Source organism: Megalops cyprinoides, chromosome 4 (assembly GCF_013368585.1).
Source record: "Megalops cyprinoides isolate fMegCyp1 chromosome 4, fMegCyp1.pri, whole genome shotgun sequence".
Classification (NCBI taxonomy): domain Eukaryota; kingdom Metazoa; phylum Chordata; class Actinopteri; order Elopiformes; family Megalopidae; genus Megalops; species Megalops cyprinoides.
In genome coordinates, this window is record NC_050586.1 from 4,966,356 (window position 1) to 5,032,500 (window position 66,145).

General features: G+C 45.7%; 4 protein-coding genes across 4 annotated transcripts; 2 read left to right on the forward strand and 2 right to left on the reverse strand.

Moving 5' to 3' along the window:
* Window positions 1-10,982: 10,982 nt before the first annotated feature.
* On the forward strand, window positions 10,983-26,308 carry adamts13 (ADAM metallopeptidase with thrombospondin type 1 motif, 13). The gene is made up of 31 exons (XM_036526506.1): window positions 10,983-11,231; window positions 11,637-11,703; window positions 11,864-12,129; window positions 12,768-12,924; window positions 13,652-13,788; window positions 13,901-13,984; window positions 14,085-14,209; window positions 14,348-14,494; window positions 14,577-14,711; window positions 15,254-15,404; window positions 15,489-15,593; window positions 16,030-16,181; window positions 16,737-16,800; window positions 17,087-17,213; window positions 17,664-17,812; window positions 18,557-18,677; window positions 18,788-18,868; window positions 19,335-19,516; window positions 20,113-20,257; window positions 20,545-20,674; window positions 21,358-21,537; window positions 22,411-22,609; window positions 22,693-22,798; window positions 22,890-23,019; window positions 23,315-23,494; window positions 23,577-23,781; window positions 24,159-24,519; window positions 24,904-25,050; window positions 25,152-25,334; window positions 25,536-25,723; window positions 26,143-26,308. The coding sequence occupies exons 1-31, from the start codon at window positions 11,154-11,156 to the stop codon at window positions 26,296-26,298; spliced, it is 4,638 nt and encodes a 1,545-aa protein (XP_036382399.1). The 5' UTR covers window positions 10,983-11,153; the 3' UTR covers window positions 26,299-26,308.
* A 2,140-nt stretch (window positions 26,309-28,448) lies between these two features.
* Window positions 28,449-37,835, reverse strand: LOC118776290 (carnitine O-acetyltransferase-like). Its single transcript, XM_036526507.1, has 14 exons — window positions 37,742-37,835; window positions 36,537-36,815; window positions 35,153-35,271; window positions 33,692-33,745; window positions 33,312-33,477; window positions 33,005-33,179; window positions 32,372-32,550; window positions 31,627-31,727; window positions 31,120-31,239; window positions 30,730-30,852; window positions 30,354-30,489; window positions 30,092-30,154; window positions 29,396-29,533; window positions 28,449-28,683 (listed from the first exon to the last, which is right to left on the reverse strand). Exons 1-14 carry the CDS (start codon window positions 37,766-37,768, stop codon window positions 28,468-28,470), a joined length of 1,896 nt encoding a protein of 631 aa, XP_036382400.1. The 5' UTR covers window positions 37,769-37,835; the 3' UTR covers window positions 28,449-28,467.
* A 1,715-nt stretch (window positions 37,836-39,550) lies between these two features.
* Window positions 39,551-53,027, forward strand: LOC118777011 (serine/threonine-protein phosphatase 2A activator-like). The gene is made up of 10 exons (XM_036527699.1): window positions 39,551-39,624; window positions 42,552-42,664; window positions 43,095-43,181; window positions 43,842-43,967; window positions 45,741-45,858; window positions 47,008-47,107; window positions 47,305-47,429; window positions 47,606-47,706; window positions 49,244-49,351; window positions 52,863-53,027. The coding sequence occupies exons 1-10, from the start codon at window positions 39,597-39,599 to the stop codon at window positions 52,935-52,937; spliced, it is 981 nt and encodes a 326-aa protein (XP_036383592.1). The 5' UTR covers window positions 39,551-39,596; the 3' UTR covers window positions 52,938-53,027.
* A 5,887-nt stretch (window positions 53,028-58,914) lies between these two features.
* Window positions 58,915-60,407, reverse strand: LOC118776926 (immediate early response gene 5-like protein). The gene has a single exon (XM_036527575.1). It carries the CDS (start codon window positions 60,213-60,215, stop codon window positions 59,301-59,303), a length of 915 nt encoding a protein of 304 aa, XP_036383468.1. The 5' UTR covers window positions 60,216-60,407; the 3' UTR covers window positions 58,915-59,300.
* Window positions 60,408-66,145: the final 5,738 nt, after the last annotated feature.

Below are 66,145 nucleotides of genomic sequence, written 5' to 3' on the forward strand. Positions count from 1 at the left end.
TGTTCCGGGGTGGTACTTGAGATCCTTAACATATATCCAGAGAGATTTTCAAAGAATACAATGGTGTCAAACAAACAAAGTGTTCGTGAAAGCTATTTTTATGTGCCTCACTCTGTGTTAGGAATAGTTGTGGTTGTCATGGGTAACTGATGCGTAGGGCACCAGCATTGTATTACAATGATACTAATCTTTTCAATCAGTTATTATTCTCCATATCGTTTGGCTGAGGTGGGATGAGGCCAGAAATGATGCTTCTTTTAGAACACATTAGTAGACTACAGACAAGGAACAGCCAATACCGAGGGCCATCAAAAAGATCAAATATCAATTATCATATCAGCACTAACAGGTTAACACACACTGCACTAATGAAGCTGGCAGCATATCAGACGGCAGTGGCAGTGAAAAGCAGCAGCAGGAACCAGAAGGCCACGGGCTCGAATCCCGGGGTGGGACGGTGTAGTTGTGGCCTGGGGTAAGGTGCTTGCAGCTGTACGGAGGTACAGGATGTGGAACTGTGAGCTGCGTTAGCCTCCCTGGATGGGGGGGCCTGTGGAGAGAAAGGCACGGCCAAGCGCAGGAGGTGGATGGTGACCAGGGGACAGGGAAAGAGGAGTGTTCTCCCGGAGCGCCTAGAGCGCAGCATCCCCCTCAGCGAGGCAGATGGAGGGAGAGAGAAGGGGAGAGAGAGGAGAAGAGAGGGGAGCCGTTCTGCCACGCAGCCAACACCTGCACCACACCGCCCTACACCAGCCCAGCTGCGCCAAGGAAGCCGCTGCTGTTAGCATGCGTTCATTCCACACATGCAGTCCTTCTGCTTGGGAGTGTGTGTGTGTGTGCGTGTGTGTGTGCGTGTGTGTGCCTGCGTGTGTGCTTGTGTGCGTGTGTGCGTGTGTGTGCGTGTGTGTGCTTGCGTGTGTGCTTGTGTGCGTGTGTGCGTGCCTGTGTGCGTGCCTGTGTGTGCGTGTGTGTGCGTGTGTGTGCTTGTGTGCGTGTGTGCGTGCCTGTGTGTGTGCCTGTGTGTGTGTGTGTGCGTGTGTGTGCATGTGTGTGTGTGTGTGCATGTGTGTGTGTGTGTGCCTGTGTGTGTGTGTGTGTGTGCGTGTGCCTGTGTGTGTGCGTGTGTGTGCGTGTGTGTGCGTGTGCGTGTGTGTGCTTGTGTGCGTGCGTGTGTGTGCGTGTGTGTGCTTGTGTGCGTGTGTGCGTGCCTGTGTGTGTGCGTGTGTGTGCTTGTGTGCGTGTGTGTGCTTGTGTGCGTGTGTGCGTGCCTGTGTGTGTGTGTGCCTGTGTGTGTGCCTGTGTGTGTGCCTGTGTGCGTGTGTGTGCGTGTGTGCGTGTTCGTGAGGCCTTACAGCGCTGTCGTTTCACACTGAAGGCTGTGCAGTAATCCTCTCAGAGCGTGATGGCGAGCCCGTGCCAGCACATCACCCACAGCGATGCGGAGAGACACCCATGAAGCGGCTGCAGTGGACCCCTGCTGCACTGCCTCGGGTCCTCTCCTTACCCGCTGCAGAGTGGCACCACGCGCACATTCACTGAAGCAGACTTTGGAGCATCACAGAGCCCATAGAGTATCAATCAGTCAATCATCCATTGGAGCAATCAATCAACCAATCAAATATTTCTTCTTCCACCCTTGACTCGGACACTGTCACAGATCCTCTGGCAGAGCGCACTGCAGAAACGCAAGGGGAAGATGAAGCTGGATGCGCTGCGAAATGGGCTGGAAAAAGATGTGCGATGATGAAGTGCCTGACAGAACAAACCACAGAGAGTGATAGCAGCATAGAGGAGTAAAAAAAGAGGGAAAACAATATCTTCTTCAGGCATTCAAGGTCGAAGGGAGACAGCACTGAGCCAACGATAGGTTTGCTGACCGTGACCACAGTATTCTAACTGGAGTTTAATTGACATTAATGAAGCTTTGAGGAGTCAGCAAGCTTTAGGAGTCAGCAAAATCGAGATCGAAAGGCACTGAGGAGGAAGTGCTATCTCATGTTTCAGCACTGTTGCCTCCTAAAGATCACTGACTGGTGCATGAGAAACCTTTGCTGAATCTGATAAGCTTGGAGCAGGTACTTGGCACCCCCCCCCCCAAAAAAAAGGCTGTCAATCAATGTGTTGCCAATTAATAGGATCACCAGACACGAGAGGAATATCAATATCGGATTCAAGGGCATTTCTGATGCAGGCTCTAAGGCTCTCCATGCAACAGAACTGTGGAGGACCTCGCAGATTACTCTCTGTGATGAGGAGCAGGAAGGCCTGGAGTCAGTATTCACTACAGATGATGTAAGACTGCAGTGCATGTGAAGGACAACCTAGTGCATTGACTTGGGGTGCAGGAAGGGGGGGGGGGGGGTGGCAGTAGTGGTGGGGGGATACTACTTAAATTACCTTACATTACTGTCATTTAGCAGACACACCTATCCAGAGCAACTTACACAGGTTACAATTTTACATATCATCCATCTATACAGATGTACCTTGCCCAAGGGTACAGCTCCAGTGGGGAATAGAACCAAGAACCTTTCGGTTGCAAGCCCTGCTCCGTACCACAACACCATGCTGCAGCCTACTGCACCCTTTGACAACAACACAATGCTTTATGGAAATGCATTTATTTCTGCACAATGGACCAGGAGACATTTGCAGGAGTGGACAAAGCCAGGCCCACCTGGGACTCCTGCCATCGCAGAATCCCTGGAAACAGGCTCAAGTGGACGCCAGTAGAGACAGTTAAGCTCCCCTCTTCGTTTCTCTGCTCCATTAAAACCGAATGCGTGGTCCTCAGCTGGGAGAGAGGAGAGGAGTTTATGATCAACATACACAACGGGGAAGATATATGTTTATATTCAATTTAAGTCAACATAAAAAAACAACCTAAATCTGCCTGGCCCCCGAGATAGGCAGTGACATTTAGATACTGACAGCACTTTATCTCCATTCTCCTGTGCGTATTCCGGGAGGGCAGTGGGTTTTATGTCGCCGACTTGTTGGTATAATGCCTCCTTTCCGGCCATTAATTCACGCCGACGACAGCCCGATATGCGCAGACTCGCGGCAGATGGGGGGCGAATCCCGGCTTTGCGGAGATCACAAGCCGCTGTCCTTTTATCGGGAGCCGCGGGAGAGACAAAGCTAAGCCGCGTCTGAGCGCCCAGTCCGATGCGGGTCCTTACAAAGGGGATTACACGGCCGCTTCTCTTGTCTCTGCGACTATTAGCGCTACTACTAATTCCCCGCAGCGCTTAATCAAATTATACAAACAGCGTAAAATATTAACGCATCGTCAACAGACACCCCCTCGGTCTTATTGCTTTCTACGGGTTGGTGTCAGGCAAGAAAGAGAGAGGGAGTGAGAGAGATGTCTCTATTATCAGCAAATAGTTTAATTAAAGAGTTGTGTTTCTCTGTTCCAGTGTAATCGCGAACTTTTCCACTTTTAATTATAACAGCATCTGGAAACTAGGGCTTTCGGTCCTCACAGTTCAGAGGAAATTACTCAACTTTCCTTACAGTTATGCTAGATTCTTGGAGGAGTGACGGCAACAATCTCGAAAACGAACGAGAATGGAGACGCGGATAAGAACAGATGAACCGCCCACAGGACGACAGCTAATGGGAGATTTACTCATAAGAGTTAATGAACGCTGACTTTTTTTCTAACCAACTGTGATATGAAGCAAACACAGAGATATTCAAAAAGGCAAACATTAAATTAAATCTCCGACCTTTTCAGACGATTAAAGTCCCTTTGACAAATCACCATTAAAATATTCAGAAAGGCTGTGTGTGTGTGTGTGTGTGTGTGTGTGTGTGTGTGTGGGGGGGGGGCTGGTTGGAGGGCATATTAGCAAACAGAGACGACGCTGCCTCTCCATTTAGCTCTCAAATATAAACTGAATTAACCCGAGAGACAAGAAAAAATTCAAGAAAATGACAAACCGACCTAATTCAAGCCACAAATGAATGGGAGCAAAAATGATAAAAAGACAAAATGGGTCATTCTTGGCTTTTGTGGCCCTTCACATCCAATGTTCTTTGCCTCCAGGAGTCTCCGCACTTGGTCTACAGTGAAGTGCATATCATTTCATTTCATAATTATAAATAAAACTCCAACTGAAGGTGCTTTATTAAAGCAACCGTGTGCACCATGACTGCAACAGCTGCTGGGTGTCTGAAAATTACATCTAAACACTGGAATAAACAACAAATAGAATTAAGCACACTTAGCCTTGTTATAATCAGCTGAAACCTGTTTTTTTCCATCATTCGCCAACAAGGACTTTGACAGCAACAGGGTGGTGCAACAAACAACAACAAAATGAAATATCACAGGTTGCCCTGCGCAACATAAGCACCAATCAGGAGCTAAAAAGTGAAACGGCGCAGGGGGAAGATCTTGATGATTGCGGCTGCGGAGCATTAACTTCCTTTAACATCTATCCAAGTCTGTAACATTTCATTTTCGTCCTAATCAGAACTCGCAGCCGGAGGCTTGAAGAAATTGGAAAACAGGTCCTGCAGAGAAAAAAAGAATCTTTTCTGCTGTGGCAGAGATGAGAGTCGTTCCCTCCCCAGCGCACCGCCTGGCTGCCGGGCACTCTGCAGCCCCAGTGCTGGGTCGGCAGCATCCATTAGTGCGATCCCAGGGGCCCCAGCTGTCTGAGCCTGTCTCCCAGCACAGGGAATGGGAGGGGGTAACAGGGTGAGTCAAAACAGGCTATCCTCTCTGAAATGCTACCCGACACGAACCAGAACCCCCCCACAGACACACACACACACACACACACACACACACACACACAGAATAGCCAGCAGCACCATGTAAGGCGTTAGGGAGAACCGAGGGAAGACTGGGGTATAGTGAAATTCACCTGACACGATCTCAGCAGCTGGAGACGCCTGCCTGAGCCCACGCTGACATAACCACACACCGGCGAGCACGTGTGTGCGAGCGAGTGTGCGTGCGTGTGTGTGTGTGTGTGTTGGGGAGTTGGGGGGGGGGGGGGGGGGGGGGATTGCTGCTACGGGCCACATGTTGAACAAGTGAAAACAAATGTCGGATCCGGGAATAAGGAACCCCTTTAGCAACAGCAGGAGGACTAAAATACCCTCCGAAGCCCGAAAGATTTAACGAGGCCTTCCGCGGGTTGTACACGACGTGTGCTACTGATGCAGGAGCAGGGATAATTAGTCATTTACATTCTAAGACTGTTGTGAATAACATACCAATACAACGCAAAATATGATGCTCTATTGCAATTCAGTGTCACTGCCTTCAAACAGGGACTAGCTAGCTGAGGAAACACTTGTGTAAGTGTTTTGTTTGTGTGTGTGTGTATGTGTGTGTGTGTGTGGCTGTATATATCAAAATCGGTAAATATAATTGCTGAGTATGACTACTACTCAGTCAGAGTAGCAACCATTCCACAACACGACATTATTCAAAATATTATTTAATCAAACAAAACTATTATGAAAAAAGCCGAGCTCACTGTTAACACACCGGTACAGCGCGTATGGCAGATGAATGACGACCTTAGCAAATTTCATATTTTAATGTGCATGAGTCGATGTTGATGCCATTGATTTCTCCAATTCTGACAAAACGTCCGGCTGGATAGGTGATGACATCAGCGAATTTTTGGAAGCGTCAGTAGTTTGAACTCGGTGCAATGCCAGCCCATAGCAGCGGTGAAGGGGGAGATGTCAATGAATAAGTTATAATGACAAGGTGCGTTCAGCCCTAACCGTTAGATAAGGCTTTTAAGTATCACAAAATAAAGCCGGGAACGCGAGGAGATGACCCAGATATGTATTTTAATCTAGCAACTAAAGACTGACTTTCAGTCTTTGCAGTACAGGGTTTAGGTGTTCCATTTTGAAAATTATCAATGAAAAGAAACAAAAACGGAATATCTACAAAATGTTATTTCTTTTACCTTTAGAAGTCTGGCTTCACATATAGGCCTATCTTTTATGATTCCATTAGCCGTCATGACAGTCAAGCATTATTCATTGCATATATTTGGAATGAAATGAACCGACGTGACACGGACTAATGAGACTCATTTCTGTTTCTCAGGACCGACGCACTGAATGATTCTCTGCCCATTTTTAATAAATTAATGCAGCTCAGATCAGTAAGTTTGTGTTTTATCAGCTTGGATCGATACAGTGAATAAATTATGCTGACGCAGCTAATCCGCGCAACACAAACGGATGTCCCTGACCATATTAAATAAAGCATTGATCCGAAGAGATGTTGCCGTAGAATCATTCACACTTTCTTATGCAGCTATAAATTTCTAAAAGCCAGACGCCCAGCTGACTGTTAGCTTTATACTTTACCCATCAGGTGCTTTACCCAGGGTTCCTGCGAATGCCTTGTTGACTCAAGTATGCTACAGAAAATAAAGCATGACAAGTCAAATTTATATCGACTTGTAGCGCAGCATCACCAGTGTTCCAGCTAAAGGAAGACGGGCTTTGAGTCCAGACAAAGTAGATGAAGAATTACATTTTATACCAGAGGAGGCACGAGCACATTGTGTATTTTGAGCATGTAGCCAGCAGAGATAGTCTGACTCCTAATTGCATTCGAATACCCCATAGGCAACGGACGCAGTTAACAGGTTCATTGACGTCCTTTGTGAGAATGAATGCGTTCAAAAATATACTGATGTATCACAAGTGAATGAATGGATACTACACATACTTATTCAAAATGTATGAATAAATGGCAGTGTTCCTAACCAGCCAGGAAAATGTGGCCCACCAGGGAAAGATAGGAGACTGAAGGTTTCATGAGCCTCATAAAGGGTCCAAACCACCACGTGCTGTCAATCTCTGACCATGAACCAATCAAAAGTCTTTTCTCTCCAAAACAAAACACTGTGATTTGTGGACATCAGTCAGTCACTGGTGACACGCGACAGCTCTATCCGTTTTAGGGTTCATGAAACCACACTCTCCAAGCACCAGGATGGGGATCTACAAATGTGTTGCCTTTGCTCTTTACTGCCTCCTGGTGCTGACTGAAGCCCAGCATGCTCGGCCACCTTCCACACACCTTACACACTTCATCCTAGCTCCAGAGGGCTCTGTGGAATACATATAATTCCAGCTGAAGCCACTAATGTCTCACTTTCACACTGTGCCTATACACAAGGGTCTGAAGCAGCTCATTCAGCACTCCTGTGAACTAGAAAGCAATAGCCAAAATGAAGCCAGAAGACAGAACTGCCAGCTCAGATGCCAGCTTGTGGTTGTGTCCACTCATAATTCAAACCGCTAACAACTTAGGGTTTCTTGATCAGAGAAGGCCATTTTTTAGGAGAGACCATGACTGCTGCCATGATGCTCTACACTGAGAAAGTGAACTCATTGCGGATGCAACTCACAGAGGAAGTGTTCCTGAAGTTAGTCTTGTCATACCTTTCAAGAGTCCAGCAGCAGGCCACCAGAGACTACCTGCTGCAGCTGTCCTGAAAGGAGCCACTGGAAATGTGGAAGAGGCAGGTGGCAGTTACTTTAACTTTCATACCAGTCTGTCTTCTATTTCCTATTGGACCCTTTGCCACTCATTTCCCCGATGTGAACGGGGTATAAGACTGGCCCTCCGGCAGCAGCCATCAGTGATGAAGGTTTTTATGATCAGAACTGGTGAAATAGCAGCATTCCATGCAGCCTCTCGTATACTGAGGGAGGTGATGACACAAACGATGCTAGTTAGAAAACTGGGTCACACACACAGACACACACACACACACACACACACACTCACATGAACATGTGAATACACACACACACACATAGACACACACATACACAAACATGTGAAAACACAGACACAGACACAGACACACACACACACACTCACATGAACATGTGAATACACACACACACACACACACACACATAGACACACACATACACAAACATGTGAAAACACAGACACAGACACACACACACACACACACAAACACACACACACCAAGGGGGTAGAAGCCAGTGTAACAAAACCAATCAACAAAACGCAAAGGTGTTGAAATAGCATCTTATTGTTACACAGTGGCACAAATCGAATTCACTCCCACTTCGCTCTGAAGAGGAAACCCAGGCAGGGTTTCGTTTTCCACAGCAGAGCTGGAGGAGACTATTATTTTTAACAAGGCCAAGTGCTGCTGGGAGCTGCCAGGACAGCTGATGGGAACTGAGAGTCTAGTTACCTGCAGGGGCATGATGACCATGAGGATCTTCTTGCCCTTGACTGGATGCATTTGATGAAACGCTGGCCCCTTGTGCTCAGGACAAGGCTGACAAACAAAAGCGTCCCCTTCTGTCCACACAAGGAAACAGATTTTATTACACCTGTTCTTCCCTTTCAAGCATCGTCAGAGAGGGAAGAAATGGGTATGATTTTTGAATTGTATAGGGGCAAATATCTAGATTGTATGCATCTGGATCGCACATTGGAAACAGACTGATCCACGACGTTATCTGCAGCTTCTAAAGAACAAAGGCTGTGATATTACTTGTGTGCAGACATTCTTACATCTGTGATATAATCAAAACAATTAAATTAACGACGTGAGCCACACGCAATACATTTAAACATCTCTTTCCGAAAATTAATTAAATCGAACACCTCGCATAATAAAATGCAAGATATGCTGGTGCACTGATCAGGTGAATGAAAATAGCCCGCGAATCACAGGCAACTATGAAAGGAAATGCAAAAAGAAAAAGGAAAATTCCACTCTGGAACTGGTAGCCTTAAACTGAAAAGGCAAACAAGAATTCGTCTACTTTACAAGAGCGCCACCTGTCATTATGACGCAGAAATTACATGACAATAAGTTTATTTGGACTGCGGTACAAGACCTGCAGAGGAACTTAAAAAAAGGTATCGGGACATACGAAGACGTGCAACGGAAGCACTGATCAGGATGATATCGGAAATTACATATAATAGAATGTCTTGGAAGAAGGACTGGTGGGGTGATTTTGTTGTACAGGTCCTTACCTTTGGTGTGGGGTAGGCCAGGGTCAGTTACCCCTGTAGGGAGCAGGTGACTGAGGCTGAACAGCATTCTCACCGTTGATTCGGAGAAAATCTCTTGCACACTCAATGCAATGGTAAAAAAAATGGTTATTAGTTTTATCTGCAACAGAACGAAATGAGATTTTGCATTCTCCCGCGTATTAAAGAAATCAATCACTTTGCTGTTGCATAATGTCGACTGCATACATTTAACAGTGACATAAATATAATGCAGACCTCAATACTTTTGTGGATGGATAAAAATATACAGTAAAACAATGTTTTAAAACGAGACGCATTCCGTTGCTGTGTTTGATTTAACCGGTCTGACGCTCCGTTTCCCTGTAAACACTCGTGCAGTGATGAAAAGGTCAGTGTAATTAAGGTGAATCCAAATTTAATTGAGTACGGTCTTTGAGTTAACCAGGTCTAGGCGCGCTGATCTCCAGAGAGCGGCAATTTTGCATGCCGTCATGGTTCATTTGAATGACAGTGAGGGTGTTGCATGTGTTGTACCACGGAGCGCTCAACGCAAAAGTGTCACATTTCGCTCGGGTAGTTCTCACGCGTAGGAAAGGTGCTAAAGGTTTGTGATTTAGTGCCCTCTAGTGGTACCACCCAAGACGCACCTTGATGCAGGCATTACTGCAACAAGTATGTCTCCGCGCATGCGACCCCAACGGATACACTGAAAATATACTCTCAACAGTAACAGAACTGACATGAAGGTTGATGATTATTGACGTTTAAACCACCGATCTGATGATCACGCGAGAGTTCTCTCTCTCTATTGGTTTGTACCCGTCGCCTCAGTGTTTTCCGGATTTAATTTGTATGGATTTAATTGAGTGGGAGTTCATAAAATAATTACCGCTCTTGTCCCTCTACATCCTACACTACTAACTCTGCTGTGTTATTAAGCCTGCATGTCTCCTATGAAACATATGAAGTGTGTAAAAGTCGGAAAATAGAAAGTGGTAAGACGTTTAGTGTACGTACTGTGTTGTACACTAGACAAACAGACGAACAGATGCGCGTTCTCTATAGTGAATACATAAGAGAGAATAAATTCAGTGCAAATATACAATGTGGACGAGCAGACCGAATGAGTTTGGTTTGTTTGGTAAAGTCATAGTGGATTTCACAGCAATTTTATGCTTTAAACAGCACTGTGGCATAGCGGTAAGGAGCAGGGGTTCAATTCTCTGCTGAGGCACTGCTGTTGTATCCTTGGGCAAGGTTGTTAACCCAAAATTGTTTCATTAAAATCCAGCTGTATAAATGGAAAAAAAACTTGTAACTCATGTCAGTCACTCTGGATAAGAATGTCCTCTAAATGACAATTATGTATTGAAAAAAACATATTTAATAGAAGTCAATAACCACAGTTTGTAAATGATGAGGAATAAAATACTGCCATGGTAATGCTGCCAGGTGCAGTTAAATGGGAATATCTAACCTTAAAGGCAGAAAACATTTGCAGCAGATTAGCTCTGTCCTGGTCTCCCCTGTCAAGGATCCATGATCATAGGACTACAATAATTCAGAAAGAGTGGACAATGAAGTATACTACTGACAAATAACATGCAACAATCAATACAAAACGATGAAGTCCAAGACGCAGGTCTGCAACCTGCATTATGACTGAATCACAGAGGTGTTCCTGTTTGATTAATGGTTTAAAATCTGATAGCATTAGATGGTCTCTTTAGTTGTTTTGTCCTGACTTATCACATGTGTGTCTGTGATTTTTTTACCCTGACTGAGGGGTTTCATGTGCACAGAACTTTCAGATGTACCCAATACTGTTTGGTCATTCTGCCTGTTCAAGGGTACAGTGGCTGACCAATGCGGTGGCCACAGGTTATCATCTTCCACCCAATCACAGAACAGTATCATCAGTGCTCCCTCCCACAATGCCAGACGGCCGGGACGTCTGTCACTCCTGTCAGTCTTTCCTGCTGGAGTTTGTTTTTGGAGTTTGCTCAATGTGTTTGCAGACTTCCTCTGAGGCTGAGCCACATAACGAAGTATAAGGGAATTTTGTCCCACGTTGTACCGTGCTACTGAATCGCCCCATACCGCAGGCTACGGGACCGACATGGCGGCCTCAGTGCTGCTCTGCTTGGTGACTGTCCTACCATGTGTTACAGCGCTGGTGAGATCTCCAACAGAACAGGTAAGAGAGAAAAAAACAGCTGGCCTTGTCAGCTCAGAGAATGGCAGTTTATTTTGTGGCTGGTGACCGCGGCATCTGTAAAGTACGTTGACCTCTTTGACTTTTGCTGTGTTTTCTTTCCCTCTTCCCACTCCTACTTAATGGGTTCTAGAGGGGAGGAATAGTTGGCTTTTTAAAAACCGTAGCAGAAAGGGTTGTAGGTACATATGTATAAAATTTAAAGCGGTTTTGGCGACAGAAATTTTAGAATGTTTATCAATCCTCTTTAAGTCATCCTCCTTATTGTCTGCACCTGTCTCTTGTGATGTATGATTTATGGGAAAAAAGCGTAATTCTTCATTTAATTCCCCTGCTGTTCAAAGGATTAAGTATTAAATATTCAATATCGCCTTTCTTTTTCCTTAGCAATTTCTGCAGTCTCTAGATCCGCAGGATGTGAGGTTATATTTCGGCGCTACGTCAGTGAGCTCAGGTATGTGGAAATCCGAAGTTGACGGAAATGCACTGTGTGTCACTGCCGGTAACTGATGTCCAGGTGGGGGTCAGTGCTGGTCATCTGAGCAGCTCTGGCCTTTTCCGGCTAACAGGCTGTCTCTCCTCACAGCTAACAAAGTGAACATTTCTGTCCCCAGTACCCGAATTTCAGATTGTCGGGCTCAGCTGCGGTTCCGCAGACGCGCCTGAGAGGCCCTGGCGGTGCTCCTTTCAGGCCCAGGGGAGGCGCTACGTGGTGGGGCAGGGAGGAGTGAGCCGGCCCCTCTCCTGCGCCTCTGCGGTGGAGAGGCATCTGAACTCCTCCGCCAGTGTGGTGAGGAGGCTGGGAGCCTGCTGTGAGCAGCCGGAGATTCTAGAACCCCGTCCAGCCAGATCCCTTCTGAGCGCGTGCGAGGGAACTCTGGTGAGAATCAAAGCGGAGACAGTAAAGAGATTCAGCTTTTCTCACTACTGCTACATTATCCCCCCCCTTCCCTCTCTCTCTCTCTCCCTCTTGCTGTCTCTCTCTCTCTCTCTCTCTCTCTCACTCTCTCTCTCCCTCTCTCTCTCACTCTCTCTCTCTCTCTCTCTCTCTCCCTCTTGCTGTCTCTCTCTCTCTCTCTCTCTCTCCCTCTCTCGCCCCATCCTTGTCTACCCCCCTCTTAATTTACCCATTAATTTCTCTCTCCCTCTCTCCTTGTCTACACCTTCGCCCTTCTTTATTCATCTCATCTCTCTCTCCCTCTCACCCCACCTCTCTGTTCCCTCTCTCTGTTTCTCTCTGTTTCCATAATTCTTTTTTTAACAAACATTTCATGTCACAATTTGGCATCAATAAAACAGCTAGTTTCTTCCAGTCTTCCTCTTTGACTACGGTTCGTCGTCCATACATCTGCCTCACAAATACAGCCTCCATCCCCCCCCCTTTCCACCCCACAAGCTGAGCCTCTCCCCTCAGCCGAGTGGGTCGTCTGTTCAGGATCAGGATGCTCTGTCACTGAGCAATGAAGGGTGCGATCCGCTCCCGCAGCATGTCCAAATAAAGGTCTCGTTTGCACCCAGGAAGGCATGGTGTTGGCGGGAGGCGGGAGGCTCTACGTCCGGCCGGTGCTCCACAGACACCGGCACTTTGCCGGCGCGGCCGTGGCGAGTCCAGCAATGCCGCACCTCGTGTTCCACCGCGACCTCCCTGCGAGAACATCCCAGACCCCCCTGCACTGTGAGTGCCCTCAGACTAATGAGACTGGTGCTGGGGTGGCTACGCAATACAAAAACACGCACAGCATCGGATTACATTTCACGTACAGGATCAACACCAGTTAGTACAGGGTGGACGCTAAGTCCCAGTGTGTATCTGTGGAAATGTGTTTATATCAACACAGAGGTATTACATTCTTTTCTCATGTCCAAGAAAGAACTCAACGAGCTATTTCTGGTTCTTTATTTGTTTTCAGTAAAATTCCACTTGGGCACCTACTGTATCAAAACATAATTGGCATCGCTGTGTTGTCTCCCTGGCAACAGTATGTAGAGTAGCAGGGGAAATGCTGTTAATAGTGGGATCATCACAATCTTGGAAATATGTAACGTTTTGAGCCTTTGTTCCGTAAACTTGTGACTTCATGTACTCCCATGGAAAAAATGTCAAAGGGGGTTAAATCTGGGGACTATTGGAGGAATTCACCATAAAGTTTCCCTTGGAGATGCAAGGTCACCACCTCAGTCCACTTCTTAGATAGTCAGCATCTTGGGTTATACCTGAAACTGAAATTAGCAAGTATTTGCAATTACATGTAATTTTGAAAACATTTTAAGATTTTCATCTTATCAGAATGGGCCTTTCTCATCTCCCTGTATAATTGTGGGTGTCTGACCTTTCCTCTCCTCCTCATTTGGTCTCTTCTCCTCTCTCCTCTCTCCTCTGCTCCCCTCTTCCACCTCTCCAGCTGATCGAGGGCGTGTCGCCCGCGGTGCTTCGGTACCTGAGGTCACTCACCTGGAGCTGCTGGTGGTTGTGGGGCCGGACGTCCACCAGATCCACAAACAGGACACCGAGAAATACATCCTCACCAACCTCAACATCGTGAGTGTGACCTTTGACCTGGGCCGATGACGGGGCCGCATGAGGCTCGGGGGGAGTTCCGTCAGCGGGGCGTGTGGGTTTGGTCTAACGGAGGCCCGTGTCACCTCTGCAGGCGTCCGAGCTGCTGCGGGACGTCACTCTGGGGGCCAACCTGAGGGTTCACCTGGTGCGCATGATCATCCTCACCGAGGCGGAGGTAAGGCACGTGAAGGTCACGCAGAGGTCACTCGGGACGAGCCCGTCCCCGGGATCTCAGGAGGCCTGGGCTCCTCCAAACGCTTTGCTCCTTGTTTCAGCCAGAGATCCGGATCTCAGAGAACATCACCTCCTCCCTGATGAGCGTGTGCGAGTGGGGGCGCAGGGTCAACCCCCTCAACGACACCGACCCCCTGCACGCTGACCTCCTCCTCTACATCACTCGGTAGGCCTTAAACGTGCAGCCACACCTCCGAGGCTTTGAAGGGTAGTGTAGGAGTGTATGTATAATTTATCCATTCATTCATAGATCTTACTGCAAACCGAATTCCCCCTACGGTCATTATGTTCTTACGGCATGCAGGTTTGACCTAGTGTTGCCTGATGGGAACAAGGGTGTGAGGGGCGTGGCCCAGCTGGGCGGGGCCTGCTCCAGCAAATGGAGTTGTGTGATCACCGAAGATACGGGCTTCGATCTGGGCATCACCATCGCGCATGAGATAGGCCACAGGTAATGAGAACATGCTGGGGTGGAAACATTCTTAAAAAAAGGTCTTAAAAGTTCAATAAAACTTATTTTCATTTATCTGCAGCTTTGGCATAAATCACGATGGAACAGGAAACGCCTGCACCAACAGCGGCTTCATGATGGCGTCAGACGGGGGTTACAACAGCGTGGACCTCACCTGGTCCCAGTGCAGCCGGGACCAGCTCCAGAATTTCTTCAGGTGCCTCTCAGCATGAATATGCTATTATTGATTATTATTTATTATGATTGCATATCTATGTTGGAGGTACCATTTTCCAGTATGACTTAAAGTGCACAGTCTTGTTTTTTGCATCCTTGTCCTTTTGACATCCATTTTTCCAGCTCTACATTGACTCAACAACTCATGGTTAAGTGCTTCGCTCAAGGGGATTAGACCCAGTAACCTAATGGTTACACGCCTAGCTCGCTACCCACATGCCCCTGTGTTGAGTGTTTTTGTCTGATGTACATGCTATGCCCTATGAGCTGTATCACCATGAGCCGCCTGTGTGTTGTGTATGTGGCAGATGTTGTCCAATCGGGAAACAGATCCGTGGAGCCTAAGGCAACAGCCGCAGACAGTTTGCCACATGTTTGTCAGTGTTTGTCTTGGTGTGACAGTAAGCCCTCCTGGACTGAGCTGAGATCCAGGTGTAGCGCAGGTGACTGAGTGTGGGTGTGTTATAGGCTGTTACACAGGCCCATGTGTGACCCTTGGGGGTGGGTGGGTGGCTGTTTCAGTGCAGGCAGAGGTGACTGTGTGAAGGACCTGCCGGTGCTGGGAGGCTCTCTGCAGGACTGGAAGCCGGGGCTGTACTATGGGGTGGACGACCAGTGCCGCATCGCTTTCGGCATCACCGCGAGAGCCTGCTCCTTCGCACACACGGACATCGTGAGTGATTTGCGTGTGATGGTGCTTCCTCCTTCTCTGCTTTCGGCACAGAGCTCAAAACACCTGTTCTCCCCCTGCCTCCAGGACGTGTGTCGTGTGCTGTCCTGTCATGTCGTCCCTGGCGACGACAGTTCCTGCACACGCCTGCTCATCCCCCTGCTGGACGGAACAGAGTGTGCACCCAATCAGGTAACGACCTGCCAGTAAGCAACCAATCACAGGCAGGATGGTGGGATTGGAGGTTAGTTATATTTGCCTGCTGGCTTCCAAGACATTAATATCATTCAAGATAATCACAAAAAAGTTTCTTTCCCCTCCTTTTTTTAATTCACACAAGAGAGCAAAAAAACTGTGAGAATGGAAAAAGGCCCAGCAGCCAAAGCATTTTGACATATCTTGCCAATATAAAAACAAACTAAACCAATTTATGGAAGTTTTTTTATTACAGGACTTGTTATTGTCTTGATCCAACGCCCAAAGCTCTGCAGAGCAAGTTAATTTAAAAGTTAATCTCTTTGGTGTGTGGCAATTGCTCTCTTTTTCTATTTTAATGTCTTTCAAAAATAGCACCAGTTTGGTTCTGAGAGGAGTAACTGTAACAATGCTTTTTTCTTGCAATACCCAGTGGTGCCTGAAGGGGCGCTGTGTGTCCCCTTCCAAGCTCAGCTCCTCCATGGTGGTGCATGGCTCATGGTCCAGCTGGTCCGAGTTTTCCACCTGTTCCCGCACCTGTGGCGGGGGGGTCAGCTCCAGGAAGAGGCAGTGCACCAACCCACGGTAACCAGCGCGTGATTTCGACCGTCACACTCGAGACTTGTCTATAGTGAACAGAAACTGTCCTGACAAACGTGGATGCAGTCAAAGGGCTTTAGACACACGTTCTCAGAGTCTGAAGTGCTGTCTGATGCATCAGTATTTTAGGCATATCACATCACAGTCTTTGTCAAAACTTTGATCTGGTGTTGAATTTTTTATACGCTACACAGTCACCCTAATCAAGAGTGAATTGCATGCATATTCAGTTTGGCATATACGTGGCATATTGTGCTTTTATACAGCTGAATGTTTCAGGTGAAGTGCCTCAAATCTACAACGACATGCAGTCTCCTGTCTAGGACTCAAACCTGCTCTTGTCTTATTCGAAGTTCCATGAACATTATACCACAGAGCAGGTGTGACGTCGGTCCGGTGCTGCTGGTGGCGGCGGTTTGTGTGATTCTATCCCATCGGTCAGGCTGCTGTTTGCCTTTGGTTTCAGATCAGTTATAATTGTATGTAAAAAATTCAGGACAGCTTTAACTCGATCGGGATCCTCACCTTCCCTCTCTGCAGGCCCGCGTTTGGTGGGAATGACTGTGAGGGGAGACACACTGAAGCTGAACTTTGTAACAGACAGGTAGGATTCCACAGGTCATGTTGACAGTGCTCCTTTCGGCCTGAACCAGTTTTGACCTTGGTCCTGTTGGTTTGCATCCTCTGAGTATGTGGGTGTTCAGTGTTCTGGTCTGTGTTAACTCTATGTACATGATACCCATATGAGTATGATATTGATGTTGTATACTCTGTATGGAGCTTGTGTGTAAACCTCAGAACTCCTGGGTCAGGGATCAGGCTGTGGGGTCTTAGAGGCCTGTTTATGGTGTGCTGATGGATCTCTTCCTGTGTCTGTGTACCCTGAGCAGCCCTGTGCCACAAGTCAGCTGAAATTCATGGAGGAGCAGTGCTCCCAAACCGACCCCCAGCCCCTCTCCCTGTCCCCTGGCACCGCCTCACTCTTCACCTGGGTCCCCGCTGTGGGTCTCCTCACAGGTTTGGTGTCTCATGGTCGACGAGGGGGGGGGTGTTTGACAGTGATACTACCATACTTTGTGATGCTGTGATTTTGGTGCCGTATGACCATACTACAACCACGTTAGCCAAGTGCTTCTCTGTTTTTGTCTGCGGCCTCATGCACAAGGTTAGCCTTCTGTTGCAGTGAATGACACTACATTAGGGCGGGAGTGTAGCATAAGGGTAAGGAGCAGTGCTTGTAACCGAAAGGTTGCTGGTTTGATTCCCCTCTGCGGCACTGCTACTGTATCTTTGGTCAAGGTACTTTACCCAGTATATGTAAATCTGTATAAATGGACAACATGTAAAAAATGTAACCTATTTAAGTAGCTCTGGATAAGAGCGTCTGCTAAATTTCAATAATGTAATGTAATCTGTTATGTTCAGATTTCCTGTCTCAGAATCTGACTTTCTCTGTGCACGACTCAGGAGACCCGCAGTGCAAGCTCATGTGCCGGCCACAGGGTGGGGACTTCATGGTCAGCCGAGGGGCACAGTTCACAGATGGGACCCGCTGTGAGCCCCATGTCCCATCTCCACTCGGCGCTGTTAGCGTGTGCCTGGCGGGAAAGTGTCAGGTAACTCTCATCTTCCTTAAATAACACCAGAAAACACAATGTTCAGTGTTCAGTGAGCGTCCACAAGGCATTTATAACAGATGTAGTGTTAATCATACTTTATTAATAGGTCAAATATGAAGTTGATATAAAGTAATAAATATGTTATTACCACTATTATGGCTGTCATTCTCTTGGCTCATGAGTGAGTATATTCATACATGAGCAAATACACTGTGACAAATGATAGCTGTCATTTTGAGAATTATTTATTATGAACATTGTTGCCATTTTACAATACAATGAGACTTATTCAGGACAAGAAGGGGCCTCAACTAGCAAGAAGATGTCATCCAAAATCGTGATGAACTTAGACTACGCCAGCAATACAATCATCACCAGTCTACTTGGCATTAATTTTAATTGATAGAGATATTTTTTCTTGTTAGCTAATATTTACTGTAGTGTTTCTGAGCTTCATTATCCCAAGATTGTTATCCCAGAATGTCAATATTTCCAAATTGATTGTCTTGAGATCACAAACTAACCCCTAAAATGTTGGTAATGCTGAAATTACGAATTATGTATTTTGGAATCACAAGAAAAGGAACCCCAAGAATACTACTTTGCAATGGCCATTAACGGCAGAGGATACACCACAGTCCACACTTAATGCCTCTCTCCCCCTCTTTCTTTCTTTCTTTCTCTCTCTCTCTCTCTCTCTCTCTCTGTCTCCCCCCCCTCCCTGTTTCTCTCTAATTTCAGCTGTTTGGGTGTGATGGCCGCTTGCTCTCCCGTAAGGTGGAGGATGTCTGTGGGGTGTGCGGTGGAGACGGCTCCACCTGCAGCCTCATCTCTGACTCCTACAGGGAGGGCCAGGCCCGAGGTAAAGATCCACACTCACTTCCTGTCTCAAACGACATCATTTCCTGGCTTCCGAAACCTGAGCGCAGATCATTATCCTGAAACGTGTCTGGTGTTTGTGTGTCTCTTAAGAGTATGTCACCTTCCTCACCCTGCCACTGAATGCCACGCGGGTTCACATAATCAACAGGAGGCCCCTCTTCACACACCTGGGTGAGTGGGAGGGGGGCAGAAAAGAGAGGAATATTTTACCTCACATTTATGCATGCCAGTGAGAAATGAGATCTGTTGGAATTAAAACACACCTCGGAGAACAGCAGGCGGCAGTGGTGCATGTGGGCAGCGATACAGCGTAGCGGTTTGTAACCAATTCGATTCTCCGCTGGTGCACTGCTGTGGTACCCCTGGGCAAGGTATTTAGCCCAAAATTGCCTCAGTAAATAGACTGGCCATATAAATGGATAAAACTGTAACCTATGGAAGTCACTCTGGAAAAGAGCGTCTGCCAAATGACAAAAATGTAATGAATAGAGGCATGAGTGAGTCACGGTTTAAATTAGACAGGGTGGGGTGTGGAATGGTAATAAGGGTTACTATACATTGTATATTCTTACTGTGTGTGTGTGTGTGTGTGTGTGTGTGTGTGTGTGTGTCTCTCTGCATGTTTGTGTGTTAATAGCGGTGTTAATCCAGGGTGAGTATGTGGTTGCGGGGCATGGCACTGTGGCCTTAAACACCACTCACCCCTCCCCGCTGGAGGAAGGTCAGCTGGTGTATCACCTGTACCTGACTCCTGATGGCCTGCCGCAGAGGGAGGAGCTACATCTGCCTGGCCCCATTTCAGAGGAGATACACGTACAGGTACATACACACGCACACACTCACTCACGCACACACACACACACTCACTCATGCACGCACGCATGCACGCACGCACACGCACGCACACGCATACACACACGCACACGCACACACACACACACACACACACACACACACACACACACACACACACACACACACACACACACACACACACACACACGCACACACACACACGCACGCGCACAAAGACACACACTCACACCCACCAAAAATAACCTGCTTTGATACAATTGACTGAAATAAGCTGAATTATAAACAGAGCAGAAATTGGAAAGACAAGGATCCTTCTACAGATGTGTAAAGTATTAACAAACATTGATTGGGGAACAGATAAAGGTTCTCCTTCACAAACACACTCACACACTCGAGCACACACATATGCACACATACACAGATTTACCAACACATACATACACTCAAACAGACACATAAGCAAACGCACAAATTTCACACATAGATGAGGTCACATTCATGCCCGTTCACATCTTTCTGTGAGAGAACCACACCTACACAGACACAAGGCACCACAGAAACACAAACTGTGAAGAAATTTCTCTCCCTTTTGTCTGTAGGTCTACCGGAAGTATGGAAAGGAGTATGGTGATCTCACTAGCCCAAACATCTCCTACACCTTCTACAAACCTAGGACCGAGGAAACCACACCCAGGGGCGAGTGGGTGGCTGTCACCTCACCCTGCTCTGTCACCTGTGGGTCAGGTACGAAACCCAGATGGACAGATTTCACTCCAAATATTCTTCTCATTGCCCCAGGTCACTAGTTCAGCAGCATGACACGTTGACAGGGAGCCACTGTATATCTTGTGACAGAAAAAGTCAGTTCTGGGTTCTCAAAGCCAATGGGAGAAAATCAGCCGGTCTACTCCCCCCTTACCGTAAACGTAGACAGCGGAAGCCCGCTGTTCTCCAGGCTGTCCCAGGTCTTAAAGATCTTCAATCTGATTTGGTCTCATATTGGAACTCATTAATTTGTCTTGTTCACCCAGGTTACCAGCAGACTACCTACATGTGTGTGGACAGAGACACTCAGGAGCATCTCCAGGAGGCGTCCTGTGAAGAGGCCACTCGACCCGCAATGCTCCCCTCCCCCTGCCAGCTTCCCGCCTGTCCACCCCAGTACTGTCCGTTTACCGACCCTGTGCAATTCTGCTTTCATGATGTCAGTCTGACATGCTATCACAATGTGTAAGTCAGTGCTTCTCAGCCCTGGTGGATGCTGGTCTTTATTCTAGCTGTGCTCCAGACTAATTTGGTGTGACTGAGCTCTTCGCTGAATAGTAATGTAGATCTGAATTCAGCTTAATCAGTATCTTTTGTTACTTCTTTGTTATAGGCGTGGGTTGTTGGAAATGTGTTTGGCCTAATGGATAGGTACAGCTAAATGGTTATGTAAATATTTTCTATTAATTTGAGCCCCTTAAACAAATTAGTATTACACACATGCATTCAGCTCTGTTGACGAGAGGAAATTAGTGTGCCCTAGAGTAATTAGTTGGACTTAATTTAACTTAATTGAGACAACTGTTCTGAATTTATAAGGGGCAGATTTTAGCAAAAATGTGTTGAATAATTAGCGTGACCTTTTTACCGAAAACACACCTCCAGTCCATTTTACAAGTAGTACGTTTCCTTCACAAAGAATGCAAAGCAGATCAGATGTAGAGAAGTCACATAAAGATTGTGATCAAACTGTTCAGTCTGGCCTAATTAACCGAGGACACAGCGGGAACAAAAGCTAGCACTGTGTCGACTGCTTGTAAGACATGAACAGACATGATGGTGTGCTTCGTGTTGTTCAGCTGGGTGACAGGAGAGTTTGGGCCCTGCAGCGCCCCCTGTGGTGGGGGAGAGAAGGAGCGGCCGGTGAAGTGTGTTCAGCGACAGGGGGATTTGACAGTGGAGCTGCCGATTCTGCAATGCCCACAAGACTCTGCGCCGCACCCCAAGGAAACGTGCAACCCACAGCCTTGCCCTACCTGGTACATAGACCCCGTCATGTAGTTCCTTCTGATTTATTCACGTTGAGCTGTAGAGCAAACTACTTATATGAAAATCCTTAAAAAGCTATTAGAAATGGAAAAACTTCAATGGACTTGATAACTTCAGATGAGGGCCAACTTGTCGATGAAATTCATTTAAATGTTGCCATTCAGCACACACAGAATGATTTAAAAAGGGCGAGTACAAAGTGCATCTAATTAATTTGGCATTAGACAGTACATACAGGTCTCAGCTAACCACGCTGGAACATGTGTCATGTGTAAGGGCATCAGCACAGTGCCATGATAGCTAATGCATGCAGACCTTTTGTATATGAAGAATATGCAGGCCCTGCTGACGACCACCACGTAGTTCATGACATTCAGTCCTCTGTCGAGTGTAACTCCTAGGCTCTTAGAGGTCTGGGAGGCTGACACTATAGTGTTTTTTAGGGTGATGGTGAGGCTCTGGAGGGAGGGGTGAGAGAGAGGACTTAGCTGAGATGTAGAGAGGCTCAGTCTTAGCAAAGATGAGCCTCAAGTAATGATCACACATCCATGATTTCATATCTGCTCGGGGACTTTGAAGTCTTCGAACTTATCCTTTTACGGGAAAAGTTCGCATTTATCCTGAGACCTCTATCTGTGCAGAACACCCTCACAAAGCCATTTTTAGAAAGGATGGATTGAGAAGTGCCCTCATATGTCGTTAAATGCCCTAAGAAGCGGATAAACTTTTGACAGCCGCCACTAAGCTGCAGTGACAGTAGAGAGAGTGGAGGGCATGCTGACCATAGTGTGTCCGTGTCTGTGTGTGCGTGTGCATGTGTGTATACGTGTTGGTGTGTGTGTGTGTGTGTGTGTGTGGTACAGGTGGCAGGTGTCAGAGTTTGGGGACTGCTCGGCGGTGTGTGGCCCAGGTGAGGTCTGGCGCGAGGTGTTTTGTGTCCGTACAGAACGTGGTGTGAACGTCAAGGTGGACGACAGCCTCTGCCCGCAGTCTACCAGGCCGGCTGACTCCCGGCCCTGTGTCGTGGACGTGTGCCCCATCGGTTGGGAAACGGGGGGCGAGGTAGGAAAAATGTCTGTTGCAAAACTCTACACATGAAATGAAGGATTTTTCCCAGAGATTAAAATACCCTGACTGTTTCCTAGGTCCGTCGCAAACAAAAGGAACACGGTGTGACATCACAGTCTAGATTGCAGCCTGTGTACGTGTGGAGCCCTGTGATTGGCCACTGCTCAAAGAGCTGTGGGAACGGTGAGTGTGATCAGATTGCGGAATCTTTTCCCTGTTTAGCTGCTGCATTAATGAGGCTCAGCGAGTGTGGTTCTGACCCAACACTCTGTAGGGCTGCAGCAGGTGTGGTACTCCTGCGTGGATCACCAGTCCCGGACGACAGTGCTGGATTTCCACTGTGACGGCTCGAGGAAGCCGCAGCCCCACACCGAGCCCTGCAGCCCTTCCCCCTGTCCTGCTGCGTGAGTCTGTCACTGCTGGTTTGTGGATGCATTGGACGTTTGATACATCATGAGTCAAATCATAAGGCCCATGACTGCAATTCATTTTTAACCTGTGCCAATACGATGTGAACAGTGTACGCACCTGTATCCTGGTTCTGAAGAAGGTCATGTTGAGGTCAAAACATTTTTAAAATAAACCAAACAGTGTACGCACCTGGAAAATTATATTGTGGTCAAACAAACGGTTTAGACAAACCGGCAGCTTTGGATAAATGTGCAAGCTTCTCTTCTTGGTTTTTAAACGTGCAACCAGGAGGTGGTGCTACAAGGAGGGGGCTTGCAGCGCGACTTGCGGCGGAGGTGTGGCACGCAGGGTGCTGTACTGCTCCCGGGACGGCGAGGGCGGGGAGGAGGTCGTGAGCGACTCGGAGTGCGGGACCCTACCCAGGCCGGCCGGGCTGGTGCCCTGTAACGCCAACACCTGCCCCCCCAGGTAACGCCCGAAACGCCGCGAGGGAGAGGGGGATCCTCTCTGGGCCGGCGTCTCTGACTGACGCGTGACTGACACCGTGCAGGTGGAGAGCTGAGCAGCTGGGGCCCTGCTCGGTGTCCTGCGGACAGGGTGTCATCCGCCGCCGCCTGTCCTGTGTCCAGTTTCAGGGCGGGAGGGACAGCGAGGTGCCCGAGGACCTGTGTCCCGCGCTGACCAGGCCCCTTTCCGCTGTGCCCTGCAGGATACAGGCCTGCACCTTCAGCTGGGAGGTCAAGGAGTGGAGCCAGGTAAAGTTCCCACAATCACTCCCACGCCCACAAGGCCACAGGCACACCTGTGACCCACAGGTACACCCGCAGCCACGCCCACATATACACCTTAGCCCTACATGGTGAGATATAGTACCCTACAGTATAGCCTCAGAAGAGGGACAGAATGACTCTTCAAATAATATCTGTATTATATTGTATATTGTACATTGTATATCTGCATATTGTCTATTGCACACTTTATATTACTCCTTCACTTCACTAAACAGAACTGAATACAACTATGTTGTCTGAATGGGGTGAGTGTGGTGGATGGCCTTCATTCTGAATGGGTGAGTGTGGTGGGGCGGGGCGTGGCCATGACTGTTGACCAATCCCGTGCTGCCGTCCCCCAGTGCTCCGTCACCTGTGGCTATGGGATCCAGTCCAGGGGCGTGTCCTGCGTGGGGCCGTCCCACTCCCAGCCAATCATCCCCCTGCTCTGCATGCACATGCCCAAGCCCATCACCATCCAGGCCTGCTGGACAGGCTCCTGTGGGCACCCCGAAACCACCACCGCGGGGCCCCGCGCGCACCTGCGCACCACCAGGGCCGCACACCGGGAGGACCTCCCAGGGGCCCCCACACAGCCCCCCACCCCGGAGATCAGGCCGCCCCAGATACCTCAATACCAAGCTGCCGCTGTGTCGCCCAGTCCGCTGGAACTGACCACCTCCCCACCCCCGACAGCCCTGCCCACACAGCCGGCTGAAACCAGTTAGGTGGACAGAGCAGGCTTGCACGCTTCAGTAGATAATCATAAATTCTACAGGGATCGTGTATCCTGTGGTAGCAGGGGCCCTGGGTGATTTGTTTAGTTTTGGTTTAGTTTAAGGCTTTAGGTTTTCAGGTGTTCAGTGATTAGAATGACCTGCTGGCTGATCTGAAAGCCAGTACTAGTTTTACACCCATTTAAGAAATCCTTGTTGCACTTTGCAGTCCTGCTGGGAAAACTCCTCACTTTAACATGCTTCATTGGAGCATATTTTACATTTTTATGTTTGCTGTGCTATGTACCACAGGGCACCCTTAAAAATAAGATGTATAAAACCGGGGGTTTTTATGCTAAACACATTTTCAGCCGGTGTATCTGACCCCCAGGTGTGTGTGGACAGCTTCTCCTGGAGGAGTCTGGCACAGTGGACCTGCGTAACGTCAACGTGCGGGAATGCACCCTCACCATTGGACGGCCCCTGGGTGAGGTCATCCACTTCAGGGTGGAGTCCAGCTCCCTCAACTGCAAGGATGGTGGGTGAGCCGTCGGATGCAGAACCTGCTGCCCACTGTGACATTACAATGTTACCTCTGACTCTGTGTGTGCGTGTGTGTATGCGTGCGTGTGTGTGTAGGGGACTTCCTGATACTCTCCAACAGGCGAATGCTGAGGAAAAAGTGTAATTATTTGGGCACCTACACCCTGACCACCCGCACCAACCTCCTCCACTTGCGTCAGGGCTTGAGCCAGGTGTCCCCTGGCAGGGGACTGATGTTTACCTACCAAAGCCAGAAGACCAGTAAGAGTCACCATGAAGGTGAGTCTGAGGGGGGGGGGGGGTGTGGTCACAGAAAAGAGGAGAAGGGGTTATCAGAAGAGCACAATTAAAACACATTCTGTCACAGAGCTGGGGTAAACCAGCACAGAAAGTACATATTGACCAGTACAGGAAGAGCGTGCCATTTCAAGAATCCGGAACAATCCAGACTCAGCTCTTTGTGTGCTTTTGTTGCCTCAGACTGTGATGTCCAGCTGTTCGGTCCCAGTGGTCAGATCGTGAACCCCACACGCCGGCCCGGGTCAGGGAATCACACCTGCCGCACCTTCATCAACGTCCGGCCGAAATCCAAAATCGAAATCCGGGCCCTCAGCGCCTTCCACGAAGACGAAGAGGAAGACGACGACGCCCCGCCCACTTTCATACTGGTAAGGGGAGGAGGGGGGGACAGAGGGGGTACCCCGGCCTCACTCCGCAGGCCCAAAATGTGTCCTGAAAGAAACCGGTCCGAGTTTTCTTATACTGGAGAAGTCGGGTGAATGTGCTAGGCAGTTCAAGCAAGGCAATGGAGTAGGATCATATAAGGCTGTAAGACTGCCATGCTCCAGGGAGGATCCCAGAGCCCCTGCCCCACACTGCCAGCCCCTTTCCACTTCATGATGTATTACATTTATAATTTACTTTGCAGATCCTATTACCCTGGGAGACTCGCACACTGTACATACATTTATATACCATCTATTCATACAGCTGGAGATTTACAGTTCAAATTCAGTACGTTGTCCATGGGGGAAACAGCAGCATCCCACCTGGGCATGGCGAGCCTTACTCTTAACCCCCCCCTCAGATCCGGGACGAGGACGTCGTGCAGACCACGTGGTTCCAAGGGGACCGTCTCTTCCAGTGGCGGTCGGTCGGCAGCGGGGTGGAGATCGAGTTCCACGGGGCGTTCCTGCAACACGAGGGAAGCTTCCGGGCGGAGTTCTCGTCCTTCAGACCGTGAACCGCCGCCGTTCCCCACCCTCCTTTCGAATCGGGGGTCCCGCGGACAGCTGGACGGGCAACGGGACAAACCCATGATGGCACACATGACACATTCGATGACTGACCCATGTTTGACCTTTTCAGTGGATTTTTTGCCATTTTTTGTTTTTTTTATTTTTAGGAAGGTTTTTACAACTGACTCTCAGCTGAACTTTATACAAATGAATGTTTCACAAGGACACATTTAAACTCAGACCACCTACAGTGTCCTCTTTACCTTTTTTATTTACTGTTGCTCTAGGTTCTGACTTCTGTGGTGTTTACACTTGAATCCCACAGTTAAACATTTCTAAAGCATCACTGAGTAATCTTTCTCCAGAGCTTCAACTCACTGTGTGTTTTGCACAGACCACATCATAAAAAGGCACAGAATGCATTTGCATAAATGTCACCACAGAGGTTTCAAAACTTGTAATGCTACGTGTTCAAGCATGAATTCACATGTGGGGAAGTACACCTAACAGCAAACTACACAAACAAATGAACAAACCAGTAAACGAAATGAACATTTTAAGACAGCACTGATATGTAATGACAAACGTGAAGGAAAATAGCTTAAAAATCACTGGAGCTGAACAGCTCCCCCCTCACAGAATATAACATGGGTGGAGTTTCATTTACACAATGTGCCCTCCCCTCTGATTGGTCTACGGCCTGACACATCTTGACCAACCACAGGCAAATGTGAATAGAAAATACCACCGTCCGTACCTGAGCCTACTGTAAAACACCAACAGGCGATTGTGCTAAAACTTAAACAAAACTCATGCAATGTCACATGGTCTGGCACGAAAGTACAACTTCAACACCTGAACGACATCAGTGAAAGTGTGACAATGAAAACAGAACAGTTATTAAATATCAGTATGTGCCGAGGTTTACAGAAGATTCACTCAAGGTTCACGATTCTCAATGAAAGGTAGTGACAGTCAATCAGAGAGGCTGTAACACCATCACTGTGTAGACACAGCTCCTAAAGTGAGGGACAAAGTGGACTTTATATACCTCCCTGTAGGCAGGGTGGAACAGGGAATTGCATTCATTCATTATTAATCTAACTGGTATGGCAGAGGAAGAAACTGTTCACGATCCAATACTGAAACGCTTTTCAGGTCCATGCAAACGTGTGTAAATGTTACTGCGATGGCAGGGAGTTTGTGGACACACTACCATATTAGGAAACCAGGGAAACACTGCAAACCTATTCACTCTGAGGACTCTGAGCTCAGCAACACTTAGAAAACTATAAACATTTATGCATAAATTAAGCTACTTACATGCTTACATAACACATGCGAGAGCTGCCTTCTTAGCGGACCTCAGTCAGTCAGCTGCAAAGCACTTTGTACTCCTACTGCTGTGCCGTTTAACCAATTAACTTTCCATTCAACCATAGCCATGCAAAAAAAAAAAATGTTAGAAAAATCAAATCTCCAAAATCCCTCTGATTCCAAAGTGAGTACCCTGATTATTACCCAAATACTTCTAAGGGTCCTCCTCCTTTCCCGCAAATAAATATTACAACAAAACAAATAGAACATGCGGCATGCAACCTGACGAATGACACGGCAAAACAACAGCTGTAAAATCACTGTGCTTTCAGTGAAAGAAGTCTCCGCACTCCTAGCGATCATTTTTACAGCAATACTGGAGCAGACACTTTGGCACTTTCTTTTTTGCTCATTTCTGTATTGTAAAAAAAAAACTGACCTTTTAAGAATACTGACCGGACAGGCAAATGTTTCTGAAACTTACTTCAGTGAGGAGCACCTAGACTACACCTTTTACACTAACTACATTCCACAGCTAGGCTATCTATGTGCGTTTGTCACATACAGGGCAAACCTGATTCCTCTAGCAGCACTGCAGAGGCCTGGGGACACTGTCTTCCCCCAAAATAAGGGACTCTGTGACCCCAGTCCAGGTTTGTTCAGTCAGAGGGAGTCTTTTCTGGGACGGAGGGTGGGGAAGTCAAACTTCTGCCCCAGTTCCCCCGGTCCTGACCACTGAGGCATCACACGAGCTGGGCTTCCACCCCTGTCAGCTGGGGGGGGGGGGTGGTGTGTCCTGGTCATGTGATCTGGGGCGGGGTCGTGCCGCGCCCCCTCGGCGCCCACCCCTCCCCTGCTCACAGTTTGGCCTGAGGCGTCTGCTCCAGCAGGTCCCTCATGTCCAGCAGGGCTTCCTCCAGAGTCTGGGCCAGCTTGCTAGCGTTGGTCTCCGCACAGCTGTTGAAGGCCGTCACAGCGAAGTTGATGTGCTCCTCCATGGGGTTGTAGCACACGCCGTACCCGTCCGGAACCACCGGCCCGAAGCACATCACGCAGTCTGTCTTGGCCGGGACCTGAAGAAGCAATGGTTTGCGTTAAGAAAGCTTCCCTCCATATCATTCTTTACCACCTCTTTCTGATTGGCTGTAGCAGTTCTCACCAGTCCATTCCATAATGCTGGTAAGACAGACCAGTCCTGAGCCAGTGCTAGATACACTTCAGACTATGGGCAGAATGAGGAACCTGTTGCTGAGAGGCCAGTTCTTGTAATTAAAGTGATGATCTTATGTCTACAAATCCTTCATGCCTCTCAGATTATATCATGAATAGAGAGAGATTAATGAGGAATTATCCATGTATTTTCATTATGATTAGCTAATTTACTGCAACTGGATTGTGCTTGTTTTTTCATTTCTCTCAAGAGCAAATCAAATATAACAGTAAGGTAACTCATCAGGAAACATGGTTTGCAACTCAAATGCAGCACTAACACCGGGACTCGATTAGTGCGATTAGGAATGGTACCACCGTCCTTCCATTCCACCTCATGCTGCATGTTAGGTAATTTTGCACTGCTTGTATCAAATGCCCTCTTTGGTGATTCCAACAATCTGTCAATTAATAAGGGAATTATGATGAGGCATTTACTCAAAATGAGTTCACGTAGTGTTGTGCCACACACACACACACACACACACCACACACGTCCACACACGCGACTACGGCAACAATGACGCCGGGGGAGAGGAGGCCCTTGTTAAAATGGCTGGCTAGCGGGGCATGTACCTGGCTCGTGGAGAGGTTGTAGTGCAGGGCCACACCGTAGGCCGTGTCCATGAAGATGTCGGGCATGGAGGTCAGGTCCTCGATGCCCTGCAGCTTCAGCCCCAGCAGGTGCCGGTCGATGGCCTGGCCGCGGATCGCCTGGGTGAGCGGCGGTCGGGGGAAAGAGAGAATGGGGCAGTTTGTAAACTTCATTCATTATCTCTCATAACAGATTCGAAAAATAAAGGTTGTATGCTCAAAAAACCTTTCCAAAAAAACTTCACGAGAGCAACTGTTTTGGCAGGATATTTTGTCAGTCATTTTGAACAGCACCCCTCTTAATGACATCACCATTTGAAATGGCCCTAACCAAAGCACAATGCTTAGGAACACCTAATAAAACGTGCCCCCTTCCCTTTATTTTCAACTACGTTATGTCCTCCTTTCCTGAATCTAAATTAAATATTTGTTTGTTCTCTTTTTTGTTGCTGACATGACAATGTGGATTATCCTCAACAAAACAGTAAATGAGATAAGCTCCACATGACCATACTGCAAGACTGTCTCCCTGTATCAGACAACAGCTCCAGCCCCGCCCACCCCAGCATGACATCACTCTGCATTGTGATGTCACAGTGGCCATGATGGGCCGTGCTGGACGTCACACGGAGGCCATGTTAGGTGCACTCTGGAGGAAGCCGCACAGCTCACACTCACCATGTCAGTGTACGCTCTGTGTGCGGCCACAGCCTTCTGCATCAATACCACCTTCTCTGTGTTCTGCAAACACACAAACAAATACATTTCTAACGGCAACGAACACACTTAAAGAAGTGCCATACACCTCCCCTGCCTGACCAAGTGAACGCCTGCTACTGAAACATTAGGCACTCCAAGACAGAGAGTGCTTTGGAATAATGTCAACAAACACTCAGTTTTGCAGCCCTCACTGCCACGGTGACAGGCATGTTCCACTGACCGGTTTAGAGGGGTCGTCCATGGCCTGGACGAACTGGAGGGAATCGATGGAGGTGGAGCGGATGGTGTCGGTGCGGCCCAGCTTGAACATGCGCAAGGAAGCGCTCTCATAGGTGGAGCAGCAGCGGTGGTACATCCTGGAGGAACAGGAAGTGGGAGGGGGTCAGAACAGCCGTCTGTAAGGAGAGGATCTTAACATGGTGTAAAAATGGTGTAAAATTCTACAGAATCTAAAAGGAAAGTCATAATCATCAGCTTAATCTGGCTGGCTGAAATCAGTGTTTCTGAAAATAACTGTCATTATAATAATGATGATGATGATGATGACAATGCAATCAAACTGGGAAACCAGGCCAGAGGTGTCCATGGCAGCGTACCTGAAATAGGCAAGCTGCAGGGCCATCTGAATGAAGGCATCAGGACTCATCTTGTGTGATTTGGGTACATTCTTCCCATAGTGGCTGAACATAATGACCTTCACATCCAGGTCATGCACCATTCTGAAGTGGAACACACATTTAAACATGAAAGAGGGAGCAGGGAGGACAATTTAGGAAAAAAGGTTGTTGTGTTGACACTGCTATTCAGTAACAAAGGACAAACCATCTACTCCAAGTAAGAATCCTACAAGGATTTATAAACACGATTAATGCCCCTCCTTATGCATGTTTTTAGCAGGAAGCCGATTGGCTATACACGTCTGTCTGGGCTGCTGATTGGCTGTACACAACTGGTGACAACAGGAAGCAGAGACAAGGTGCCCTCACATGTTCATGTTCTGCTTGGCCTTCTCGATGTCCTTCTTGATCTCTGGTGTGATGTTGAAGCGAAGTTTCTGCGGCATGGGGAGAGGCAGCATGGGAGAGCGCACCATCTCAGACTTCTTCCTGTTCGGAGGAGCCGGGATGTTACACGAAAGACAGAAACACACAGCCCGAGCTGCTAGGTGCAGAACAGCAGAAAGATCAGAAGTCAGAACTGTAATGAAAAGCAATGACACAGCATGACACGAAATGACTCTGACACAGAATGACGAGAATGAGACTTACACTTCCAATCACGTGGGCCTTTTATATAACAAGATCAGTGAAACGCTCCAAGCCTCAACTGCTCAGACCTACTATTGAACCCTGACCCACAGGCCTTTACATCATTAAACTTTAAGCTTGAGATATGCAGTTAAGTATTAAGCTTGAGATATGACAAGTCACCATGAGCAGTAAAATGTATTCAAGTTACCGACGTGGCAAGCAAGTTGAGAGTTGGTCACTTACGTGTACTCGACCACATGGTCCACCAAGGCCACAATAGGCGGGCCTTCAGCAGGGGCGTGCTCGTAGATCAGACCACATGACCCGTCCTCTCCAATTATAAACTGCGAATTAAAAAAAAGAAAAAAGAAAAAGAAAGACAAGGAAGAATTTAACACAAAAGCGAAATACCACAGAAATACTTAATAAAACTTACATAACAAAGCCTCAAAGACCAAACCAGCACAGCCAGAGACTGGTGGTGATAAAGGCAAATTACCACCCCCCCTTCACTATACTGTACTGTGACCTCCTCGAAAGGCACAAAAGTCACCATTAGGGTGGAATTTTATAACATCTTCTGTTACTTTCCTCCTTTAAGCTGACCTACACAGGTGATGTAAATTACGTTAGTACATTACTTTATCAGTACATCATTTGCATCATTTAGCAGAAGCTCTTGTCCAGAGTGACTTACATAGGTTACAATTTTACATGTTATCCATTCATACAGCTGGATATTTACTGAGGTAATTGCGGATTAAGTACCTTGCCCAAGGGTACAGCAACAGTGCCCCAGCGGGGAATCACACCAGCAACCTTTTGGTTATGAGCCCTGCTCCCTACCACTATACCACACTGCTGCCCAGTGTATATGACTCCCCTCCTTTAAGCTGACCGGGGCAGGTAATCGTGTCTAAGCTAATGCAGGCGTCTGTGTGTTGTGTGTCAGGCCCCCTCCCCGCTGCGGTGATCCGGCCGCGCTCACCTGCAGCGTCTTGTCGAACCAGCGGTTGCCGCTGTTCCAGCGACTGCCCCCGCCGTGCAGCATCTGGGCGGCGACACGGCTGCGGTACAGCTCGTCGGACACGCGCGGCAAGGGCGCGTCCAGGCACACCGTGAAGATGCTCTTCTGGATGGCACGCACCGACTCCTTGTTCACCTTGTCTGGGAGCGACGGGAAACAAAGCACACTTTGTTAAAAAAATCTAATCAAAAACTCTGGGGGGGGAATGAAAATAATACTGTAGCGTTTTTAGCTAGCGTTCCAGCAAGCACCAGTTGCACACAAATTATGGGGTTTCTTTTCCCAATATCAAGGGCTGCATGGTCGCTAGTGGATGGTCCAGGGCTAGAAGGCAAGGACATCTAACTAAAGTATGTAACACTCTGATATTTTATCACTAAGTGCCTTATGTCTTAAGAAAGCAAGACTGCCATCCCATCTTCCCATGAAGCAGCATTATTTCCTTTTGCCAAATATGATGCATCAGCCATTAAAAAAACCATAGGCCCTCACCCCTCACCCCTCACCCCAGCCGTCCCCCTGGACCCTGGACATCTCTCCTTCCCTAGACCCTGGACACTCCCTATCACCCGGGACCCTGGGCCTCCCTCTCACCCTTGATGAGGTTGTTGTAGGCCTTCCCCCAGGTGTTGCGGTGCTGCGAGGTCAGGATGCCGATTGGCTCCTTGTTGGTCTGGAGGGAGGAGTTCCAGATCTTCTCCAGCTGCATGTAGATCTGGTCCACGGTCAGCGGGGAGCCGTCGCTGTTGTACACGTCCAGGGTAAAGAACTGGAGGACGAGACGGGAATAGGGAGATAACCTCTGAACACTCTAACAGGACAGACCCCGTTTCCACCACCGTGAGGCAGTGCGGTGCACACAAACTGTGCAGTTTCCATGTGGAGTTCTTCCCCCGCGTACCTGGAAGTTGTGCACCACGGTGATGTGTGTGGGGGGTTTCTTGCCGATGGCGTGGTTGATGACAGTGTCCCTCTTGAGTCCCGGGATGCGACAGGAAGAAAGCACCTGATAGTACTGGTTCATACACAGTGGCTTTCCCCCCAGGTACTCCACAGGCAGGGTCTCACTGCAACACAGCAGGTGCAGAGGAAAAAGATATCAAAGATAATACTAATTTTGTACTCCCGTACTCTTATTTCATGCAGATGGGCCCACTTCATAAAGAGGTTATCATATGAGAGTATGAGAGGTATGGTGCTGGTGGTGTCCTGGCTTTGATGTCACACAGGTAAATGGTACATGCTGTGACAGTGTTGGAAAATAAGGGGAGAGGGCCTCACTTGTCAATCATGCTTTTGAAATCCAAAACGCCTGCGATCAGTTTGGCAGCAAACCTGGGGGGAGAGGTTTTGGAATGAATTAGGATGCGATTACAGGATGTCTTGGAACCTTTCCATTTAGGTCAGTTCATAAATTTTGGCTTCTGCTGCAAAGCATCTGACCTGACATCGGTGTTGTCTAAAAGGTTCTATGATATCCCAACTGCAGAATATATGAGGCATTGCCTGTCCTGATGCTAACTCACAGAGTAACATTCAACTACAATTAGACAATTGCCAGATGCTGTCATCCAGAGTGATTTACAAAGCAAAGGTACAGCATTTCATATAATGAGGCCAGATCAACAACAGTACACACAGAAAAACAGACCACATCTGAGCACGTGTCTGTCACACACTGCTATAGCAAATCCATTTCATCAGTACATTTCCGCTGGTAGCCTTTGACATATTTAAACCTACAGATCACTGCAGGGATTAGCTGGATTATTTAAGTAAATGTGTACTCTAGATTACCGTTCACTGTATTTTGTTCACTGCATGTTTTGAGAGGAATGCTTTTCGGTTTTAGATTGTGGTTGTATTTCTCTCAGTCACTTCCTGTGAGTTGTACCGCATTAATGTGTCAGCTGGAAACATGGAAAAAAAATTTTCACTTGTTTAGGTACATAAACAAAAGGTGATAAGACAAAACTGCCGTTTCCAATACCCCTAACTGTAGATTATGCACGCAGAAACTCTGCACTGCTCTACATTACCGCCCTGGTGAACAGAATCTGCTATTCTTTGCCATGATGGACACTGAAAACAATGGTCTGCCCCTGAGAAAGGGCAGATAGAGAAGCTGTTCAGCGCTGCACCCAGCTAATGAGCTTTAAATAGCGAGCCGTGAGGGAACTCTGCACAAAGGTCATAGTGAAACTCAAGACCGAATGTGACACTCTGTAGCTACTCCAGGACACAACACAGTGTCTAAGGTTCTCAGTATGAGCCAGTGAGGTTGTAGTGGTCCATAAAACATCAAAAACCACAGATTCCTGTCCGAGGAGCCATTCCTGTGTAGGGGAGCGAGAGATTAAATGACTACCAGCTGTGACAATGTTACATCTCACACACTAACCCCACGACTCCTGCCATGTCACCTGTAATGGACACTTACTCCTGTTTACACTAACATTCACTTTCTGCTCATTTGGCAGACGCTCTCTCGCCCACAGCAGCTTACAAAGGAAAGGTACATGAGTGCACACAATAAGACAAGAACATTACATGCTAGAAAGGACAACAGAAGAAACATTCACTTGCTCTGCGGTGCTACAATAATCAGTGCCAAAATGAAAATACATACAATAAATCCACTTCAAAAGTGACAAGCGTCAATGTATGAATCTGTACATAAATACAGGTGCAACACAAAAAGGTGAGACCTAAGCATTACACCCTCCCCCCAAACCCCCCCACCTCATCTGTCCTTGCCGGTCATGAAACTCCAGGCGGGGCAGGACCACCCCTGGGCTGGAGTAGACCACCACAGGCATCCGGAACTCCAGGTAGGCGGTCTGCATCCACCAATCAGAGAGCTGTGTGAACAACAAGGGGACAGGGGCGAACGGGATTAATGTTCACCTGCACACGCAACATCCGTGTTACAGAAAACCACTGCAGACTCTGCCGGGTATCTCCATTTTTAACTCTTGTATTTTTGTATTTATTTGTGCTGGTGGAAAAGAGAGCTAATTCCACACAGATTAGACATTGCCATGTGGCAAAGAAAGCAAACCAGGATGAATAAAACTCAAACTCACACAGATATGCTAATATATGAGCAACTCACTTTAATGTCTTTGGCGAGAATTGATGAGTTACTAATGTATCAGACTTTATTAATCCCTTTACGAATGGACATTTGCTAGGAAATGTTAACTGTTAGCACCAGGTAACAAACACCCAATGCATGTTGCATTATAATCTTAGCTTGTGTGCTGCTATAGCCTTGAGAAGTTTTCTTTGAATTTGCTTTGTGCTGACACAGTGTCAGGAATTCAGCTGTAACACAGCAGTGAGGTCAACCCATAACCTCAGACTTCTCTGTTTTTCAGCCATCAGGAAGAAAGATCACGATGTTATGACTCATACCAGAAGCAGCATCATCCCCTTGTACACCAGATGCATGACAGCCAAAACAATCAATTCTGCTTCTCATTCTGAGTTCAACTTGAACAGAGAGTTGAAGAGAACTTTACCACAATCCCTAATCTCACTTCTGACATATGATTGTGCTCCCCATGACATCCCGAAACTATTCTCTTTCTCAACCAAAAGCTCAAATCTCTGACCTCGCTTTTCTCAACTAAATTGTTGGTTTTAACTGGCTCTCTCCCCTGGCGTTACCCCCGCTCTCCCCTGGCGTTACCCCCGCTCTCTCTCCCTGATGTTACCCCCCTCTCCCCCGGTGTTACCCCCCTGCTCTCTCCCCCTGGTGTTACCCCCCGCTCTCTCTCCCAGCGTTACCTCCTGCTCTCTCTCCCTGACATTACCCCCTGCTCTCTCTCCCTAGCGTTACCCCCCTGCTCTCTCTCCCCGGTGTTACCCCCCGCTCTCTCCCCCAGCGTTACCCCCCTGCTCTCTCTCCCCTGGCGTTACCTGCTCTCTCTCCCTGACGTTACCCCCCTCTCCCCCAGCGTTACCCCTTGCTCTCTTTCCCTGGTGTTACCCCCCGCTCTCTCCCCCGGTGTTACCCCCCCTGCTCTCTCTCCCCTTGGCATTACCCCCTGCTCTCTCCCTGGTGTTACCCCCTGCTCTCTCCCCCTGGCGTTACCCCCCTGCTCTCTCTCCCCGGTGTTACCCAGTTATCCATCTTGCGGGCCCTGCGCTCCAGACTCTTCTGCAGCCTCTCCCCGACTCCCCCGGGCCGCAGGAACTCATCCATCAGCTCGCGGGTGTGGCTCAGCTCCTCCTCGCTGATGATTGGCTCCAGCACTGCCAGGTAGCGCTCGCACGTCTGCCTGAGGGGTGGCACCGGCAGCTTGGGCAGGCCCTCCTGGTGCACCAGGTACCGGCCTACGATCTTCGTCACCGACACCGGCTTCACCAGAGCCGACGGCTTCCTCATGGCTGGCCCAGCCTGTGAAAATAGGCATGTTGGAGAGCCTCTTATGACTTCAAGTTTAAGTCCAAACAGAGACAGAAAACAGAGCAAAATTATGACTCTTTCTTGGCTGAATTTTTGCCTCCTCAGCGCAAATTTTTGGTCATTTACATGATTTCATACACACACACACACATACATATATACACACACATACACAGAGTATACATTTATATATAGTCGCTCTGGATAAGAGCGTCTGCTAAATGCCAATAATGTGCCTTACTGCTAGCACATACCTGATACGCCACTGAATAGCTAGCCAGTTATATGTACAGCTAGCTAATTATCAATTAACCCGATACACACTATAACTCTCTAAATCACAATCTAGGATATGGTTCCTGACTACCTACTGTTATGTGGCTAGCCAGCACGGTTGCGCTTTTTAGATACCAAGGAATCCAACCAACTTGTCATTCCAAATGTTGGTCAACACACAGCTATAGCATGCACTGTAACTCACCGCCTACTATCCTGACTAGCAACACTGTGAATCAGCATTTAGCACGACGTGACTTAACCAGCAGCTGATACTGACACTGTGCTTAATGCTAATTTAGCATTTAAAAAGTAAACAAAACGGTCACAAAAAAGAACCTGTCGCAAAGGAAAGGGCAACTGCCAAGTATTTAGATGTATAACTCTCTTACCACTGCAAGCCTGGCGTTTCTGTAACTGCTGTCAACTAAATTGGCGAACTACCTACACAGCAAGCCTAACGTTAGTTATTCTTAGCTAACCTGCTAACTAGTTAGCTAGCCAGCTAACTCACCCACGCTGCGATGATAGGGTGCTCTATACAAGTGGCTAGCACACCAAAAATGGCTAAAAAAAAGTAAGCTTGGATTTATTAAAAAACCTGTTAACTAAGAGGAGGCAGTTTTCGCATGTTTACTCACCATCGTCCTAGCCAGAAGACCCAGCATTATTTCACAGAAACGCCCCCAAACAGGGCTGAGCTCAAAGTTGGGAAATTTGTACTCTATCTCTCATTCCCAGTTCCAAGGACGAACTGAACTGGCAAAGTTACTCACCCGCATCGGGCGCCCTCTGCGGGCACTGTTGGTAACTACAGCCGTATGGGATGTCAGGAAGGTCAAAAACCCTTCATTGTCTGGCCAGTGGCTGGTCCATTTAAACTTTCTTTTTCGTATGGATCACCAGCGGCATATGTACTCCAAAAGGCCCCAAACCTCTGTGCTGTAGAGGTACAGGGTATGGCCCGCCAGCCTCTCACTACTACAACTCCGTGTTCCCTCCCGACCACTACGCTCTGCTAACGAACGGCTTATGGTGGTCCTGTCACATCGTGGCACAAAATCACTTTCCAGAACTTTCTCCGCCGTTGTCCCCCGATGGTGGAATGATCATCCACACTTCATGTGTTCTGTTGAGTCCTTCACTATCTTCAAGAAAAATCTGAAGACACAACTCTTCCGCTCACCTGAGCGCCTGAAACACTACCACCTACAGCAATTTCTTATATCGTAAATTGTTTTGCATATTTCAAAAAAAAATCAATCTGTTTTATGCATTTTTATTTCCACCGTCTAGATTGTACCTTGTCTGGCTGACTATTGAAACTTGGTCATGCTGCACTTCTAATATTGTTGAATTCTTATGTGGCTTTTTGTACTCACTTGCCTCACTTGTCTGTCGAATGAATAAATGAATAAAACCTCTAACTTGGCGGATGGCGTACCTGCCATCCCAATAACGGATTGGATGCAACGGCTGATTAGGCTTACTATACATGCCACTCCTTTTTTACCTTTCATTATAGGTTGAGTCTGACATAGAGCGTGAATGAAGCTGCAGACATTCAAAATAATCGACAAATTGACTTTATCAAAGAAGTATAGGGGTGTAATGTACCATATTTGGACAAAGTTCAGTTTTAGCCAAAAATTTAAAAAGAAAAAATGCTTGATGGTTATTTAGCTGCGCAGACCCCATGCATTGGCTGTTTTAGAACATCGCGTCGTGCAGATTTTACGCAACCGATTGTAATATCACCACAGGCTTGAACCATCCTGATGATACATGAAACATAACTAGTATCATTAATAACAGACTGAAAATAAAACAGTTTAGATTATTAAATTAATTTATCAAGGAATCAATCAATCAACCAACCAACCATTCAATCCATCAATCAGCTTTTGCCCTTGGGAAAAAAGTTTCCATTTGGTGAAAGATATTATTGATGCCTGCAGGTGGATTTAGCTTCTAGGGATCCAATAAGCACCGCAAAAGGATGACCAAATGAAGTAATGAAATTAAAATTAAATGCAATGTATCTGAGGATTTTATGTTTTTTTTTTCTGAGATCTCTCGTTTTGATCTGACGTCAGGTACTGCGGGACCTTTCGTTTTGCGGGCTCAGCAGAAATTTCTCTCAACAACAGAGAGCGGACCTATCCAGTACATTTAGACGGGTCAGTGCACAATTATAAGACGCTTCAGTGGTCTGGAAAGGTCACAATAGTACACGGGCTGTCTGACGTAAAATCACATCAGGTCGTGGAGTGAGAGGGGGTGCTTATATTTTCGATCAATGCTGTGTGAATTCACTGATCTTATATACACATAGATCGGCTAATACCGTGGGCTCGTTACAGAAGATGATCCATCCAGATGACGTATCTGAAGACCAGTGCATCTGCGCAGCCTTGATCAGAGAAGACCAGGCAGGGTGAAAGGCGAAAGGTAATGTTGGCTAGCTTAGTTAGCTGGTAGCCTCTCTCGGTAAACATGGCAGAGACTGGACAGCTACACTCCGGTAAGCACAGTGCATTAAATGCTTAAAGTGCAATTAAACTGCTTGACATGGATGCTCCTTTAAACTTTAAACGCTGAACAGTGCTGTGCGCCTCGCCAGCTAGACAGACGGCAGCTAATGTTAGCTCAGTAAGATATCTTGTCTGTATGTGTTGTCTGTGGCTGTCTGGCTAACGTTAACTACCCGGTGTTTTCAGCTGTCGATATCGCAAAAGAGAGCAGCAACTTGCCACTCCCATTTGAGAAGTAATTGCTCGTTTCACCATTCAGCCCAGTTGGTTAGTTAAACCGATCCTAGAATAAAATAAGAGCGGCATGCATTTTCTGTATTGCACTGACGTTAGCCTCGATAGCTAGACAGCTAGCTAAAAGTTGACAGCAAGTCGGGGTAACTTGCGACCAAGTCAGCCAGCTAATACCATTAGCCTAACATGATAGCTGCTATAATGCTAACAGTAAGAAGATTCAAAGATGATTTGCACTAAGACAGCGGCTGGTATAGTGGCGACGTAAGTGGATAACGTTAAGCCATCCAGCTAAGCTAGCCTCGCAAAATTAAATGGATGACGCCCACCTCGATGTTTTACCCCATGACATTTTGTGCGATTTATTCATTTACGTCGTTTAAGCAGATTTATTATGTTAGCAGACGGTAAATGAAAACCGTTGCAGCTATAACGTTCTTAATTTGCAGCCAGTAACTTAGTTATAAATAGGTAATTGTTAGTTCTCTGACTTGTACTCTATAATTACAGTATTACAAGTAGCAAAATTTTCCTGTGCGCTGTCATCTCAAATTGAAACTGGCTATTCACTGTAATTTCATCCTTGCATTTCTGACGCACTGCTATTCAGAATGACACGGTACAAATGTTGAGGGGGAAAAACGACATAGATAAAATAGACTTACATCAGATAAGAAATAACTCGAAATCGGTCCGTTGTTACTGTGATGTTCGTTATCACATAAGGAGACGTTTGTCCACCAAAGCGACTCGGGGAAAAGGTGCTAGACATTACAAAAATCTGGGACAGTCCATTCATAGAGACGAGCACCATGGTAACTCTTATGTAAAGCAATAGAAAAGAAGCTTTCGCGGTAGCAACCCAGTTTGCCTTAGGCATTAACTGAAAGGTTGCAATTTCACTTTGGGCCGTTTCAATAAAGTTAATAACCCATATCGCCCGATGGATTAACATCAACAACTGTAAGTATCGTGCTCTTTGGTATACAAGCTTGAAACTGCAAAACTTTTTGACTTAAAGTTTACAGATATTTTGCCATCTATTTGTTGGTGACAGGTGATTTCATAGTGGTCAGGTTTTCAGTCGTCGTTCCCTAAAGGTGGTTTACTAGGGCCCAGCTAAACTATTAATTATACAGTGGAACATGTGAAAATTAAACCATGCAGGCCTAAATGTAGCAAACAGGCTATTGAGCAACGCAGTGACGCTGGGGCAGCGCTACAAATTTTGACTAATGTTATGCTTTGCTTGTGGATCTCAGCGTAGGTTGCAACTTCTGTAAATTTCGGGACTGAGCACAATAATTATAATATTGTTTTACACTAAGACACAGTCAGTGGTTCAATTTTTTCATTTCAACTTGCATCGAAAGTACGTGTAGCGGCACCGTGCGCGTTTGACCTGAAATCCAAACGCAAAATTTGCAAATGCAGAAAAACGGTGAAAGTGACCCTGAAAATGTAAAGAAATTCACGTTTTACCGCTAGCGCAGGTAATCTTTTAATGTTTCCATAATTAGACCTGATTAATAACTGTGCCTTTGGGCTGTGTGCTGATTCAGTGAAACGAACATTATGTGGATTGACTGACATAATACGCGCGGTGAATGGGAGCTATCGATATGATTTCAAAGATCAGTGCAGATGCGCAGCATTTATCCAAGAAACAAGCCTTTCGTTTTCCCGGAAAGGTGCTCAGATTCGTGTTCATGTTGTTGAAAGCACATGCTGCACAACCACGTGTGTGGGCTTTCTTTTGATTTTTTTTCATGTGAGGTAACCATCAAACGATCTGCTATTACACAATCAATAATTCATTCAGGTGAGAGGATCTAATTCCAGGTGAGAACAGATACCGTAGGGTTCATCTAAACAAATCAATTTATATTTAGCGGGTGTGTTTACCAGTATGTCATATTAAAAATGTGTGAATTCTCCATACCATTCACTAGGTTAAGGAAATAATCGAAAGTTTGCCCTCCGCTCTCAGTGTAATGGGGGAACAACAAGGTTAATTTTTGGTTTTCTGTATCTCTTTTGCATAACCTCAATTTTGCTCATCTCTGTAAATTTGCACCGTTAAATGCTTTCAGATATTAGTTTAATGCGTGTTTATAGTCAAATGGGCCAGAATAGAACCACAGCCAGAATTATACAGTTCACATAATCATTTTTAAGACTGGAGATTAGCTGAATCCGGGGAGGTTTTAGTGTTTTTTGGAACGAGGGATTATATCATTCTTTAACTTTATTTTAGTATGTGGCCACCTCTCATTAAAGCAATATTTTAAAAATCTGAAATTTGATCGGCTGGGAGTGATTTTTAGGTTGTTCAGTTCCTGCATATCTAGCAGTTATGAATCATTCTGCTTTTGCACAAAAATACTGGGAAATTAATTCCAAGAGTTGATTTTTATTTTCTGCTGGGCACAGAAAAAGTCACTATTGCAGTGCCTACCTGCAGTCCCTTTTGTGATATTTTGTGATGCATATATGTATATACATATACTTAAAGAAAAAAAAAATATATATATACACACATATATACATATATTATATATATATATATACACACATATATACATATATTATATATATATATATATATATATATATATATATATATATATATATATATAATTTATATTTATTTATTTATTTTTGTTTACATTTCCTTCTGCAGGCTCCTCCCCTGAAGATGACATGCACACTCCTCTGCCTATCAGCTTCGACTTCAAGGTCCCAAAGAAGGAGATCAATATGGTGCCTGACATGGGCAAGTGGAAGCGTTCTCAGGTACGTTTATACACCTTGGTGGCTTTAATACTTAATCCAGTCTATGACACATCATCTGAGACTTACAGGAATATTAATGAAAAAGAAATTACGGCACTATCAATCCATCACACAGTTCATAGTGTGGTTAAATTGACAGGAGTTCACGTCAGACTTAACAGTTATCACAGTAGTTCATGTAAATTTTTCTACTAAAAAATCTGTGTCAGAGTATCAAAATTAACCTTTGGTGCAAGATGCACCAAATACACACCAAGTTGGTGATCTTTTCAGAACAGATTGATAACAGCTTTATTTGTCCAACCAAGCCCTGAGTTTTATTCTCTCAGCCCGAGGTTCCTTCTAAGCCAGCTGATGGATGCATTCAGACAGTGTGCATGAGACGCTTCAAGCACACATGGATTTTCTGTTTCTCCCTCTCTGCCCCCAGGCATATGCAGACTATATGGGATTCATTCTGACTCTGAACGAGGCCGTGAAGGGAAAGAAGCTTACCTGTGAATACACAGTGTCCGAGGTACTGCACGGCATGGCATCGCATCCTTTCACGCGCTGGCCAGCTGAGATCACATGACACAGATCACCTGACACCGCTCCGGGGTTTGTGCTTATAGCTGGCAGCCAGCACATTACATTTGCTTCTACAGATCATTCAATTTGGGCTGAGCACCTTGCCCACAGGCAAATGGCAGTGCCCCACCTTGGACTTGAACCTGTAGCCTTTTGGTTTCAAGCCCTGACACTTAGCGCTATGCCACAGTGCAGTGACAGATATTAGGTGACATGTAGTTCAAATTAGGATTGAAGGGCTCTCTGTTTTACGCCAAAGGGAATTTACATGGAGAATAACCTTTTAAATACCTTTTAAATGAGTGGTCAATATGTGCTGCTGAAGGTAGCCTTGGCCAGTAATATCCTTCAGCCGTGGAAAGAAAAGGTTAACACTCGTAATGTGTTACAGTACTTCTACTGGAATATTTCATAAAAAGGATAGACTTCTGGTATTGTCATTCCCTGGGGTGAGAGCTACATTCTTACACCATTCATTTTAAAGTTGATTTCCTTCATTCTCAGTTACTGCTCCACATGTAAAAAACCAATCGCTGATTTGTTTTAGATAACAGTGGCTTTTTGTGAATGGGAGTTGGTCTGATTGATTCCCCGCCCTCTGTCCCAGACGGTGGAGAAACTGCTGTCTCTATTGGACACTCTAGACCGGTGGATTGACGAGACTCCACCCATGGACCAACCCTCACGCTTCGGGAACAAGGCCTACAGGAGCTGGTTTGCTAAGCTGGAGCAGGTAGACATTGAGCAGCTGCAACCACTCTTTAACAGGGATGGGTATCTCCATCACTGAGGCTGATGCAGTACACATCTCGATGCATTACTAACAATCTGATATATTAAAGATATATATGAAGCAACTACTAATGTGATACGATGTGATTCACTCCTATTGCGATGCAGTGCGATTCGACACGATTTGATTCAACACAATGCGATTCAGTGCGATACGATGCAAGGCAAAACAATATGATGCTATGCAATTCAATATGGTACAGATAGTTTGATTTTATTTCTTTGGTTCTTCTTAAGCCGACAGCAAATCATAAATTAACTAAGAAAATGCCATTTACTTAAGTTAGTCGTGCTGCCTGTGTACTTTATAGCAGCACGGCATATTTTGCAAATTGCATGCATCTTGTCAAATTGTTCGTCTCTCTTGAAAAATCCTTAGTGTCGCCAAACATTTGCTTTGTAGCAATTCGGCGGAACGTGTAGATCTTCCTCCTCCATGATAATCTGTGACTTACCCGGACACGCCTCCAACTCGCGCGACACTTGGCCGAGAGACTTGACGAGAATTGGCCACTGACAGCAGTGGAGATGAGAGAGCGCACTTGAGAAACAGTTTAGAGAGGAGGAATCAACCTAAATAGAAAATTATTGGTCACATTTCTAAATTATAAAGGCATAGGGCCTCTACTAATAACTATATATAAATAAGTCGGATTTTACCAATGCAAAGATGTTAGAAACAATGCATCCTAAACTGTATCTGGTGCACAGTTTTTTAATTGGAGCAATCGCATTCTGAACTTTTATGCCGGTGCACCAATGCGAAACGGTGAATCTTACCATCCCTGCTCTTTAACAAGCTTCATTTGTAGCCTTCCTCCAAAACATTTATTCTGTTTTTTTATCTCAACAAATTCTTCCAATGGTCTAGATCATTGTTGTTCTCCTTTTAAATTTTTCATGTGGGCAGACACCTCCAAATTTTCTGTGGCCCTCTGCCTTAAAAAGCATATCCATTTGCTGGCAACAGCTGGTGAACCCAAGACAGAGCTAGCACAAATCTTCCCTTTAGACTGATTGTTGCTCCTTGCCTGTTTTCCTTTGTTTTGATTAACAGTCAAGCCAATTAATTAGCTGAGTAATCTGTACCAGTTGGTAGCTAATTCCCTAATAATTGTGTGCTGCAGCAGCGGCCTTTCTCTTTACACCACTGAATTATGCAGAGTTTGCACATATGCACTGATTGTTTGATTGTGGATAAATCTCTTCTCGATCCTCCGCTGTAATTAAAAGAAAGGGCATTACCTGCCAGTGGGTGTAGACTCAGGCACCTCTATTGGCATGTTTGCTCAACAAAGGAAAATATGCTGAGAGTCAGACTTCCTCCTTCTCTGTTTTAAGATCACAGTGCCCCACAGGTTGTTGCCATGTTGAAAGAGAGAGGTCTGTTTTGGGGGCAGCAGGTGCTTTAACCTGGCTCAGGGAAGAGCAGCTTCAGTGGAACAGTGACAGGTTGGAAGGTAGTTTGAGTCAGCCCCGGTTTCCATGGCAGCACCCATATTTCTGCCTCTGTGTGGATTTTGCTGTGGATCCTGAAATAAACGCTCTTCTTTTTGCTCTGTGTGTTTGTGTGTGTGTGTCTGTGTGTGCATGTGTATATATGTGTGAGCATGTGTTTATATGTGTATATGTGTGTATGTATGCACACGTGTGTGTGTGTGTGTGTGTGTGTGTGTGTGTGTGTGTGCGTGTGCATGCGTGTGTCCGCCCACAGAAGGCCGAGGCCCTGGTTTCTGCTGTTATCCCTCCTGAGGTCAGTGCAGCAGTTCCAGAGATAGCTGCCTATTTGAAGGAGGCTGTAGGGAACCCCACCAGAATAGACTATGGAACAGGTACCAGCGCCGAGAGTCACTCATTCGTATTAACTTAAACCTCATTTGGCAGACACTCATCTGTCTGTTTGTGGAGCTGGAAAGGGTTGTCTGGATGCAGTAGATGGTCAGTGTGGAGTGCTGAATGCTGGCCTTTTGTCTTTTGTGCTTTTACCCTTGGGCTCGAGCACCCAGAGTCTTTGATCATCTTCATTGTTGCTTAGTTGAGCAGGCCAGACATAAAAGAGTGTTTGAAGCTGGGCTCCTCCGCCCTGGTACAGGAAACCTGTGGTGTGTGAAGGCTGTTATACCAGCCAGGCACTTAAACTCCTGATTCAACCAATCTGGGTCTTGATTGTAAAGCCATGTAGCTCCTCTCCCTTGTTCTGGGGGTGATGAGAGATGCTGAGAAACAGGACCTGAGTTCAGTTGGCCAGATTTAAAGGTTTCAAATGTTTCTTTTGTCTGGAAGTTTACGAACTGATTGATAAGTTGTCTCCTGAGTGGCACCTCAAAAATACTGTTCTTTGCATGAGTTTTGCTTTTGAGCGGTCATCCAGCTTCCACTAGAGGGAGCTGTTGTTGCAGTCATAGCGGCATCCTCTAGTGAAAATTTGTATGATCCTCTTACCACAGTTTTAACTGCACTTGTACCTGTCTCCCCCCTTGCATATTACAGTGTTGAAAGCCCCACTCACACTGAATTCTAAACTGTAGATTCTGCCTATGAGGTACACAGTCTGAGTCAAAACAACTTTGATTCTAGAATTTTTTTGCAAATTATGAGACACATCTGCAATGGGCCCTGGCAATACTGTTGCTGTTGTAACTGTGCTGTTGTTACAGTTACAGTACAGTACAGTTACAGTACAGCTTTACATGCAGCCAGTGTCAATGCCTTTAATGTCAATGTCTTTCTCAGTGTAATGGTGATCTAGTAGTGTGGTGTAGTAGGGTAATGGTGTCAGTGCTGTCGAAACAAAGGTCTCAAAGGTCTTTGTCAGTGATATTGTAACAGAGCCCTAGGAACGTCAGTGCTGTGTGTTGTAACAGTGCCCTAGGAGTGTCAGTACTGTTGTAACAAAACTCTGTGAGCATCAGTGCTGCTGTAACGGAACTCTAGGAGTGTCAGTGCTGCGTGTCATAACAGCACTCTAACTGTGCTTCCAGGTCACGAGGCTGCCTTTGCTGCCTTCTTGTGCTGCCTCTGTAAGATCGGAGCTCTGCGGGTCGAAGACCAGCTTGCCATCATCTTTAAGATATTTGACAGGTGTGAGCAAGGGCTTCACTTCCATTCCCACAGCCCTCACGGTCGAGGCAGATAATAATGTCTAACTAGCATACGGCAGCTATTAAGCGTGCCCTTAGACGTGGTTTTGCTTTGTTTTTCCTTTTAAAAGGATTGTTTTTTTGCCTCTGTCAGAGAGCACCCACAGTCTCCATTTTCACTCGTTCCATCTCGCACAGGTACCTGAAAGTGATGCGGAAGCTGCAGAAGACTTACCGGATGGAGCCGGCTGGCAGCCAGGGCGTGTGGGGGCTCGACGACTTCCAGTTCCTGCCCTTCATCTGGGGGAGTTCCCAGCTCGTAGGTGAATCCCCTGCTCGCCTGCTTTTCACATCATACGCCCTCGCGTGAGAAGCAGATCGGTGAAATCCTATCTGCTCGACGCTGAAGGCAGTGTTTGGAGCCTGTGAGTGAGAGACACCCAGTGGCGGAAGGGTGTAATTGCGTGCTAAGTTTCTTCTCGTGCTCTTCCTGCCTCAGATCATCCTACGCTGGAGCCCAGACACTTTGTGGAGGAGAAGATAGTGAACGAACACCACCAGGACTACGTGTTTCTGGACTGCATCAAGTTCATCAATGAGGTGGGCACTGCTGCTGAAGGCTGAGATGTTGGGTGTTGGGTTGATGTGCATTGTGCCTAATGCACTTCAGAGCCTTTTATGTTGGTGTTCAGTTCTCCCACCATCCCCTGGCCAGCTGCGTTTCCATGCGGATCGTGGGGGCCCGGCCCGGACGTGGCGCCCCTCACTTACGTATGACGCGTGGGCGAGCGGGTGGGTGCGTGCGCCGAAAGCGTGGGAACAGATTTGGAGTGCGGGGGCGGAGGAGGCCCGGGGAGGTGCGGCTGTAATGTCCGCTTCCTGGTCTGCGGCCAGAGGAGGAAGCTGCAGCTGTGCTCGGGCCTGCTCGTGACTCAGTTCCCAGAGTTTCAGGGAGGGTCTGGGGGGTTGAGGGGGCAGTAGAGGACATCAGAGTTGGTCAGGACTTCCTGTCTCTCTTTCTCTCTCGGTCTTCCCTTACTGGTCTCGCTGTCTCTGTTTGTTAAAAGCTACCATTAATGGCAACACCCCACCATCAGCGCATCTAAGGGTCATCTAGGAGCTAGCTACACACACACACACACATACATATACACACACACACGTAGCAGAGCTGAAGTGATTAGCTCGTGTGAGTCCTGCGTAAAGCCTTAGGTAGCGGGTAGCAGGTAGCCGAGCGGTTGCAGCGGCTACGTCACTCCCCCGAGACCTGGTTAAGTAGCGTTGTTGCCAACAGGCTAAGGGAAATTTGCCTTTAGCTCAACTGGTAACGACGCTGGCTTTAAGTGGTTGGCAGTGAGCAGTGAGAACCTCGGTTCGAAACTCGCTCGCTCGCTGACCCCCACCCGTTACACACACACACACACACACACACACAGTAAGCCATACACTGTTCAGCAGTCAGGTGGTATCCCCCCCCCCCCCCCCCCCCCCCCCCCGTCCAGGGCTCCAGACACGCAGTGACCCCTGCCAAATATCCCCACGCAGAATGACCTCAGAAATTTGAGCTATTCGTCAGGGAGAGTCCCACAGCGCCATCATGTGCGTGGGTGTGTTTGAAAGAATGTAACCTCTCCGCTGCAACTCCTCAGCTTAATTCAGACTGGACTCTGGCTGCACCAGAAAACACTACACAACAGACATGGAGGAGGGTGTGGCATCATCAGCTCCAAGTTGAAAACATTCTATTGCTTTTAAAAACACCAAATTCAAACTGTTAACATTAGCTGTTAGGAGGAGGCGAAATTACTCTTCGGGGACTGATATGTGGAATGCATTGTTGTTTCATGTTAGCTAGCAGCTGTATTAAGGTCACATGAAGCTTGGTAAAGTTTCTAAGAAAGATGACGGCACCTGTGTTAAATTCGTTATTTGACGTGTTTTTAATCAAAAGCATTCTGGATCAAAGGTTTTGCACGTCAGTTAGAGTTACTCACAGGGACGGCAGGGAAACTCTGTACTATACCTCTGAAGGACAGGTACCCTTTAAACCCTGTGTAACACTGCAGCGGCTGACTTTATGTTACCAGTGGAAGCGGACTCCTGGTGCCACCGTCTGCCTCTCTCTCTCTGTCTGCAGATGAAGACTGGCCCGTTCGCCGAGCACTCCAACCAGCTGTGGAACATCAGCGCTGTGCCAACCTGGTCCAAGGTCAACCAGGGCCTCATCAGGATGTACAAGGCCGAGGTACAGGCTGGGGCCCACCATGCGTGGTCTCCGCACCCACAGGCCTGTTTCACTGTTTTTTTTAAACTGTCTGTCCATCTATCTATCTACCTGTCTGTCTGTCTGTCTCTCTGTCTAGCTATATATATTTTTTAATACAGTGGCATTCCATCAGAGGTGTCTTCAGCACTACCCCCAGTGTTGCCATACACCGCTTTCCCTTCTACCTGTACAGCCCAGCTTGGTGCCGTTTCCGTCCTGTTGTTTGCCCGATTTCTCCTTTGCAAGAAATCCGTAAACTAACCCACTGACCCGCCCGCAGATGCACTGCGCTGTGTGACTCTGGTATGGAGGAGCTACAGCCTTCGAGGCTGGAGAAGACTGAGCTGTTGTAGGCCTTCGGTTCGGGAGTCCCGTTACGCTCCGTAACACATTCTCTGTGTGCCCTTGAAGGCCGTGAAGGCACAGCAGCCTGCAGCTAATAATCTTCCTCCCTCCAGCAGTATGCAGCGGAGTGGTGTAGTGGCAGTTTTTTTATTAAGTGGATGTAGACGCTGCAAGCCATGTGAGCCGCTCTGGGTAAGGGCATCTGCTAGGCAATGTAATGTTGTAATGCAGTGTAGCCGTCATTACAGGAAAAAAATGGTATCGGTGCAAATGAAGCCTCTGCGAGCTTGTGGGCTGGCCAGGGAAGGGTTAAGAGAGAGAGAGAGAGAGAGAGAGAGAGAGAGAGAGAGAGAGAGAGAGAGAGAGAGAAGGCGTGACTCCCTTAGCTTTGCACAGCACTGTAGACCCCAGGCCCCCCTACTCACCCCCACACACACACGCACACACACTCATATGCACACATGCACACACATACGCACTCCAACATACGCACGGACACACACACACAGCTCCACACACAACAGGGCCTATCATGCCTACCTATATAGGCATAGTGTGGTCCCTTCCAGTGCCACACGGTCACCTGCAACAGAACAGGTGCTCTGGTTCAGTATATGCATATTTGTCTGTTCAGCTATTCATTTTCTTTGTGTGTGGATGTATTAGAGTGAGTATGTGTGACTATGTTTCTCTATGAGGAGGCTGTGTTTGTGTGTGTGTGTGTGTGTGTGTGTGTCTGTGTCTGTGTGTATTAGAGAAAGATATATTTGACTATTTCTCTGTGCAGTGTGTGTGTTGGGGGGGGCACTGGATGGGTATATTAGCGTTTCTCAGTGAGGAGTATGTGTGTGTGTGTGTGTGTGTGTGTGTGTGTGTGTGTGTGTGTGTGTGTGTGTGTGTGTGTGTGTGTGTGTCATGTAGCGGTTAGTGGGTTTTTTTTTTCTTTGACGTGACAGGGCATGCAGTTGTTGATCATTCTTGAAATGACTGAGCAGATAATAGGGATGATAGAGAAATGACAGCTTCCTGCATTGTAGGTCTTTCAGCCACAAGAAAAATATGATAAGCTAAAAGACTGAGATAAATGTTTCATGTTAAAAGTGAAAACATTGGTCAATTTAGTTTATTAATTCTCAGTTTTGTTTGTCTGCAGTTAGAAATTTCCTCAGACAAGGTACTTAACCCACAATTGCCTCAGTAAAATATCCAGCTGTATAAATGGATAACATTGTAAAGAACTGTAACCTATGTAAGTTGCTTTGGATAAAAGCGTCTGCCATATGAATAAATGTAAAATGTAGATGTAAAATTTCCATGCGATGCAGACGTGTTTGCTGCTATAAAATGATATGTTACAATATTAAGTGAAAGTAAGTAAAAATAATTAATAAGTAAGTAAAAATATCATTTTATCTACCTAAAAAACCTATGTGATGTGATGAGTACAGGTATCCTACAGGGGGAAAAATTGCTCCCTTACTCTTAAATACTAACCATTTCCTTCTTGTTATTGTGAGATTCCACTTTTTGAATAATTTGCAAAGAGAAAAACCATACAGAGGTAAAATGTATAAAAATAAGAAGCAAGATTAGCTGGAGTAAAGGACACTCCCTAACAAAGATGGTTTTTTAGGTTTTCTGTTCATGCCAGCTACATTAAAGACACTTAAAGTCACAATAAAGTATAAATGAACATTTGTTGTTTTTTTTAAAATTAATTAAGGACATTGGGGCAAAAGTGAAATGGACAAGGAATACATCAATTTAAAGGTAATCAAGTTATTCTATTTGTCGACTGCTTTTGAGGCATGATTTTGCCAGTTTGCCAGTTACTTTAAGTGACTGCAAGTGGCTCCAGGGTACTTTTTGTCTTTCACAAAAGGACCGAGATGAGTTTTCCCACCCCTAATCCAACCCCCAACCATTTAGCGTTAATTTTCGATTCTGATCCAGGATCAGTGAGTAAGGGCAGGAAGAGCCTACGCCCTGCAGAGGTATGTAGGCCCCGTTGTTGCCTTGGCAAGGGTGTGAACGAGCTGACAGACCACCCCGGCGTGGCCGTTAGGATTTACGTAGCCCACGGGAGATTGTCACCTCCTCCGCTTACCTGTCGAAGACCCCGCCCATCACCTGTCTCAGTAGGCCTCGGGGCAGAGAGCCCAAAGCCCCCATTCCCACTCCAGGGACTCAAAGGGTCAGGACCGTTCTGAACCAGAAAATCCCCAGATGGCCGCCTTTGTTAGAAACTGCTGCTCGATTAGCATGAGACTGAAGTGATCTTGAAGGGGATGCCAGAGATCCTGTCTGCTCTTACTAGTGACTTTTTATTCATTTGCAATAAAAATCCTTGCGCGCCTTTTCCTCCAATCCTGCCTTCGACACATGACTTATAATATATTATATTATTATAATATTATTATGTATTTATTTTCCAGGGGTCTCTCGACTGCCTTTTCCCAGGGTCAGGGAATAATTTTCCAGTATTCTCCCAGTTGTCCAGGGGGTTTCTTTTATTGCCTCTGGGAAATGCACTATGCTACATGTGACAATCTTGATTGAAATGTGCTGTAACAATTAAAATTTGATTTATGGATTATTTCTGTGCAGTCTCTCAGCTCAGTGTTTTGTTCAGTGATGTTTTTTTTTGGTGGTATGAATCATCTTACCTCAGGCAAACTTTAGTTCAGGACACATGCGAGTATGGAATGGATTTACACACTGAGTGTAACACGTTTTACACGTTTGAGTGCTTCCACTAATCTGACTTCAGCCCCACACACTAACATCAGCATGTGCTGTGTTCCCCCTCTAATGCATGTTGGAATGCACACTGGCTTTTAAGTTCTCTGTCTGAACCTTCGAAGAATGCATGGTGTAATTCCTCCAAACAGCAGATAGGTGGCTGTCCTGAGCCGCTGAAGGCCCTCACTCTCTTCACTGGAGAAATGGCTGTTGTGTAAAATCTTAATTGAATCTGAATGTAATTGTGATTTTTTTTCCCCTGTGCTGTAAAGCTGAGACACACAGTGTTGCGGTTCAGATATTTGGGAGAGTTACCCTTGGTTAATTTGAGGTCGGGTGAGATGGTTTCCGGAAGGCCCTTTCCTCTGGAGTGTCTGAGCGACGGTCTCTGCTCTGTCCGCAGTGTCTGGAGAAGTTCCCTGTGATTCAGCACTTCAAATTCGGCAGCCTGCTCTCCATCCAGCCCGCCCATCCCTGAGCGGGCCAGGGCCCAGCCTGAGAGAGGATGTGGCTCAGCCCAGAGGAAGAGGAGGAGGAAGAGGAAGGCCAGGAGAATCTACACAGCGATCCCAAGCCCAGTAGTTACTCCGCCCCCTTCTCTCAAGTGTCATTCAGTTCTATTTATTTATTTATTTATTTATTATTTGTATCCAATTCCATGTGTGTGTGTGAGTGAGTGTGGGGGTGTGTTTGTGTGTGTGCTGGCTGGGTGTGTGAGTGTGTGTGTGTGTGTGTGTGTGTGTGTGTGTGTGTGTGTGTGTGTGTGTGTGTGTGTGTGTGTGTGCGCGCATGCCGGCTGGGTGAGTCAGTGTGTGTGTGAGTGAGTGAGCCGGCTGCCATTGACAGCACCTTAGAGGCTATACATGCCTGGCTGTTTATTGATATAAAGATACCCGTGTAGATCAGCACCAGCTGAGTAAGAGGTGTGTGCTCATGTGACCTTCTTTGTATGCCAGTAGCTGCTGTGTGGAAAATATGATTTTATACACAGTCAATGCACTTAGCAGTGAGAGCCAAGTAATATGCAAATATTCTTTCATAGAATATTATTTTTTTCTCATTCTGTAAAAGAGGATAGTAGTCCTTTACTTCCTGTCAAATATTCATAGAGGATTTTTTCAGGACTTGCATATTGAGATGACACATTGTAACACGTGCGATAGTTCATTTAATTGGTTTCACTTTAACAGAATGAGATGTGATATTTAGCTTGTAGTTGTCGTGGTACTCCTTAACAGCACAATACATGAAAGTGAAGGAAAGGAAAAGGCACAATGATGTTAATAATATTTGATCAAAGATCTGTAGTTCTGTATTAGCTGTGACCTTGGCCTTATTCTGGCTTTCAGCGCTTAAACAAGATTGATTGCAGTATGTGCCTGATCCTCCATTAATCAAACAGAGGAAGACTGGTAGTAATAATCCTGATCCCCGCAGCTCTTTCAAACGTGAATTTTTAGGCCCGTCTGCCACAGCAGAACCGGTGATGTTTCGTTGCTGCTGTGGCAGTGAATGTAAAAGGACTCGGATTCAAACCCAGTATGCGGCCATTTCTTCCCTGTTTATCTGGAGTCTGCATGTAGGGACACTGCACTATTGAGAGGATTTAAATCCCCAGAATAAAACCGGGGTTTGTGGAATTATCTCCGGTCCCCCTGAAGGATAAGGCTGTCTGGCGTAGTCGTAGAGCAACCGAAGCTGAAGTCTTCCCCCGGTTCTCGGTCGGCTCGGACAGAGGTCCGCGTCAGAGGCAATAAGGCCTTAGCTATGCACTCTTTCTTGGCACCGCGCGCACAATCTCTGTAAATAACTCTCGCTCCACGGGCCGGCTCTCCCCTCGGTTACACACTTGCAGTCATAAAGGAAGGATTCGCAGGACTGACGGGTGTTCGGTGGGGCAGAACCGCAGTTCCACCGCGCGGCTCCACCGCACAGCTCGGCGGCGCCCCTGACCGCCGTTCACGCCGTGGCCGCAGGATGTGGACGTGGCCTACAGGTGCGACGCGCGAGGAAGCGGCAGTTTTATGTTCCCCTTTTCGCATCCTGCCGCGTTTAGGTCATGCTCCCTCCTTCCCAGCTGTTTCGGCTGGGTGCACAGGTAAATGCAGGAGCACTGCAGCCGCCAGTGGCAAAAAACTGACCCCCGCCCCCCCCCCTTCTCATTCACACTAAATACAGATGTCTGAGTACTATCTAATAGGGTTACCAGCAGGGAGGGGAGCCCATGCTCCTGGAAGGTGACAGGGTCTTCTGGAGTTTCTCATGCTGTCGCACAGGATTTAAATCCTTAACTTAGGAGAATGTTGCTTGAGCTTATTGACAGACTATCCAAACTTCCATTTAGTGATTGAAGTGAATCTCGCAGGTGTGCTGGTGCAACCGAACCCAGCAGCGCCCGTGTCCCTCCAGGTACATGGATGCCCCAGTCCTGATTTAAAGAGTTCCGGTGTTTGTGATGTGTCACACTAGTGCTTTGATTTGGGAGCAAACTATTTGAAAGGCTTGTTTAAGGCTATGTGGGTGCTAAATGAAAGTAAAAAAAAAGTCATTTTTGTTCCACTGAGTAAAATTTTATGGGTTGAAATAATAAGTAATGGATGTCTAGGAGAGCTGTTTGGAAGAGCTCTTCGTTACATCAGAGATCACATGACCATAAAGTTGTAATGGAATTTAGAGAGTGCTTAGAGAGATAGTCTATATTTTGGCCAGGTATTCAGCCCCCCGTGTTCCTTCTCTTCCTGGGACTTCCTTGCTTAGGAGGTTCTGGTTGGTAACAGGAGGTTCTGGAGCAGTCTGCCTTGCTCTGCCATCTGTGGATGTTCTGTTTTAGCATTCTCGAAGGGCTGTTGTCTCAGAACAAGCCAGCAAATCGGCTTCAACAATGGGAGAGTCAAAACTTTAAAACCGTTGTGCTAACTGGTGAATATATAGAGTGTCTGTGGTACCTGTATCCTGGCATAGGGGCTTCGGTTCTGGCAAGCAGAGACTGCTGCTAGGTTCTAGGGGCTGCTAATGTGCTTTGACTGTTCATTTCTTACAGAAAACACACAGAGGAGGAAGATGATCGCTAAAACTGATTGCACTTTTGTTAATGGTCATTAAGAACAGCGAGTATAACCCGACCAGTATATACCAAGCCTGTATTTGAACTGAGGGAAAATAAAGTTACTGGGAAAAAATGAAGCAGTGCCATCTTTCTTTTTATTGGAGTTTACAGCCTCGTTTTTTTCTTTATGTAGCAAACGTACACGGATAATCCAGTTGCTCGATCCAAATCTCAACAAGATGAAACATACACTATGGTGTGGAATTTTTAATTTTTAGATTTTCTCTAATATTCCTGTATTTGATGACAATATATTAATTGATGTTAAATGCGTTGGGGCAGCAGAGCGAGGTAGTGGTTAAGTTACTGGAGCATTTGAAAAACTGCTGTATATCTTTGTTATTATTCCTCGAGTGCTTTTTGTCTGGTCCATTCAGTCCATAGTCCTTTATAGCCGCTTCTCCATTAAAAATTACATTATAGCCTCTGTGATCAAGTGGAGAAGTATGAAGAAATAAATCAGAGGCAAACTGAGGATTGGAACGCTCGAGAAACAACGAATGCAATACAGTATTGCAGAAAGACTTCGCCCCTAGTGCTGTTTCCCATTAGGATTTTGAAGGAAAACTGTGGTTTCGCCTGGTTACCACTGGGAGGCGCTCATCCTACACAAATTTAAGAGGATCAATCTAACGCGAAAATCGAACAAAAAGGGGGACATTCACACGTTTACAGTATGTTTAGGATGCAGTAAATGCGCATTTAAAACTTAAGATATCGTCATATGAGAAGTTAAGGGACCCCTAATTTCTTTAGTTTTTCAGAGGAAGCACCTGAACCGTGGGGGGTGTCAAACGAACTCGCTTCTGCTACGCAATACTAAAAATGGAATTTAAAGCTGTACATTTTACGCCCAGCGATAAAAAAAAACATAAGCTAAAACAACTACAAAAGCGATAGTATGTTTGTTTTATGTTATAATGACTGCGTATTTAGTTCTGGATCGACTGCTCGTGAGATACGGTGTATATGTAAATCATTAATACCAATGGATTAGAAGGAAAGCGGTTACAAAAGCTATCTGTGACCGATATATGATTTAAATATGAACGCATCCATGAAATATACACGAAGTATCGAAACGGTGGTGCTGCAGACTAAGACCTGTAGTTATCTGTTGCGCTAACTTGCAGCAGCGGGATTCGGGGAGGAATGAAAAAGAGAGAGCCGAAGAAAGGGGGTGGGGTTGCGGGCAGCAGCCGAGCCGAGGTCAGTATGAGGTGCTGCCTGCTATACGGGCTTTTAATACCTTCCCCATTCATTGATTTTAGAGAACACCACCAAGTGGCATATAGCAGAGATAAACTGCGCGCACAGCCCAGGAAGAAAAGCGCTCAGCGTGCTGTCGGGGAACACGCGGCATTACGCACAGACGGGACCGTTTCAGCCAAATTTTAACCCTTAGAACTTAATGGAATTGTAAAGATTTTATACCTTCTGAAAAGGATGCTTGTATATTAAAATTCTTCTGTAAACTAACAACACATTTTTAACTTAAAGAACTGGGGTCAATGGATCGTATGCCTTTCCACTTGAACAGCCAGATTGTGACCCCAAGAAAATGTAGTGAGTAGAAAGGGATATCTGTAGCTGATAACATTTTAAACATGGTAAAAGTCTCGGCTCAACTTTTTTTTTTTTTTTTTTAACCCAGATTCTCACATGGTGAAACTTGCCCTGACATGAGAAAACTGTGAGATAAGCCATGACTAAAATTTTCTGCAAGCCTTCAAGTCCAGCTTCTCACCCTTGAATATCTTAGTCATGATGCCAAGGTGCAAGAAAAGAACATTTTATACACCGTTTAGCATTAGGTTAGCTTTAAATCTTTACTCTTGTTTCAATGGTGGTTAAATGTGGCAACTCTACATTGTGCTTACTGGCACTGAGCTGACATCCCTCTGGTGCTTGTCCGCAGCAGTGTGGTGTGGCGGCAGGGTGTTGTAATTTTGTAAAATTGCTTCAATAAATAACCAGCTGTGTAAAGCAGATGATACTGTAAATTGCACCACTGGATAAGATTATCTGCTAAGCAAAAACTGTAAAGTAGCCATCAGGTTCTGACCCAACTCTGAAGCATTCATTTGGAGAGGCAGCCAAATCCCCCCCCGGACTCCAAAGCACATGTGGAGCAAGGGGGGCGTGTAGCATGGAGACCCTGATCTCTTCAAAAAGTGATCCTGTTACAGCTTTTCAGGGTCTGCCTCACTAATAGATTTTTAATCAGTTATTTCCACCTTCCTGAACTAACAAGTTACATGATAAATTACACCTTTGCCCAGCATAGGCCTGGTTCATTGAAGAACCCAAACTGCCATAGGGTAGTTGCACCCAGCTTTTCCTCACGCCCCTAAACCAGTGACAGACATCTACTACATCAAAAATGGTATCAATATATAATTTCTATTCCAGACACTGTTGAAAGGAAAAAAACTCCATCAAGAGCAGATTTGTTTTCTTTTTTTAATTAAGATTATAAATTTAAACAAATATTTTTAAAACAGTTTTACCCGGTGATATACAATTTCATATGCACAAAAATACAAGAATATCAACAAAATATGGAGAGAACGTCCAAAAACGTTTTTTATTTCAATACACATAGTGCTTATATTGTGAGGATGCACGGCTAAATCATGAATTTGCCTTTTTAGAACAAAAGGTCTAAATAGAAAAACTTCTAACTCACAAATACAAGCAACGCTGGCACCGTGAGTTATTGTGAAGGAAGGCTTGATCAGTAACTTGTAGAAAAGTCAAGGGGGGAAACACATGGGTAACGCTCAGCAGACCAAACTGTCATTTAAAATACATGGTTGGATTAAAATGATGTACTGTCTGTGCATTCTGGGAGCTGTAGTGATAATTGATTGCTCCAATCCGAAAAAAGTGATGGGAAGATCGACACAAATGGACTACAAGTCCCACAGAACTGACACTACACACAGCAACCCGGTCAAGTCCACAAGAGAAACAGTTATCATATAAGAAAAATGTTCATATACATTAACCGCAGCTGAGGGTAAGAAAAAGTTTTGCATCTTTTTTCCGCCTTCACCAGTTGGCTAATGCTTTAGTCTGGTTGCGGACGTGCCACGATTCCTTTCAATGCATGTTGTCTGCAAGGAGTGTAGTTTAGATATCCGAGTTATCGTTCGTAAAACAAAAATATAACGACGACAAAGTATTCAAAGCGCCATTATTTAACGTTAGCTATACGTATTACCCTATACATTCGTTGCTTAGAATATCACAACCAAAACATACAACACAAAATGTTTCAGTGGAGTCTTCGCAAGCTGAATGGCACATTTTTTTTTTTCAGTAAAGATGATTTCTTACACATTTTCGGAATTATGTAGTGTATTTGAACTAGACAATTGTGTTCATTGGTTTTTCTTAACAAAGTTCGAAAAGCGAAACATTCAGTCACTTTAAATGTCTGTAGCAGTAGTAGCTAGCAGTATGCATTGGTTTAAGGCAACGAAATTAACTTCGTTAAGGATTCGCAACAGCCATTCAAATGTTCCAAATGTTTAGGTCGACATTTAGGTCTAAAGAAAGCCTCCACATCACGTCGTGTAACCACCCCTCCATATTTAAACGAAAATGAAATAAACAACAAAAATGCTTGATAATTAAATAGCCTATGTGCTGTTCTTGCAAAAATAAAGTCGATTTGTTTTAAACTCTGTACAATTTTATTTAACTACTTGTTTCTAATTTACCATGGAGTCAAAAAGCCACAATTGCTCGAGTCCATGCTCCAAGGCTCGCTAAGGCTTGCGTGCTACAGAACTGTCCGTTTAGGGTTTGCTCAAAGTCCGCCTGTCGGCTCACCAGCCCCGTAAACCCCGATCCGAAAATGGAGATAAGATTGGAAATGTTCGAAGAGTCAAGCTGATCGGAGTTGAGGCAGGAAAAGTCGTCAAACCTTGCCCGTTTACACGGCGTAAAATCCGGTATCTCCTCGGGTTCGGTCACGTAATACCCAAAGTCAACCTTGCGTTTCTTAGCTGGCGACTGCGCGCCCTGACAACACTGCTGGAGCGGCGCGCAGCAGTCCTGGTGGAGGTACCCGTTCTCAATAGTAGTGACTACATGCGTGTCCAGGTCCAGCACTGTCGTCTTGTTGCAGTGCATGCTGTTGGCTGGGGAAAAGTCGCAGTTCGACACGGGGTAAGGTTCGACACAACAGCTCCGGTAGAACGATGTACCCGGCTCCTTGCACACCTCTTCGCCGGGGAGCGACAAAGGCGCAGAGCAGGCGCTGGGTGCCTGGATGTGCGCCGATTGCGCGGCTGTATGGCTAGCTGGCAGTAGCGCACCGCATAGGCTCGCCGGCTCGCTCCCAGCGCCGTTGCCGCAGCACTCCTCGCCTTGCTCCATACAGTCCTCGGCCAAGTCGAGCGGGTTCAGCTCCTGAATTTCGTTACAAACGGTCATCACTTCCTCGTATTGCTGCATCCTGTATATCTCCGCGTACTTTTCGCTCATGTACAGCTGCCTGGCGTTTCTCAGGACGTAGGAGACCAGGAGGTTTTTGTGCAGCTTGATACCTCCTCTCTGCGTCCTGGAGTTGTGGATTTTCCGCAAAGAAATCGAGATCAGACTCTGTGCGTCCACGGCACACTCCATGGTGTTGATCATGGGTGAAGTGTTGTTGACTTCCCTCTTCTCTGGTCAAGAAAACAGGCTCTCTTTCAGAGGAAATCTCGATATTTCTTTCGGGGCGAAGGCTTGAGTCAAGTCTATGGAGAAACATTGAACACGGCTCCCTGCTCCCTTATGTATGTGAGCAAGCTTTCAACGGCTTGTTCGGCTTAGCCAGAGTAGATATATTTCGAAGAGGTTTCTGCCCACAACAGGTCCTACCAATGAGAGCCTGAGTTTGCTGAAGATTGACATGCACCTCCCGCCCACAGCTCTAGTTCGTGGCCAATGAAATAGAGGCGGTTCCTCTGTGCTATTCAAATACCAAACTGACTTTACCAGAGTGGAATGTTCTCAGGAGACGGATTGAGACGGAGAGCGCCCGAGCAATACACAGTGAATGTTGTATCGCAGAACGTTAATTCGACTTTAAAAGTTTTTTGGAGTAACAAAACCTTACAGAAACCAATCCGTAATGCAGATTTTGCAATTCTTTTTCAATCCAAACTTTGTGTGAGCGACATTTCTGTATTTGCGTACATGTTCGTACCCAAATGGGATTTAAACGCGGCATTGCATTTTCGATTTTCCAAATCCTTACACACACATTTTTAAGCATTTACGTACCTGTGTGTAAATTCAACAACGCACTAAACGTTTATTTTGGATAAAACGTTGTAAATGTCGAATCATGCTAGGATATGAATCGGGTTCGCTTTATTTATTTATTTATTTATTTAACTTTATACGTTTTTAAACACCAAAATCTCTTGAATTAAATGGAGGTGTTTTATATCAGTGATTCTGATTTTAATGTAAGTGGTTCACACCAAAGACAGCATACTAATGTTGCGTATTAGGGCATATGGCTGGGTGTGGTTGATACTTGAAATGTACGTTTTACAGGAAAAAAAAAAGACTTACAGTTTAGCCTGTTATAGATGGCATACATACCCTCACCAACATCCCTTCAAAGTCTTAAGGAAGGTTTTAAAGTCTTAATAGAAAAGGATTTGAATGCACTACAGGGCCCAGTGATAGCTTTGTTGTGTGAACAGAGCAGCATAATTTCTTGTAATTTCTCAATGGAAAACTCAGAACTCAGACCGACAATTATATTTTTGGTGCCAATGAAGTTCGATTAAAAATAACCAAAGCTGAAGGTTTGACTGTGTGAAAATGCACATGTTCAGGGAAATATTTCCCGCTTTTGACTGGAGAGACACTGGCGTTTGAGGCAGACTTGGGTTTTTTGGTGCTGCAGGCTGAGAGCGCTGATGCACTTGGTCGTCAGCTAATCAAATTCTGTATTCTCTAATGCAGCTCTCAAGAGAATTGTCACAGAGCACTCTGTGGAGAACCGCATAGACAAGTGATCCTTAATAACACTGATACAACATGACCGCTGACTAAGTGTCATCAATGGTGGAAGCAAATGGTTCAGAACAGACAGAGGGGTACAAACAACATGAGGCACAGCGATTTAACGAGAATATTATATCAAATGGGTACAAAATAGGTACATTCAAACAGTGTCATATTAATCGGCTGTGATCCCCTCTGAAAGTTTAATTCCAGATAAACATTTATTCCTCAAAACTCGTACCTGAAAGAGAAAAACTGAATAACAGTAAGAATTACAGTAACAAATCACTTTAAATTCCAGTTAAATATGTAATAAGCACTCAACATTAACCTATGTTTTAGTTGTACTTGTAATGCCTGTAAATAAGTCAGACAAGACTATGATACTGAATGCTTTGTATTAGTCACCAGATGACTAATAAAGTTTTGCACTTTCATTGCCTCTGGGATATTTTCCATTAACAAGCATCAACCTTACAATAGGACTGTGAATTGTGACAATCACACAGTAATATTCTTTCTCTATTTGTGAAATAACTAGTGACAGTGAATGAGAATGAATGGGAAATAACAGAAATGTGAGGGGTGTTCTATAGTAAAAAAAAAAAAAAAAAAAAAAACCCTCAAAAATACTTTCTTCCTCAGATCTGGAACGTTGAATGATTGGTGTACAACACTGAGTAATCCTTCAGCGTATGTAGAATTTTTATTTAAAAACAAATTTCAATATAACAAGGCAGAAACTGATAGGCAATGGTCAAAAGTAAGTAAGTGGGGCTACAGTGAAGCCTGTACTTCTACCAGGTTTGCACACGTTTGTCTGTTGTTGTTCTTTGTCTTCTTCTTCTTTTTCTCCTTCCTCTTGTAGTTGTGTCATTAGCATACACCCTTGCTTAGAGTTACTGACTATGCAAGACTGAATAACAACAACTGGGCCACTATAAAATATAGACCATCACAGGGTTAAATTTCAATAAAACTGCTAGAATATATTGCACATGCTCAAATAGAAATACAATTCTTATGCAAGCAGTTTAAAACAATGCAGGTTACATAGTTACATACGGCTGAAATTATAATACTGCTTACTTGTTATTGCCCTTGTCAGTTTTTTCCACACATATGGGGTGGGCAATCAGTGTATCACACTGATCAAAGTTCCCAAATAAGGCAAGGGGTGGGAGTTGGTGGTGGACCTCACAATCTACCTGAGTACAGCCATTCAGCTGTGTCTTCATTGACTTATGTTACCTTTTGAATTATTTTTTATAAATACTGCCCATATACAACACTTGTGTATGCAGTAAAGAATGCCTTTTGGGTTTCCTTCGTAATTTGTTTCTGTTCTTTCCATATCTATGTATCTTTTACCTAACAAACTGGGATCTTCCAGCTGAATAGGCTTTAGTTTTGCAATATTTAAGGATCCTAATTGTACACCGAACAAAGCAGTATAGCTGTTAAAATAAACCCAAACTTTCCATTCCTTGCGTGGAATTTGTGTGGAGTTGTTTTTTCATGCGGAAGCAACAGTTCTGACAGTATATGGATACTTAAGCGCCTCTTCGGATGCCAAACATCAGAGACAGAGCCATACCACTTCTGCATCTTCACAAGCCCGGGAACAAGGCCTCCTCCTTTTGGGTGTACATTGAAGGAAGAAATCAATACCTGCATGTGTAAGTAAGGCAGACTATTGAACCTCAGTTGTGACAAGCCACTCTGTGTGTGTATGGAAGGGCAGAGGTGTGAGATGATTTTAACAATTACTCACACTTTCTGGTATTTTCTGTAGTTTTAGCGTTTTATTCAGTTATTACTGTTGTGATGATCCATTTTCTTTGCAGACAGGGAAGGAGCATGCGCACACGTACACACACACATACACACACACACACACACACGCACACACACACACACACACACACACACACACACCTGGTAATTGAGCTGGAAACCTGGTCACAAGCCTACTTACCATGTGACTGTACCACACTCATACTCTGTTGTTTTTGGTTCAGTTGAAAGCACTAAGCCCATTAGAACCCTTTGACACCCAAAATAAGCAATAAAAATATGATCTCCTGCAATACAGCATTTAGTTGCCCAACAAAGAGAAGATACAAAGCATAAAACCATTAGAGAACTGCATTCAAAATTACAGATTTGAGTCTCAAAGTGTCATCATGAGTCCCAACAATCAAAATATTATAATGTGAATTTAATACACACACAAATAATCCAAAAATAAAAATGAACACAAAAAATGTGTCCAATAATTTATAACATTACAATTAAATGACTGTCTCCTGTACAGGTAAGCAATTATATGTATTATGGAATCTCCAACCTCCAAGGCTACATTAAAATGACTTGTGAATAACTACAAAGAATGTCATTGTGGCTTCCATGGTGAAATGAAAAAAAAGAAAACAGAATGTCAATAACCATGGTGCTGATGTCTGATGAGCTTTAGAACCATCTACAAAACGCATGAAAAGGACAGCATATCTATGCAGAATGTACCACATACGCACACTGAAAACTAGTGTCAGGAACTTTATTGGACTTTGCATTGCTCATGAGGTTTACTAGCATCTCAGCAAATGTGTACTTACTGAACTGTTTACATGCTCATGAACTGAAAACTCGCTGATCTTACTCCACGCTAATTACCCTCTTAATGGAAAATAATGTAGAATGTGACTCAACCCTCTCCATCTGTTGTCCTTATGAGGGTTATCTGTACATGCCTAATTGTGTCGGTTACTGAAATCCCCCTGAATTTTGCGGCAGTGCTGTTGGGGCCACTTTGCACAGTGACATCATCCTCACCAGCACCAGCAACATATGCATTTACATGTGTGTTCATGATAAGGACTAACTTTGGCGGCCTTTGAGCATTGCCTTTCCTCTCAGCGTGGGCCACTCAAACTCACTCAGGGGGTCATGCTGTAAAGTAGGAGATACTGTGCATAGCGTGATGTGGCAGGCAGGGAAACCACCAATCCAATGCAAGAATCACAGTGAGAATAAGGGGGCATCCTTCACATGACAAATGGCTTGGGCATGTGGGTCTATCAGCAGATACATCAGTAGTGTGGAATTTCCTATGCAATAAAGGGCACACTCCACCAAAGTTCTGATCTGACTGTTACAGAATGAGTTGCATCACAATCATTTGAAGCATACAGTGCATGTGAATTAGTGTGAAATCTAAATGTGGCTGTTTTTTAAATTACTCGATTCACAGTTAAAACACATATTTATTTATTTGTACAGCATTGTGAGTTTGGCTGACACTCAAATTAGGCAAACACTGCCGGAAATGACTGAATCTCATAGTTAAGTGGCATATGTAATGTAAATTGCTACACTGAATGATGATACGACTGTTTAGAATACCTGTTGTTAATGTATGTTTTCAAAATCTACATATTTTAAAGGTATTTTATTGGTGTATTTTTACATGCAGTGTGTACTTCATAATAACTCAGGAACATTAGAAAGAGGTATATCACAAGTACAGGATTCTACTGGCAATATAATTGTCTGGTTCTTCCCTAAAAACTTCACACAAAAGTAAGAGGCAGAGTAACTGAAACAATGATGAATCAATTAACATTTGTTAATGGCTTAAACAGGTGTGTTCTCCTAATTAGAGGTCACATTCCTCACAATAAGAATGTTCTCTTAGTCAGTTAGTTAGTCTACAATTAGTTACAGTTACAGCGAGTGCTTACATAATTTAAAAGAAACTGTGTCATTGAGTTACTGAGTTGTAAATAGCCGTCTATTTCTTGGCAGAACAGTTTTGGAAAATGTCACAATTCACTGGCATTTAAGCAGTAAGTAAGTCTTTGTGCATGTCCACGCTCAGTAACGCAGCCGCTAAAACAACGATCACACACTGTAAGTACAAGGCTGCTCAGAATCTAGCTTCCCCCACCTCTAAGAGAATTTATTATACCCTGCACTGATAGCCAGATCAATACCAGAACAAAAGTGTCAGTGAGATCTCTGTGCATTGTTCCCGTATACTCTCATTCATGTTTCTCAGTCAGTCTGCTGACAGCAAATGAGGTGTGTGAAGTAATCTTTAACTGTACCTGTTGGCTCTCCTTCCGTCCCATTGTCAAACGAGTTCACTCATACAAATGGGATTTTAGAAACAGTGCATTTTTTTCAAGGCTTTGGACTATTAACAAAAATGTATTAATTTAATAATCTGTCTATTTTACATTAAGAATTATCAGTTATGTTAGTGATATACATGGTGATGTATTTCATGGATGGTATTTCATGGCGGCAGTGTAGCATAGTGGTTAAGGAACAGGACTTGTAACCGAAAGGTTGCAGGTTCGATCCCCGCTGGGACACTGCTGCTGTACCCTTGGGCAAGGTACTTAACCCACAATTGCCTCAGTAAATATCCAGCTGTATAAATGGATAACATTGTAAAGAACTGTAACCTATGTAAGTCGCTTTGGATAAAAGCGTCTGCTAAATGAATAAATGTAAATGTAAATTATAACTGTACTGACTCATTTAACTCCATGATG

Excerpts from the sequence above, each read along its gene's own strand:
- adamts13 (XM_036526506.1), top strand. The coding sequence starts at position 11,154 with ATGGCGGCCTCAGTGCTGCTCTGCTTGGTGACTGTCCTACCATGTGTT. Across the intron at positions 12,130-12,767 it reads GCGCGTGCGAGGGAACTCTG|GAAGGCATGGTGTTGGCGGG; the intron begins GTGAGAATCAAA and ends GTTTGCACCCAG. Across the intron at positions 16,801-17,086 it reads CTGAACTTTGTAACAGACAG|CCCTGTGCCACAAGTCAGCT; the intron begins GTAGGATTCCAC and ends TACCCTGAGCAG.
- LOC118776290 (XM_036526507.1), bottom strand. The coding sequence starts at position 37,768 with ATGCTGGGTCTTCTGGCTAGGACGATG. Across the intron at positions 33,180-33,311 it reads CCGTGGTGCACAACTTCCAG|TTCTTTACCCTGGACGTGTA; the intron begins GTACGCGGGGGA and ends CTCGTCCTCCAG. Across the intron at positions 28,684-29,395 it reads ACAACCTCTCCACGAGCCAG|GTCCCGGCCAAGACAGACTG; the intron begins GTACATGCCCCG and ends TTGCTTCTTCAG.
- LOC118777011 (XM_036527699.1), top strand. The coding sequence starts at position 39,597 with ATGGCAGAGACTGGACAGCTACACTCCG. Across the intron at positions 47,430-47,605 it reads GGGGAGTTCCCAGCTCGTAG|ATCATCCTACGCTGGAGCCC; the intron begins GTGAATCCCCTG and ends TTCCTGCCTCAG. Across the intron at positions 47,707-49,243 it reads GCATCAAGTTCATCAATGAG|ATGAAGACTGGCCCGTTCGC; the intron begins GTGGGCACTGCT and ends CTCTGTCTGCAG.
- LOC118776926 (XM_036527575.1), bottom strand. The coding sequence starts at position 60,215 with ATGATCAACACCATGGAGTGTGCCGTGGACGCACAGAGTCTGATCTCG.